Below are 57,130 nucleotides of genomic sequence, written 5' to 3'. Positions count from 1 at the left end.
ATAGATAGGGATGTTGAAAGTGTTGACCTTTTCTTCTTTTATAATTCCCTGCAGCATATGTTGAATAATTTATATTATAATATAGTCACATTAATGTTTTCAAATGCTTAAAAATGGGTCAAGATAAAAAATATGTCAGTTATTTTGGACCATAGGAAACATATAAAATATTATTATAGATTAGTATATTCATTCATGTAGACCTACCTGATTGAATTATTGAAAATGTTCATTCGTATATAATTTTTTTAAAAAAAATATATAAAATCTAATATTTATATTTTTTTATAAAGATAAGTCTAATAGTCTATCCAGAATAAAACGTAGGCTTCAAATAGACTTTCACTAATGGACAGTAAGTTTAGTTTTCTTTAAATTAGTTAATTCTTAGACTAGATTCTGAGTCTTAAAAAATATAATATATTTATATTATTATATAAAGACAATTTAAAGTTAAGTCTTAAATTAGTAAAATGATTCCTTAAAGATATTTTTTGTTTCAGATCGGTCACTTAAAGAAAAAAATGTCTGAATAGGTCCCTTAAAGAAAAAAATGTCTAAATAGGTCTATTAAAGACATATCCGTTAATCAGTTTGCTCCCTAAAAAAAGGTCCGAATATGACCAAACTGATTAACATTTATAATCTCAATTTTATCATTTCTTAGTATTATTTTCTAGATCTTACTCACTCCGTTCCAAAATAAATTATCTAGTTGACCACATTTATGTTTGTCAATGCACAATTTTAATCATTAATATCTTAAATTATTTATTATTGTCCACAAATCCTAGCTCAACCGGCAGAAGTGCCGAAATTGTTAGTGTCGAATGCCATGACTGGGGTTCGATCCCCGGTCCCTCCACTTTGTGTGTGTGAGTTTTCAATGGCTTGTCATTTCGTCTATGTACCAAAAAAAATTATTTATTATTAAAAATTATAAAAATTATATATTTTGAAAATACTCATCGAGACAAATCAAACAATATCTCATATGCTAATATTTGCATATACATATTAGTAGAAAAATGCGGTCAAAGAAGATCATGCGAATAGTAGATAAAGTAAAAAATAGGTCATTTATTTTGAGACGGATGGGGTAATATTTTGGAATAGGATGTAACATAGTTATTTCGTCTATGCAATAATTAATTTGGACTGTCCAATTAAAAAATGAGCAGTTATTGTGTCTCATACGTTTAAATATATATCAACATAAGTTCATCATTTTCTTTAAATTTTGAGTTAATTTCGTCTAGCTTTCCTTTATATTTTGAGTTAATTTTATCTAAAACTTTCATGTGGCACCTTTCTAAATTGTCCATATATGCAAATTTGTCAGCCACATGGATGACTTAAACAAAAAATTTACAAAAATTAAAGGCTAACTTGAAACTTTTAAATGTAAGGATCCAAATTAAAACTTAAAATAAATACCAGGGACCAAATATACAATTAAATCAAATTTAATTACATTTAAAATAATATATATAAATTGGCTATGTTGTTAGTCAAACGGAAGGAGAGAGAAGTTTTTTGGTTACTTTTTTCTAGAAAGAATCAGCTTTTTGGTAAGGTGTAGAATGTTAATAAACACCTTCTATATTCATAGTTGGTGTATATCAGAAGGACCTAAGTAATCTCATGTTAACAAATTTTAACTCAACTATTAAAATTATTGAAATTGTTAGGTTAAATGTCATGACCGGAGTTCAAACCGATCTCAATTATTTACTTTATGTGTGAATTTTTAATAGCTTATAATTTCATTTACCTACAAAACAAAAAATAGGCTATATATATATATATATATATATAGGTTCTACTACTTGGTAAAATTAAGCTAGTTTTTTTTTTAACAAGCTAGATAGCTGATAAATTACCTTTTAGCTGTTGTAAGAATAAAATGACATAAAAGTACATTAATTGTTATTTCATGTAAGTGAGTAGTTTTTTTTTTTTTTTGGTTATATGTGAGTGAGTAGTTTTTTTTATAAGTGAGTAGTATTTGTTAACAAAAATAAAGGTCAAAAGTGTGGTAAATTATACTAAATTAACTAGTAACTTAGTAAGTGTAGTAACTTAGTTGACTTTAAATGTTCAAAAAGACCGTCATAGCAAATTTCAATATCTGTTGATATTTTTTTGATATAGTTGTTTTCGTGGACTTTAAAATTGGTTTTATTTTAGTACTTGTTATGTTTTCACACATGCATATACACATAGAGCTATCAAAATGGGTTAGTCCGAATGGGTCGGCCAAGCCCGATATTTTATTTGAGATTGGGTCTTCAAAATTTTAGCCTGAATTGTTTCCGAGTTTTTTATCCCGGTCCAATAAAGCCTGTTTAAAATATGGGCTAGACCTTTATTAAAAAAAAAAGGTTAGACCGAATGGGCCGCAGGCGGCCCGAAAGTCCGAATAAATATAAGCAACTTGTTTTGGGTGATTTGAACTTAGTTCAGTGTTTTAAAAATCGGACGGGACATCAAACCGGTGAGGGTACTGGGTCACTGGTTCATTGGTCTAACCACCGGGTCACTGGTCGAACTGCATGATAAATCGAATTAAACCGGATTAAACCGGTGGAATGAACCGGTCTCTATAATAAAACTATATAGTTATTAAACCGGTCGAATCAGATAACTCAGTCTTTGAAAAAAAATCATAAAAATATAAAAAAGTCATAAACTCATAATTTCACAAGTTCTTGAATACAAATCCTAACTATTGTCATCATACACATTAAAATAGTACAAAATACAAATCTAAATAAGTTTTAAACATCAAACACAAATAAGTTTTAAACAAAATGTAATTGCAACATAAGTTTTAGAATAATAAGTTTTAGAATCATTAGTGTAATTGCAACATAAGTTTTGGTTTTAAATAAGTTTTAGAATCATTAGTTTTTCTTTACCGCAAAAACATTAGTTATTATAAGTAAAAATGAGAATTGGACAATTAAATTGACATTAGATAAATAATAAATAAAATATAAAGTTCATAAAAAAATAATAAACAAAATCTAAGTCCATAAAAAAATGAAAAAAAATCAAATGTGCTTTTGAAATAAATCAATTGTGGGAATATAAAGAATACATGCAATATATAGAATATAAAGTAAAAATATCAACAAGTGAGCAGCTTAGCACAGTGGTAGTGTGACTCAACTATTTCCTCAAATTTCTTATTTTTACTATTAAGTAGCAGATGAGTAAAAATAGGACGTGCGAGTAACTCGCAGGTAGCGGATGTGTGAAAATAAGGCGAGCGAGAAACTCATAAATAGCAGACGAGTAAAAATAAGGCACGCGACAAACTCGTAGGTAGCGGATGAGGATTAATAGGGTGCGTGAGAAATTCCTTAGTAGCGGATGAGTAAAAATAGGGCGCGGGAGAAACTCGTAGGTAGTGGATGAGTAAAAATAGGGCGTGCGAGAAACTCGTAGGTAGTAGATTAGTAAAAATAGGGGGCACAAGAAACTCGTAGGTAGCGGATGAGTAAAATTAGGGCGTGTGAGAAATTCGTAGGTAGCGGATGAGTAAATATAGGTGGCGCGAGAAACTTGTAGGTAGCGGATGATTAAAAATAGGAGGCGCGAGAATTATTTATCATATATATATAATATAAATGTACGTTTTTTTGCCAAAAATTTTTCTGGACAACAAAATTTAAAAAATAAAATAAAATTTATGCAATTTTCAATTTTTTTTTTTGGAAAAATAAAAAAAAATGCGGGCTAGCCCGAAGCCCGTATAGGGCCGGGCTCGGCCCATACTTTTTCGAGCCCGTTTTATATCCGAGCTTTTTCTAACCTGGCCCGACGAAACTCGAAACCCAATCGGACTTGCCCGAAACTGGATGGGCTGCCCGTTTTGACAGCTCTACATACACACGATGCATCTATAGACTGTATACAGTGAGAGGGTGAGAAATTTTTAAAAGTAGAGGCGTCAAATATATAAATTAGTAGAATAGGTAGATAGAATTTTATACTTTCACATTTATCAAATTCTTAAGTATTAAAAGTTGATGTGTGATATAAACTTGACTTTCTTTTGAAAAAAAATTTCATTGTTTATTGTTAGAATTTCTTTATTAAATTAAAACTATGTTCAAATGACATGCATACACTATAATATTTTTGATACATTAGTTAAAGAACTCAAAGTAGTAAATTTTATATTGAAAAAAAGAGTATATTTTACATTTTAAAAAATTTACTACACAAGTTTTAAGACAATTTTGGTTCGTTAACTAATATCACCTCCATTCCAAAATATAAGAAAAATGAGTCAAACAAACTTGATGTATTTAATTTAAAATTTAGTTCAAATATATTTACTTTTATTGACTAAATTTTATTTTATATTTTGAGACAAATGAAGTATATCGGAAACATTAGTTAACATTTTATGTATTTAAAGTATACTAATTATTAGTAGTATATAAAAAATATCTTAAATCATTGCGCAGGCAGGTGTTCACACATATGCCTACCTACCAACCTTCGTCTCTGACTATATATATGTATAACATGGCCTATACTTAAACGCATAACAATAAAAACAAAACAACTCTCAAAGAAGATAAAGAAACAATAATGGATTTAGGACAGGTACTACACATGAATGGAGGTGTGGGAGAAAAAAGTTACGCAAACAACTCATTACTTCAGGTCTGTGTCTATTTGTACAAATATCATTAATTATTTTTAGGGCTCATTATATAGCTCAAAAATTACCCGAAACGATTTTGTGTTTGTATATGTTTTCCATAATCAGTAACCAAAAAAATATGTTTATCATAATTAATATAACATACTATTTTATATATAAAAAATAATTTATACACAAAATTTCCATGAGAAATACTCAAAACTACTCTTCCATCTAAGCAATTATTAGATTTTTCTCAGTTATCAATTTTTTTTTTTAAAAAAAAGAAAGTAACACTCAGCGATAATTTTTTGTAGAAAAGTTGTATCAAATGACCCTTATTCTTATGGTAAAATATTATTTTATATATATTTATAGAATTTGAGACAAAATAAATTTTATTTATTGGTTATATGTATACAGCAAAAGGTAATTTCTACGACAAAACTTCTAAGAGATGAATCCATAATCAATGTGTGTGGCAACACACTTCCCAAAAGCTTGGCAATTGCAGATTTGGGTTGTTCTTGTGGACCAAACACTCTGTTGGTGATATCAGAAACTATCAAAGTTGTGGAAAAGCTTTATAAAAAAATGAATCATAAATCTCCAGAATATAAGATCTTTTTGAACGATCTACCGGGGAACGACTTCAATACTATATTCCAGTCCCTCGACACCTTTAAGGAAAATCTACGCAATGAAATCAAAACTGAAATGGATCATTGCTACATCTTTGGGGCTCCCGGTTCCTTTTATAGCAGGCTTTTTCCTGATAAAAGTATGCATTTTGTCCATTCCTCTTATAGCCTTCAATTTCTATCTAAGGTTTGTTTATATTAACTCTTTCTTTTCTGTTTTTGCATTATATGTACCCTTAATCAACTTTTCACCCCATGCAATACTATTTTTCTCTTTATTCTTTTATACAAAAATATTTCTCTTTAATCAACTTGTATAGATTGATGAAACATTGATAATTTTTGTTGATTGGTACACTTATTATAGGTACCCAAGGGTGTAGATGACAACAAAGGCAACATTTACTTGTCTAGCACAAGCCCTTCAAATGTCCTTAAGGCTTACTATGATCAATATAAAACAGATTTCTCTTATTTTCTCAAGTGCCGTGCCCAAGAATTAGTTGAAGGGGGTTGTTTATTTGTAACTTTAATTGGAAGACAATCTGAGGATCCATCAAGCAAGGAGATTTCTTACCTATGGGATTTCATGTCGGTGGCTCTTAATGATATGGTTTTGGAGGTAAACTTATATGATATATATTTAGTATTTAGTATTTTGTTTGAATAGGTCATCTCACCAAAAGTGTTACGACATAGTATTTTATGTTTTATAATATAAATTATTCAATATATGTTGCAGGGAATTATAAAAGAAGAAAATCTCAACTCTTTCAACGTTCCTCTCTATTATCCATCTCTATCTGAAGTGAAGTTGGAAGTTCTCACAGAAGGATCATTTTCCATCAATCAATTGGATTCTTCTCAAATAATTTTTAAAGAACTTGATAATTATAAGGATGCTTTTAACTCTAAAATTTCAGGATCACTTACAGAAGATGGATACAATTTGGGACAATGCATAAGGGCTATCGCTGAACCTTTGCTAGTTGGTCATTTTGGTGAAAGTGTCACTAAAGAGGCTTTTAACCGCTTTCAAAAATATGTAACTGATAATGTGCCCAAAGATAGAACTAAGATCACCAATATTACTATGATATTGACTAAAAGGCCATAACGATAGCATTTGTGTGTGGGTTTTATATTTGTGGTTCAAAATGATTTTCAAAGTTTTGTTGGTTGGTAATTCAGTGGTCTCTAAATTAAATGTCTTGATGGTAATTAATAAGTCTCCTTTGGTGCTTTGGTGAAGAATAAGTCTTATGCAAAAGCTCGACATGTAATTTAGTTGGCAATTACATGGAGCTTGTGGCGAGCCCGTAATAATATAATGTTTAGAGGAGATGTCATTAACTTGCAATCATTAGTGGATCAAATTATTTATATCTCCTGGTTTTGGTTTGTTGGTAGAATAATTTTTAAGTCTTCTCTTGTATTTTCAGATTTTGTGTAAAGATCCATTATCTTGCATTTTTAGCATCTAATGGCTTCTTTTAGAATTGTAAGGGTTAGGTACCCCTTGTACTCCTCATGATTCATTCTCTGCTTATAAAAAAAATGTCTTGATGGTATAGCCAATTTTAAATATCAATACTCTTCTGTTGATATCTCTTTCGATATTAATGGTTGTTTTAGTGGACTTTAAGATTGGCTTTCTTTTTACTTTTGTTATTTTATTATGCACTTTTTTTTTCTTCATTGTGTTTTATCTCTTTGGTATTTTACTAATAAGATTTTTAAAGAGTTAAATGTTGTTGATCTTTTGAATTGTATAATTGGGTTTTGGCATAGTCCCCCAAAGTGTATTTATCCTTATATTTATAAAATATTAAGTATTAGGTATTTAAATTGATTGTGATGGTTGTGGGGTGTCAATATATTAACCATGTGATGTCTTTGCTCTATGATTTTATTTTTTCTTAAAAATAAAATAATATAATCATTTTTGTGGAGATTATAACAATTGCTAAATTTCACTAGTACAAATATGACATATTACACAAGTAGTTTACATCTGACGAGCATATGTCAGATGTAAAATGTTATATGGAGTAGTCTTTTCATCTGGTTTCAATATCCGCAGAAGTGAAAAATACATAGACACAACCTTTTACATCTGACCATAATATCCCCTGAAGCAAAACTAAACGCGGTGGCAATCATGTAATTATGGCGAAAATTGTCTAAAATAAATTTCCATCTGACCATAATATCCCCAGATGTAAAACGTCTTTCAAGTGGAAATTATACTAACGCGCTGGCCATTTCCCTCATCACTCTCGCTCATCTCTCTTGAACCAAACCCTAACTGACCTCTCTCATCTCTCAAATCAGTCTCTCGAACTCGCTCATCTCTCTCGTTCCCTCTCCCTCACACCGAATCTCACTATCCCTTTCACGTGAAGCTCACTCTCGAACGGAAACCCTAAACACATCATTCACAAAATTATTGGCATTTTTCTGTTGATCCGTTTCATGTTTGTTAAACGGTGTTTGTTTGTTTTTGGTTTTGTAGTTCCATCAGTACCAGGTTGTCGGGAGAGGTTTTCCAACGGAATCAGATCCACACCCAAAGATTTTTCGTTTGAAGCGTTGGGCTACCAATGAAGTTCGTGCTAACTCCAAGTTCTGGTAATCAAAATAAATCTCATTTCAACTTTTTGATGATTGTAATTTTTAATTTTTTTTTTCATTTTTAGGTTTATGATTTGTTGTAGTTAGATCTGTAGTAATATAGGATTTTTATTGATGTATTAATTTTTTAGATTTCTGAAATTGAAGTTGAATATTTTTGTTTTTAATTTTGGGTTTATTGATTTTGACTAGGTATTCTATAATGGTTGTGAATTGCAGCATGGTCCATATGAGCGTTTGTTGAACAGGGTTGAAGCGTGTGCTATTGATACATGGCCTCAATTGGTAACAATTTCTATTCCTCTTTAGTAAACTATGAAATTAATTAACTTGAAATTAACATGCATTTATAGACTTAGTTCTGGTCATTGTCCAATCAGAGTCAGTTAAATGTTGGAAATAGCTTTTGAATTATGCTCTTCTCTAATTTGTTTAAATGTACTGTACTTTTGTTATGATTCAAAATATCAAATTTTGAAGTGCTGTGACATTTGATTTCAAGTACCATCCCCTGTGCAAATTGGGAATAGTGAGGACAGTTATTTACCTTGGAAGAGTCGAGTAGCTCTAGGTAAATTGTGTGAATGAGAAAGATATAATGAAATCCATATAATGAAATCCATTTCTCAAACTAAGGTCTTACTTACTAGTGTCCATCATAGGGTAATATGTCTTGTTTACTGCTATTTTGACTCTGGCTGCATTACTATAGTGCTCGTTCAGTATCATGTAAACAGTACCTTAGATATGCCTTTACTTCAATCCATCAGGAAATATCTAGATTTGGATTGGAATAACAAACTGATTTTTGCTGCAGCAACTACTAAGGCTTGCATATGTGGGGAACTCAATTGTGTTATATATTATCTTTTTGTGACTGAATCACTGGCCCATCACTACACTCCAGCTTTTAGTGCTTGTGTCCATTGCAAAAATAGAGCTACAAATCCACTCCCTATGCACTTGGAGAGCCTTGTCTTTAGTAACAGGTTTTCTCATTTTGGAATTCAATATAGGCCATTCAAGCTAAGTATCACATGCACAACTCCATATATTTTTTATGGTAATAATACTATATTCATTTCTATCATGACCTATGATGATGATATCTACTGTGAATTCAGAAAGAATGATCAGTTCCTTGCTAAGATTTTTCCAATATATTTGTCATGTGTGAAATTAGACCATGGGAGTTAATTGATCCAACAATTAATTTGTGCAAGATTATTTGTGCAAGATTATTGATCCAACAATTAGACCATCGAATTATTATAATATAAAAAACTTAATAAAAAAACAAAATTTGCTTTGATTTTTTTTTTGTGACAAATACATTAATTACTATATTACTTGTTAACCACATCAGCGGTGTACCGATACACATTCACATAATATGTGTACCGAAGAATTCACCAATGACAAATTGACAATAGACACTAAATTAATTTAAAGACCAGTAAACCACCGAATTATTATAATATCACAACTACGTACGCGTACCACCATCATAATATCACAACTACACAAAATGCAACTTAACTACCAACCAACAAAACTTTGAAAATCATTTTGAACCACAAATATAAAACCCACACAAAAATCCTACATCATTTCTATGTGATCCTTGAATTGAATTTTAGTTGTAAAGTCAAAAGCATCCTCATAATTATCAAGTCCATTCAAAATTATTTGAGAAGACTCCAATTTTGATTGATGACAAATTATCCTTCTTTGCAAACATCCAACTCACTTCAGATGGAGATGGATAATAGATAGGGATGTTGAAAGTGTTGAGCTTTTCTTCTTTTATAATTCCCTGCAGCATATGTTGAATAATTTATATTATAATATAGTCACATTAATGTTTTCAAATGCTTAAAAATGGGTCAAGATAAAAAATATGTCAGTTATTTTGGACCATAGGAAACATATAAAATATTATTATAGATTAGTATATTCATTCATGTAGACCTACCTGATTGAATTATTGAAAATGTTCATTCGTATATAATTTTTTTAAAATAAATATATAAAATCTAATATTTATATTTTTTTATAAAGATAAGTCTAATAGTCTATCCAGAATAAAACGTAGGCTTCAAATAGACTTTCACTAATGGACAGTAAGTTTAGTTTTCTTTAAATTAGTTAATTCTTAGACTAGATTCTGAGTCTTAAAAAATATAATATATTTATATTATTATATAAAGACAATTTAAAGTTAAGTCTTAAATTAGTAAAATGATTCCTTAAAGATATTTTTTGTTTCAGATCGGTCACCTAAAGAAAAAAATGTCTGAATAGGTCCCTTAAAGAAAAAAAAGGTCTAAATAGGTCTATTAAAGACATATCCGTTAATCAGTTTGCTCCCTAAAAAAAAGGTCCGAATATGACCAAACTGATTAACATTTATAATCTCAATTTTATCATTTCTTAGTATTATTTTCTGGATCTTACTCACTCCGTTCCAAAATAAATTATCTAGTTGACCACATTTATGTTTGTCAATGCACAATTTTAATCATTAATATCTTAAATTATTTATTATTGTCCACAAATCCTAGCTCAACCGGCAGAAGTGCCGAAATTGTTAGTGTCGAATGCCATGACTGGGGTTCGATCCCCGGTCCCTCCACTTTGTGTGTGTGAGTTTTCAATGGCTTCTAATTTCGTCTATGTACCAAAAAAAATTATTTATTATTAAAAATTATAAAAATTATATATTTTGAAAATACTCATCGAGACAAATCAAACAATATCTCATATGCTAATATTTGCATATACATATTAGTAGAAAAATGCGGTCAAAGAAGATCATGCGAATAGTAGATAAAGTAAAAAATAGGTCATTTATTTTGAGACGGATAGGGTAATATTTTGGAATCGGATGTAACATAGTTATTTCGTCTATGCAATAATTAATTTGGACTGTCCAATTAAAAAATGAGCAGTTATTGTGTCTCATACGTTTAAATATATATCAACATAAGTTCATCATTTTCTTTAAATTTTGAGTTAATTTCGTCTAGCTTTCCTTTATATTTTGAGTTAATTTTATCAAAAACTTTCATGTGGCACCTTTCTAAATTGTCCATATATGCAAATTTGTCAGCCACATGGATGACTTAAACAAAAAATTTACAAAAATTAAAGGCTAACTTGAAACTTTTAAATGTAAGGATCCAAATTAAAACTTAAAATAAATACCAGGGACCAAATATACAATTAAATCAAATTTAATTACATTTAAAATAATATATATAAATTGGCTATGTTGTTAGTCAAACGGAAGGAGAGAGAAGTTTTTTGGTTACTTTTTTCTAGAAAGAATCAGCTTTTTGGTAAGGTGTAGAATGTTAATAAACACCTTCTATATTCATAGTTGGTGTATATCAGAAGGACCTAAGTAATCTCATGTTAACAAATTTTAACTCAACTATTAAAATTATCAAAATTGTTAGGTTAAATGTCATGACCGGAGTTCAAACTGATCTCAATTATTTACTTTATGTGTGAATTTTTAATAGCTTATAATTTCATTTACCTACAAAACAAAAAATAGGCTATATATATATATAGGTTCTACTATTTGGTAAAATTAAGCTAGTTTTTTTTTTAACAAGCTAGATAGCTGATAAATTACCTTTTAGCTGTTGTAAGAATAAAATGACATAAAAGTACATTAATTGTTATTTCATGTAAGTGAGTAGTTTTTTTTTTTTTTTGGTTATATGTGAGTGAGTAGTTTTTTTTATAAGTGAGTAGTATTTGTTAACAAAAATAAAGGTCAAAAGTTATAAGCTATAATAAGCTAGTGAAAAAAGCTTGTTATCAAACACCCATAATTTTGTAAAACAAACTTATAAATTAATATAATAAGTTATAAGTTAGCTTATTTGTGTTACTAAACAGACATTAAAATCCTGTTTGGTAAAATTAAGCTATAAGCTAAAAAGTTAGATGATAACTGAAAAACTAGCTTATATGTGATAACTGAACACTGATAGCTTATAACTGAGAAACTAATAAAATAAATTAAAGTGTTTGACAAATTTAATTGTTTTAAGTACAAAATAACATAAAAATACATGGTTTAGTGATAGTTATTATATTTTAGAAAAATAAAGAAATAATAATGTAAAAATGAGATAAAATGTAAAAAGGTATAAACTGTAAACTGAACTTGAAATAACATCTCAAAAAATAATATACGTTGACTAGAGAAACTTATAACCAAACACGTCTCATTTTTATCAAACAAACTTATAAGCTACTGTAGTACAATAAACTATAAGTCAACTTCCTAAACTTATCAAACAAATACTAAATACTCCCCCGTCCCTTTTTATAAGAACCTTTTCAAAACTCATGAGTATTAAGAAAAATTGTTGGGGTAATAATTTTGTCATAAAAGTGTACTACTATTACTAAATTACTCTTGTGTATTAATACCTTCATTGTTGATTTTTCATATTCTAAGATTAATCATATTAATAAGGGGTATGTTTGGAAAAAGTGTATTAAATACATCTAAAAATTTACAAAGGGTTTTATATTCAGGGACACACTTTTTTTTATAGAAAGTCTTATAATAATTAGGGATGGAGGAAGTATAATTTTGTAAAAATATTAAGTATTTATTCTAATTATTACTAGTAACTTAGTAAGTGTAGTAAAATACTTGTTGCGTATGTTAAGGACACAAATTTAAACCGTAAATCTCCATATTTAATATAAATTTTATAGTAAAGAAAAATGTATACAAGTTTTTGTTGTTAATGAAACAAATTTAATTTGATAAGTGATGGAGTAATTAAAAGTACATGTTTGATGAGTTCACGTTCTCTCCATTTATTATCCCTCCATTTATTCTCCATTTGGAGAGAGATAGACACATTAAGAATTATTTTCATGTGTCTATCTCTCTCTAAATGGAGAATAAATGGAGAGATAATAAATGGAGAGAACCTGAACTCATGTGTGATGTATTTCTTTCGATGCCGTGTTCTCATGAAGTCTCAAATGGAGTCTGTCTGCCAGTTTGGAATAAGACAGTCCTAGCAAATTTCAATATCTGTTGATATTGATATAGGTTGTTTTAGTGGACTTTAAAATTGGTTTTATTTTAGTTCTTTTTTGATATAGTTTTTTTGATATAGTTGTTTTAGTGGACTTTAAAAATGAAGCGCCATATATTTCTGTTGTTTGTGGAGATAAATGAAGCGCCATATCATTAAGAGCCATCGACATAAGGTCATATTTATAATAAGTGTGATTTTTATTAATTTCCTTATAATTTAGGACAGAGAGAGTACGTTAATAAAAAAAATATTTAATACCCTTAAAAATTTAAAAGAAATCTTATAAAAAATGACAAAGAATTTTTTTAAGAGAATCTTATATTTAAAGAGAGAATTAATATTAATTTAGTTGACTTTAAATGTTCAAAAAGACCGTCATAGCAAATTTCAATATCTGTTGATATTTTTTTGATATAGTTGTTTTCGTGGACTTTAAAATTGGTTTTATTTTAGTACTTGTTATGTTTTCACACATGCATATAAACATAGAGCTATCAAAATGAGTTAGTCCGAATGGGTCGGCCAAGCCCGATCTTTTATTTGAGATTGGGTCTTCAAAATTTTAGCCTGAATTGTTTCCGGGCTTTTTATCCCGGTCCAATAAAGCCTGTTTAAAATATGGGCTAGACCTTTATTAAAAAAAAAAAGGTTAGACTGAATGGGCCGCAGGCGGCCCGAAAGTCCGAATAAATTATAATAAAAAAATAAAAACATAAATATAAGCAACTTGTTTTAGGTGATTTGAACTTAGTTAAGTGTTTTAAAAATCGGACGGGACATCAAACCGGTGAGGGTACTGGGTCACTGGTTCATTGGTCGAACCACCGGGTCACTGGTCAAACTGCATGATAAATCGAATTAAACCGGTGGAATGAACCGGTCTCTATAATAAAACTATATAGTTATTAAACCGGTCGAATCAGATAACTCAGTCTTTGAAAAAAAATCATAAAAATATAAAAAAGTCATAAACTCATAATTTCACAAGTTCTTGAATACAAATCCTAACTATTGTCATCATACACATTAAAATAGTACAAAATACAAATCTAAATAAGTTTTAAACATCAAACACAAATAAGTTTTAAACAAAATGTAATTGCAACATAAGTTTTAGAATAATAAGTTTTAGAATCATTAGTGTAATTGCAACATAAGTTTTGGTTTTAAATAAGTTTTAGAATCATTAGTTTTTCTTTACCGCAAAAACATTAGTTATTATAAGTAAAAATGAGAATTGGACAATTAAATTGACATTAGATAAATAATAAATAAAATATAAAGTTCATAAAAAAATAATAAACAAAATCTAAGTCCATAAAAAAATGAAAAAAAATCAAATGTGCTTTTGAAATAAATCAATTGTGGGAATATAAAGAATACATGCAATATATAGAATATAAAGTAAAAATATCAACAAGTGAGCAGCTTAGCACAGTGGTAGTGTGACTCAACTATTTCCTCAAATTTCTTATTTTTACTATTAAGTAGCAGATGAGTAAAAATAGGATGTGCGAGTAACTCGCAGGTAGCGGATGTGTGAAAATAAGGCGAGCGAGAAACTCATAAGTAGCAGACGAGTAAAAATAAGGCACGCGACAAACTCGTAGGTAGCGGATGCGTGAGAAATTCCTTAGTAGCGGATGAGTAAAAATATGGCGCGCGACAAACTCATAGGTATCAGATAAATAAAAATAGGGTGCGGGAGAAACTCGTAGGTAGTGGATGAGTAAAAATAGGGCGTGCGAGAAACTCATAGGTAGCAGATTAGTAAAAATAGGGGGCACAAGAAACTCGTAGGTAGCGGATGAGTAAAATTAGGGCGTGTGAGAAATTCGTAGGCAGCGGATGAGTAAATATAGGTGGCGCGAGAAACTTGTAGGTAGCGAATGATTAAAAATAGCAGGCGCGAGAATTATTTATCATATATATATAATATAAATGTACGTTTTTTTGCCAAAAATTTTTCTAGACAACAAAATTTTAAAAATAAAATAAAATTTATGCAATTTTCAATTTTTTTTTTGGAAAAATAAAAAAAAAATGCGGGCTAGCCCGAAGCCCTATAGGGCCGGGCTCGGCCCATACTTTTTCGAGCCCGTTTTATATCCGAGCTTTTTCTAACCTGGCCCGACGAAACTCGAAACCCAATCGGACTTGCCCGAAACTGGATGGGCTGCCCGTTTTGACAGCTCTACATACACACGATGCATCTATAGACTGTATACAGTGAGAGGGTGAGAAATTTTTAAAAGTAGAGGCGTCAAATATATAAATTAGTAGAATAGGTAGATAGAATTTTATACTTTCACATTTATCAAATTCTTATGTATTAAAAGTTGATGTGTGATATAAACTTGACTTTCTTTTGAAAAAAAATTTCATTGTTTATTGTTAGAATTTCTTTATTAAATTAAAACTATGTTCAAATGACATGCATACACTATAATATTTTTGATACATTAGTTAAAGAACTCAAATGTAGTAAATTTTATATTGAAAAGAAGAGTATATTTTACATTTTAAAAAATTTACTACACAAGTTTTAAGACAATTTTGGTTCGTTAACTAATATCACCTCCATTCCAAAATATAAGAAAAATGAGTCAAACAAACTTGATGTATTTAATTTAAAATTTAGTTCAAATATATTTACTTTTATTGACTAACTTTTATTTTATATTTTGAGACAAATGAAGTATATTGGAAACATTAGTTAACATTTTATGTATTTAAAGTATACTAATTATTAGTAGTATATAAAAAATATCTTAAATCATTGCGCAGGCAGGTGTTCACACATATGCCTACCTACCAACCTTCGTCTCTGACTATATATATGTATAACATGGCCTATACTTAAACGCATAACAATAAAAACAAAACAACTCTCAAAGAAGATAAAGAAACAATAATGGATTTAGGACAGGTACTACACATGAATGGAGGTGTGGGAGAAAAAAGTTACGCAAACAACTCATTACTTCAGGTCTGTGTCTATTTGTACAAATATCATTAATTATTTTTAGGGCTCATTATATAGCTCAAAAATTACCCGAAACGATTTTGTGTTTGTATATGTTTTCCATAATCAGTAACCAAAAAAATATGTTTATCATAATTAATATAACATACTATTTTATATATAAAAAATAATTTATACACAAAATTTCCATGAGAAATACTCAAAACTACTCTTCCATCTAAGCAATTATTAGATTTTTCTCAGTTATCAATTTTTTTTTTTTAAAAAAAAGAAAGTAACACTCAGCGATAATTTTTTGTAGAAAAGTTGTATCAAATGACCCTTATTCTTATGGTAAAATATTATTTTATATATATTTATAGAATTTGAGACAAAATAAATTTTATTTATTGGTTATATGTATACAGCAAAAGGTAATTTCTACGACAAAACTTCTAAGAGATGAATCCATAATCAATGTGTGTGGCAACACACTTCCCAAAAGCTTGGCAATTGCAGATTTGGGTTGTTCTTGTGGACCAAACACTCTGTTGGTGATATCAGAAACTATCAAAGTTGTGGAAAAGCTTTATAAAAAAAAGAATCATAAATCTCCAGAATATAAGATCTTTTTGAACGATCTACCGGGGAACGACTTCAATACTATATTCCAGTCCCTCGACACCTTTAAGGAAAATCTACGCAATGAAATCAAAACTGAAATGGATCATTGCTACATCTTTGGGGCTCCCGGTTCCTTTTATAGCAGGCTTTTTCCTGATAATAGTATGCATTTTGTCCATTCCTCTTATAGCCTTCAATTTCTATCTAAGGTTTGTTTTTATTAACTCTTTCTTTTCTTTTTTTGCATTATATGTACCCTTAATCAACTTTTCACCCCATGCATTAATACTAATTTTCTCTTTATATTCTTTTATAAAAAAAAATTCTTTTATTTAATCTACATGTACAGATTGATGAAATATTGATAATTTTTGTTGATTGGTACACTTATTAGGTACCCGAGGGTGTAGATGACAACAAAGGCAACATTTACTTGTCTAGCACAAGCCCTTCAAATGTCCTTAAGGCTTACTATGATCAATATAAAACAGATTTCTCTTATTTTCTCAAGTGCCGTGCCCAAGAATTAGTTGAAGGGGGTTGTTTATTTGTAACTTTAATTGGAAGACAATCTGAGGATCCATCAAGCAAGGAGATTTCTTACCTATGGGATTTTATGTCGGTGGCTCTTAATGATATGGTTTTGGAGGTAAACTTATATGATATATATTTAGTATTTAGTATTTTGTTTGAATAGGTCATCTCACCAAAAGTGTTACGACATAGTATTTTATGTTTTATAATATAAATTATTCAATATATGTTGCAGGGAATTATAAAAGAAGAAAATCTCAACTCTTTCAACGTTCCTCTCTATTATCCATCTCTATCTGAAGTGAAGTTGGAAGTTCTCACAGAAGGATCATTTTCCATCAATCAATTGGATTCTTCTCAAATAATTTTTAAAGAACTTGATAATTATAAGGATGCTTTTAACTCTAAAATTTCAGGATCACTTACAGAAGATGGATACAATTTGGGACAATGCATAAGGGCTATCGCTGAACCTTTGCTAGTTGGTCATTTTGGTGAAAGTGTCACTAAAGAGGCTTTTAACCGCTTTCAAAAATATGTAACTGATAATGTGCCCAAAGATAGAACTAAGATCACCAATATTACTATGATATTGACTAAAAGGCCATAACGATAGCATTTGTGTGTGGGTTTTATATTTGTGGTTCAAAATGATTTTCAAAGTTTTGTTGGTTGGTAATTCAGTGGTCTCTAAATTAAATGTCTTGATGGTAATAAGTCTCCTTTGGTGCTTTGGTGAAGAATAAGTCTTATGCAAAAGCTCGACATGTAATTTGGTTGGCAACTACATGGAGCTTGTGGCGTGCCCGTAGAAATATAATGTTTAGAGGAGATGTCATTAACTTGCAATCATTAGTGGATCAAATTATTTATATCTCCTGGTTTTGGTTTGTTGGTAGAATAATTTCTAAGTCTTCTCTTGTATTTTCAGATTTAGTGTAAAGATCCATTATCTTGCATTTTTAGCATCTAATGGCTTCTTTTAGAATTGTAAGGGTTGGGTACCCCTTGTACTCCTTATAATTCATTATTTGCTTATAAAAAAAAAAATGTCTTGATGGTATAGCCAATTTTAAATATCAATACTCTTCTGTTGATATCTCTTTCGATATTAATGGTTGTTTTAGTGGACTTTAAAATTGGCTTTCTTTTTACTTTTGTTATTTTATTATGCACTTTTTTTTTTTCTTCATTGAGTTTTATCTCTTTGGTATTTTACAAATAAGATTTTTAAAGAGTTATATGTTGTTGATCTTTTGAATTGTATAATTGGGTTTTGGCATAGTCCCCCAAAGTGTATTTATCCTTATATTTATTAAATGATAAGTATTAGGTATTAAAATTGATTGGTGATGATTGTAGGGTGTCAATATATTAACCATGTGATGTCTTTGCACTATGATTTTATTTTTTCTTAAAAATAAAATAATATAATCATTTTTGTGGAGATTATAACAATTGCTTTATTTTTTATTTTTTTGAAAAAGCAAAAGTTTTATTAAAATTGAAAAATGCATAAGGGGTGCAAATAAACACAACCAATTCCACCTGATACAATGGAGGAGCAGCAACAAAGAACATCCTCCCTATTAAACAAATGACTAGCACCCATTCAGCAGCAAAGCCTTAGAACAACCACACAACATTTACAAACAAAATTGAGAAATATGAACAGCTATCCATTTCAGTTTAGTCAACACAACTTGTTGTTGCGGATGGCTGGAAAATATAAAACCAGAGGTGTGTAGTCACTGAATTAAGAAATTACGTGTAAAGATTGCGCAACTACCCCATAATACAATTGGGTTCTTCTCAATAATAAGCGTGTCGAGGCAATTAGTTAAAGAACTCAAAGGTACGTAAATTTTATATTGAAAAAAAGGATATTTTACATTTTAAAAAAATTTACTACACAATTTTTAAGACAATTTTGGTTCCTTAATTAATACTCACTCCCTCTAAAATATAAGTAAAAATGAAGCAAACAAACTTAATATTGGTTCAAAATTTAGGTCAAATACATTCATTTTTTTGACCAATTTTTGCTTTATATTTTGGGACGGAGGAATTATCTCGGAAACATATGTATTGAAATCATTGTGCAGGCAGGTGCCCACACATTGGCCTACCTGCCTCCGTCCGTGACTATATATATGTATACATGGCCTATACTTAAACGCATAAGCATAAAAACAAAACAACTGTCAACGAAGATACAAGAAACAATAACGGATTTAGGACAGGTACTACACATGAATGGAGGTGTGGGAGAAGAAAGTTATGCAAACAACTCATTAGACCATGTGTAATGGGAAAAAAAATTGGTGTTGAAGTTTAATGTGTTGAATGATCGGAAGAATGGTGTTGAAGATGATGTGGAGGAGGGAAGAGTTGAAAACTTTCAACACAGTTAAACTTGACTAAAGCAGACACGCGGCTTCATTTAATTTTCCAAAACAGGCGCGTGAGATGCGAGCGGGGGGAGGGGGGGAGAGTGGGGAAAATTTCACGCGGAGAGACAAGAAGATAGGGACACTTGTTAACATCTGATTGGCTGGACGAATTCTTATCACATTAATACTTTGAACTCAATTATTTTATTGCAAAATAATTTTTTATTTTCTACCAAAATTCATATTTTTTTTGTCTATAAATAGAGACTTGGTTCATTTGATTTGGACACAGAAAAAAAACAGATTTTTTCACTATAATAATCTTATTATTATCTTCCTATTAGTGTTAATCTTGAAGTATTAGTCTTTTTTTTAGGGAACCACCACAGTTATTCTTGAAGCAGTTGTATCTCATGATTTATGGATCTGACATGCCTTTTTTGGATGCCTCTTTTGAAGCAGTTGAACGATATAAACTTTCTAGACCAGTCATCAGTGTTTGATGACGTGGAACAGGGAAATGCTCTCACTGTTAATTTCTTTGTGAATCAACGTTCCTATAACATGACATACTATCTAGCTGATGATATCTCCCCTTCTTATCCAACTTTCGTCAAATCGATTAGACTTCCTCAAAGTGAACCCGATAAGTTATTTGCAAAATATTAGGAGGGATATCGGAAGGACATCGAACGTGCATTTGGAGTGCTTCAATTGTTAAGTGCTTATTATTTTAATTTAATTTTAATCGATAATTGTAATTTTATGTAATCATAAAAACAAAAATATAAATTTAAATAATAATATGAAATAAAAAGTGGTGGGGTAAAGAAAGTGGTGGAGTAGAGTGTTGAATGAAAAAACTATTGGAGAGGATAAAAGTTTAATGTGTGTTGAATGATTAGGTGGAACAAAAAGAGAAAATGACGTGGAGTGTTGGGAAGTGAAAAAGTGGTGTTGAATGTTGGTAACCATTGTATATGGTCTTACTTCAGGTCTGTGTCTATTTGTGCAATATCATTAATTATTTTAGGGCTCATTATATAGCTAAAAAATTACCCGAAACTATTTTGTGTTTGTATATGTTTACCATAAATAGTAACCAAAAAAAAATGTTTACCACAATTAATATAACATATATATATCTTTTACTAGTAAAAGGGAGGTTGAGTTGCTCACAAGCAAATATTGTGATGATGTAGCACCTCTAAGAAAACTCCACTTATTTGATAAAAAAAAACTCCACTTATAAATATTTCATCTGATTAAATTTTTCATAAGAATGAATTGTCTCAAAAATATGTAACTGATAATGTGCCCAAAGATAGAACTAAGATCACCAATATTACTATGGTATTGACTAAAATGCCATAACGATAGCATTTATGTGTGGGTTTTATATTTGTGGTTCAAAATGATTTTCAAAGTTTTGTTGGTTGGTAATTCAGTGGTCCCTAAATTAAATGTCTTGATGGCATAGCCAATTTCAAATATCAATACTTTTCTGTTGATATCTCTTTCGATATTAATGTTGTTTTAGTGACTTTAAAATTGGCTTTCTTTTTTACTTTTGTTATTTTATTATGCACTTTTTTTTTTCTTCATTGAGTTTTATCTCTTTTGTATTTTACTAATAAGATTTTTAAAGAGGTATATCTTGTTGATCTTTTGAATTGTATAATTGGGTTTTGGCATAGACCCCCCAAAGTGTATTTATCCTTATATTTATTAAATGAGAAGTATTGGGTATTAAAATTGATTGGTGATGGTTGTGGGGTGTCAATATATTAACTATGTGATGTCTTTGCACTATGATTTTATTTTTTCTTAAAAATAAAATAATATAATCATTTATGTGGAGATAATAACAATTGCTTCTTTTTTTTTTTTTTTTGAAAAAGCAAAAGTTTTATTAAAATTGAAAAATGCACAAGGGGTGCAAATAAACACAACCAATTTCACCTGATACAATGGAGGAGCAGCAGCAAAGAACATCCCCCCTATTAAACAAATGAGTAGCACACATTCAGCAGCAAAGCCTTAGAACAACCACACGGCCTTTACAAACAAAATTGAGAAATATGAACAACTATCTAGCTGATGATATCTACCCTTCTTATCCAACTTTCGTCAAATCGATTAGACTTCCTCAAAGTGAACCCGATAAGTTATTTGCAAAATATTAGGAGGGATATCGGAAGGACATCGAACGTGCATTTGGAGTGCTTCAATTGTTAAGTGCTTATTATTTTAATTTAATTTTAATCGATAATTGTAATTTTATGTAATCATAAAAACAAAAACATAAATTTAAATAAAAATATGAAATAAAAAGTGGTGGGGTAGAGAAAGTGACAAGCAGTGGCCAAGGCCCCCCCTCCCCCTCATCTACATACACACATATACATAACATAATATATCATATTATATCATATACCATTAATATATTATAATTTTTAAATATATCTATTATTTATCATTTACATTATATAAATAAGAATTTTAATTGATATGTATTTACGGTGTAAAAATATTTATATTGTCGAACAATTATAAGTGTTGAATTATTAAAAATATAGCCTTTTAATAAATAAAAAATTAGTCGTTTCGAGTGGTAAGAGTTTTGATTCCCTTAAGTAAGTGGTTAAAAGTTTCATATTTGGCTCTTGCGTATGAACAAAATTCGATTGAGGAGAAGAACATATTTTTTGTGCCCCACATATTTCTCTGAGGCGATTAATCATTAGTCACTATTAAACAAGAACATCTTAAATATAACACGATAACATTAAAAAAAAAATTACATGGACAGGTGTAATAAAAAATCTACATTCATTTTTATTATTATTTTACTATATTTCGACCCCCGATATGATAAGCTTCTGGATCCGTCCCTTATATGTACCCTTAATCAACTTTTCACCCCATGCAATACTATTTTTCTCTTTATTCTTTTATACAAAAATATTTCTCTTTAATCAACTTGTATAGATTGATGAAACATTGATAATTTTTGTTGATTGGTACACTTATTATAGGTACCCAAGGGTGTAGATGACAACAAAGGCAACATTTACTTGTCTAGCACAAGCCCTTCAAATGTCCTTAAGGCTTACTATGATCAATATAAAACAGATTTCTCTTATTTTCTCAAGTGCCGTGCCCAAGAATTAGTTGAAGGGGGTTGTTTATTTGTAACTTTAATTGGAAGACAATCTGAGGATCCATCAAGCAAGGAGATTTCTTACCTATGGGATTTTATGTCGGTGGCTCTTAAAGATATGGTTTTGGAGGTAAACTTTATATGATATATATTTAGTATTTAGTATTTTGTTTGAATAGGTCATCTCACCAAAAGTGTTACGACATAGTATTTTATGTTTTATAATATAAATTATTCAATATATGTTGCAGGGAATTATAAAAGAAGAAAATCTCAACTCTTTCAACGTTCCTCTCTATTATCCATCTCTATCTGAAGTGAAGTTGGAAGTTCTCACAGAAGGATCATTTTCCATCAATCAATTGGATTCTTCTCAAATAATTTTTAAAGAACTTGATAATTATAAGGATGCTTTTAACTCTAAAATTTCAGGATCACTTACAGAAGATGGATACAATTTGGGACAATGCATAAGGGCTATCGCTGAACCTTTGCTAGTTGGTCATTTTGGTGAAAGTGTCACTAAAGAGGCTTTTAACCGCTTTCAAAAATATGTAACTGATAATGTGCCCAAAGATAGAACTAAGATCACCAATATTACTATGGTATTGACTAAAAGGCCATAACGATAGCATTTGTGTGTGGGTTTTATATTTGTGGTTCAAAATGATTTTCAAAGTTTTGTTGGTTGGTAATTCAGTGGTCTCTAAATTAAATGTCTTGATGGTAATAAGTCTCCTTTGGTGAAGAATAAGTCTTATGCAAAAGCTCGACATGTAATTTGGTTGGCAACTACATGGAGCTTGTGGCGAGCCCGTAATAATATAATGTTTAGAGGAGATGTCATTAACTTGCAATCATTAGTGGATCAAATTATTTATATCTCCTGGTTTTGGTTTGTTGGTAGAATAATTTCTAAGTCTTCTCTTGTATTTTCAGATTTAGTGTAAAGATCCATTATCTTGCATTTTTAGCATCTAATGACTTCTTTTAGAATTATAAGGGTTGGGTACCCCTTGTACTCCTCATAATTCATTCTCCGCTTATAAAAAAAATGTCTTGATGGTATAGCCAATTTTAAATATCAATACTCTTCTGTTGATATCTCTTTCGATATTAATGGTTGTTTTAGTGGACTTTAAGATTGGCTTTCTTTTTACTTTTGTTATTTTATTATGCACTTTTTTTTTCTTCATTGAGTTTTATCTCTTTGGTATTTTACTAATAAGATTTTTAAAGAGTTATATGTTGTTGATCTTTTGAATTGTATAATTGGGTTTTGGCATAGCCCCCCAAAGTGTATTTATCCTTATATTTATAAAATATTAAGTATTAGGTATTAAAATTGATTGGTGATGGTTGTGGGGTGTCAATATATTAACCATGTGATGTCTTTGCACTATGATTTTATTTTTTCTTAAAAATAAAATAATATAATCATTTTTGTGGAGATTATAACAATTGCTAAATTTTTTTTTTTTTTGAAAAAGCAAAAGTTTTATTAAAATTGAAAAATGCATAAGGGGTGCAAATAAACACAACCAATTCCACCTGATACAATGGAGGAGCAGCAACAAAGAACACCCTCCCTATTAAACAAATGAGTAGCACCCATTCAACAGCAAAGCCTTAGAACAACCACACGGCCTTTACAAACAAAATTGAGAAATATGAACAACTATCCATTCCAGTTTAGTCAACACAACTTGTTGCGGATGGCTGGAAATATAAAACCGGAGGTGTGTAGTCACTGAAATAGGGACTTGGTTCATTTGATTTGGACACAGAAAAAAAACGGATTTTTTCACTATGATAATCTTATTATTATCTTCCTATTAGTGTTAATCTTGAAGTATTAGTCTTTTTTTTATGGAACCATCACAGTTATTCTTGAAGCAGTTGTATCTCATGATTTATGGACCTGACATGCCTTTTTTGGATGCCACTTTTGAAGCAGTTGAACGATATAAACTTTCTAGAGCAGTCATCAGTGTTTGATGACGTGGAACAGGGAAATGCTCTCACCGTTAATTTCTTTGTGAATCAACGTTCCTATAATATGACATATTATCTAGCTGATGATATCTACCCTTCTTATCCAACTTTCGTCAAATCGATTAGACTTCCTCAAAGTGAACCCGATAAGTTATTTGCAAAATATTAGGAGGGATATCGGAAGGACATCGAACGTGCATTTGGAGTGCTTCAATTGTTAAGTGCTTATTATTTTAATTTAATTTTAATCGATAATTGTAATTTTATGTAAAAAAAATTTCTCTTATTTTCTCAAGTGCCTAGCCCAAGAATTAGTTGAAGGGGGTTGTTTATTTGTAACTTTAATTGGCAGACAATCTGAGGATCCATCAAGCAAGGAGATTTCTTACATATGGGATTTTATGTCGGTGGCTCTTAATGATATGGTTTTGGAGGTAAACTTATATGATATATATTTAGTATTTTGTTTGGTAAGTCTAGAAAGTTGGTTTATAGTTTACTCCTATTGTTTTGATAAAAATGTGACGTTTTTTGAGAAGTTATTTTAAGTAGCATTTGAGTTTATACCTTATAGCTTTTTACATTTTATCTCATTTTTACCTTATTATTTTTATTTTATTTTATTATTGCTTTATTTTTTAAATATAATAACTACCACTAATCATATACTTTTATTTTATTTTATACTTTAAACAGTTAAATTTGACAAACACTTTAATTTTATTCTATTAGTTTGTAGTTATAAGCTATCGGTTTTCAGTTATCACGTATAAGCTAGTTTTTTCAGCTATCAGCTAGCTTTTCAGCTTATAGCTTGATTGTTTGATAAGGCCAGATTTTGAGTTTATAACTTATAGCTTATAAGATAAAAAAAGACATGTTTGGTAAATGTTTTCAAAAAGAGCTTATAGCTTATTTTATTAGCTTATAACTTATCAATTTTGTTTCAATTTTAGCCCTACCATCTTACTTAAAAAAAATTAAATATTAATTAAACATATCTTTTTTATGTCATTTCAATAGCTTAATTTTACCAAATCGGGCCTTAATATTGTTTGTTTGGTAACACTGATAAGCTAACTTATAAATTATTATATTAGCTTATAAGCTTGTTTTATAAAATTAAAGGTGTTTGGTAACAAGCTTTTTGCATTAGCTGATAGCTTTTTACCTTTATTTATTTTTAAGAAAAATAACTACTCACTACCAACATAATGTGGCACAAGTGGTAGATACTTGGGTCCCTTAACCATTTGATCCTGGGTTCGATCCCCGGACGGTGCGTATGGAGAAATATTTGTTGGGAGAGGTCAACCCCTTAAATGGTTCTCAGTTACCTCGAGAGGATTAGTCTTCGTAGTTGCGCGCGGATGATACCTTTAGTTTACCAAAACAAAATACCTTTAGTCACTCAAATAAAATAAAAATGTACTTTTATGTCATTTTATACTTACAACAGTTAAATTTATCAAATATTTTACTTTCTTTCTACTAACTTTTCAGTTATCGGTTAAAATCTAACTTATCAGCTATCAACTACTTAATTTTACCAAATAGAGCCTTAGTATATATTATGAATAGGCCATCTCACCAAAAGTTGTACGACATAGCCTATTTTTTGTTTTATAGATAGACGAAATGACAAGTAATTAAAAATACACATACAAGGGAAATGATCATAGTTCGAACTCCGATAATGACATTCGACTTAATCTCACTATCCACTAGTATAATATAAATTGTTAGGTCAACTATGTCATGTAGGTCATGACCTAATCTTACATTAATTCGACCTAATAATATAAATATTATATTTTATATTTTCTTTATAAAAAATTATATACAAATTAACATTTTCAATAATTTAACCAAGTAGGTCTACATGAATATTACTGTGGTATTGACTAAAATGCCATAACGATAGCATTTGTGTGTGGGTTTTATATTTGTGGTTCAAAATGATATTCAAAGTTTTGTTGGTTGGTAATTTCAAATATCTTGATGGTATAGCCAATTTCAAATATCAATACTTTTCTGTTTATATCTCTTTCGTTATTAATGTTGTTTCAGTGACTTAAAATTGGCTTTCTTTTTACTTTGTTATTTTATTATACACTATTTTTTTTCGTTGAGTTTTATCTCTTTGGTATTTTACTAATATGGTTTTTAAAGAGGTATATGTTTTTTTTTATAATCAAACCCTTACAACAAAGAGCACTAAACTAAGTGCTCATAATACAAGACATAGGATTTAAACACCAAAAAGGAAAAGGAATACAAGTCATACACCCATACCGACTAGTGAACCACAACTAAGAATGAAGTTTGATTGACTCCAATAATGACGAAACATCCGGAATATTGCCCTGAAAAATTACTTTATTGCGAAGATTCTAAATATTCCAAGTGGTTGCCAACCATACCAAGTACCGGACACGACCTTTGTCTTTCATTTTGAACAAATCACCAAATAAATGAAAATGATCTCTACCTTCGACTCCGGTTTGTAACGATGTCCCTAACCAAGATAAAACTTTATTCCATACTCCCTTACTAAAAGGACATGAAATGAAAAGATGATTTTCGTTCTCAGCTTGTTGAAAACAAAAGACGCATGATAATTCATGATGATTAGTCAAAATACCACGATGATGAAGAGCTGTTCTAGTTGGTAATCTATTTAATAATAACATCCAACCGAAAACATTTACTTTCGAAGGAACATCCGACTTCCAAAGGCGCTGAATGGCCTCGAGCACAAGAGCATCTTGAAGTTGTACCTGCCGCAGGTCTAATAAATACGTGTAACAGGATTTAATCGTGAACAATCCATTCGAATCCGGAATCCAGCGCCACTGATCGTGATTATTGTTATGGAGGGAAAAACCATCGAACAGACCTTGTAATTCAGTAAGCTGCCGAGCTTCGTTCACACTCAACGATTCAGACCAATTCCACCTCCATAACGGCACTAAACCATTTCCTCGCAGACGTTCAGAAACCTTAACATTCTTGATCGCTTCTTTAGCATACAAATCAGGAAAAAGATCACAAAAAACCTGGTTTCCGTACCATTTAAATTGCCAAAATCCAATGTTATTACCGTTACCAACGCAACAACTAATATTGGATTTAAACCAACTATCACTCATCCCGCACCCGAGACTAATAATATCACGCCACCACAAAGAGGAGTGTGCACTAGGCGTAATATCAAGACCACTCAGCAATAGAGAAGGTAGGTGACCATAATGGTAATGAAGCAAGTCAGCCCAAATTGCATTATCGTGATTCAAAAAACGCCACTTCCACTTGCTAAGCAAAGCCAAATTAAAGAGTTCGAGATTTTTTACCCCTAAACCACATTTCTCCTTAGGTAAACCAATTTGATCCCATTTAACCCAGCATACCTTTCTCTTCTCTGCACCACCACCCCACAAAAAGTCCCGCTGAATTTTCTCGATACTTTTTAGCACACAACAAGGAGCCCTGAAAAAAGAGAAAAAATAAAGAGGTATACTAGCCAAAACAGAATTGATCAGAGTGATGTGACCACCGAAGGACAAATGACGGCTATGCCAAGAATTCAAACGTTTAGTCATAGCCTCCACAACAGGTTTCCAAGTCTCTCTCCTTGGTGGATTAGCTCCTACCGGTATTCCCAAAAATTTAAAGGGAATTGTCGCCGTATTACAAGATAAAAAAGAGGCCCCAACTTCAAGAAGTCTTGCACCCACATTGATACCGTAGAGTTTACTCTTCACAAAATTAATTTTTAAACCGGACACCAGTTCAAAACCTCTAAGCATAGACTTAATAGTCCAAAAATTCTTCCAACTGTCTTCTCCCATTATAATGGTATCATCCGCGAATTGTAACAATTGGAAGTGAAGATTGGCATTTACCTTAAAGCCCCTGAACCTGCCTACATCAACAGCTTTCTTCATCATAATTGCCAAGCCTTCTGCGACAATAAGAAATAAGAACGGAGATAATGAATCACCCAGACGTAAACCTCTTCCCACTTTGAAATCTTCAGTAGGACTGCCGTTAACCAATATGGACATTGAAATTTCGAAGATACATGCTCGCATCCATTTTAACCAACCTTCCGAGAAACCCATTTTAGACATCATGCGATCCAAAAAACCCCAGTTGACTGTATCATAAATGCGTTCAAAATCAACTTTGAACAACAGACAATTATCTTTCCTACGTTTGGCGAGATCGATGACTTCATTAAGAACCAGCACCCCATCTAAAATCTGACGCTGTGGTAGAAAAGCCGATTGACAAGAGTAGATCAATTTTCCCAACACCTTTTTCAAACAATTCGCCAATATTTTTGAAAGAATTTTATACAAGCTCCCGATCAAACAAATAGGGCGGTAATCAAAAAGATCCTGCGGATGATCCTTCTTTGGAATAAGTGTCAAAAAAGAAGCAGTCACAACCCTTGGTAAAGCAGCTTTCTCATGAAATTCAGTTAGAAAGTTCATCAAATCTTTTTTCACAATTGGCCAGCACACCTTGAAAAAATGAAGATTAAAACCATCTGGATCCGGGTTCTTGTTACCGTCACAACTCCACATTGTTTCTTTTACTTCTGCTTCATCGAAAGGAGCTAAAAGAAAAGCATTGTCATCGACTGATAAAGAATTAAAATCAACACCTTGAAGAAAAGGTCTAGAATTCCAGTCTTCCGAAAGATGCTTAACAAAGTGATTCTTCTCTTCTTTTTTAATAGCTGCCACTCCTTCTAGCCAGGCCTCTCCTTGCTTTAACATAACGATCTGATTACGGCGACGACGCCCCTTTATACTTGAATGGAAAAAACGTGAATTAGAATCTCCTTCTTGAATCTACTTCGTTCTAGATTTTTGACGAAGAAGACTCTCTGTAGAATGAATTTGCTCCCAAAAATTCCTAACCAACTCCTTCGAGTTTAAATCAGTCGGGTCGACACCCCCATTTGCAATTAAGTCCTCTACCTCGTTCAATTCCCTCACTGTTTTGTCAATACACAGATCCTTAAAACCAAAAACATCTCGATTCCACTTCTTCAACGCTTCTTTCAATCTCTTCATCTTTTCTAAAATAACGAAAGTCTTTGTTCCTCTTACATCGGATTGCGCCCAAATGTTTTTCACAAGATCAAAGAATTCTGGATGATCAACCCAACAACTGTTGAATTTAAAGGGTTTAGGCCCCCAGTTATGATTAGAACATTCTAACCAAATAGGGCAATGGTCAGAAATATCGCGGTCACCATCCATTGATAAGATATACCTCCTTGGTGAATAAAACCTTCAGATAAAAGGAATCGATCCAATCTGCTCATTGCTGAACCATCAGAATTGAACCAAGTAAATTTCTTCCCTAGAACCGGGATATCGATCACTTACATAGCCTCCATGAAAAGGGAAAATTCTGATCTCTCCGACAAACTCCTACTGCCACTATTACCTCTTCTTTCTCCACTCTTCGATATAGCATTAAAATCACCCCCTAAAACTCAATCTCCGAAAGCATTGTTTGATTTAAATTCTACCAAATCCTTCCATAATTTTCGTTTACCAGCCAACGAACAGGGAGAATAGATATTCACAATATACAACAACCTATTTTTCTATTCCACACAAATACCCAGAAAACCAACACCGGTAAAGCTAAAACGAAAAGAAAATAAATCTTTATTCTAAATAGATAACATACCACCAGAGAGACCGATTGATTCTTTAGCTACCCAAACAACCTCTTTATATCCCCACAAACCGCGTATCAAAGAATAAATGAAAGCAGATCTTTTTGTTTCTTGTAATAAGCACATATCGAATGCACCTGAATGTAATAATGAACTCAGTCGACGTTGTTTCGCCGCGTCACCCCACGCCCTCAAATTAAGAGACATAATCTTCATTATAAAACCGTGTTATGCTGCTCCCTCAAACGTCTCGCTGCTTCATCGCTCTTTTCATTATTGAGAATTTTTTCGACATAGGTTTCCTCCACCTCTTCACCCACTACCCCTAACTCCGTCGCTCCCTGCCATAACTTCTGAGCCGATTCCTAATCATATTTCTCCATAAATCTTCGGTTGCAATTGTGAAAATTTGACGAACTAATAGAACTACAATAGAGAATCTCGCCGATCGATGACAAAGATGAAGCTGGTTTCTTGCTCGAACGATGTTGCGAAGGAGGGTTGCGCGTTACACCATTGAACTCAAACACAGAACGACAAGATGAAACCTCATCCTCGATTGGGTTAGCACGAAAAGTCGAAATCGATAAGTTTGGATTTGGAATCTTCAAGTTGAAGTTTTGGATAGTGTGTTGATGTTTTCTAACTTTTGCAGGTGTTGGGTGAATGCGAGTCATGCCTTTCCCTTGTGCGTCTTGGTTACCAATTGCGCCTGCTTTGGTCAACTTAATATAAACATTTCGTGGGCCATCATTGTAAACGCCCCTTGTTCTGTGACCTTCACCCCCTCCTTCAGATACTAGAGAAAGTTGCAAACAGCTCACCTCTGCAGATTAGGTCTTATTTCTAACCACACCACCTGTGATAGATAAATTAGTGTTGCTAGTATGTTGTGTCCCACCTGCACCATCCTCATGTCCCAACAAAATACCACCATCCAGTAACCTATTATCCTCCTTGCTTCTAACCCCATCCACACATTTTGAATTTTCCTTCCCTTCCTCCTTATCATTGTTACTACCCAAATTTGGGCCTGAGATATTAATTAACTTGTACAATATTAGCATTAGAGGCTGACTTTAAAACTAATAACTCTCCCACCTCCGATTCTCTATCCTCCATGTCCCCTTCCGTCCACATCCCCCGAACCTCCTCCTCCTCATCTTCTTCCGACTCGACGCTCGAATCTCGTCCCTCGTTACCATTTTTTTGAGGAATCATGATACGCGTAGGCCCATAAGAGTCTTCCAGAACACGAAGATGGTAAACATCACCATTGACTTTAACATCAATGAACTCGTCAATGATTTGTTGACACGACGTGCGAATCATGAGACGTGCAACATCCATTGTGCTTTTCTTCAATGTACCTTCATCTTCGTTAATAAACGAACCCCATGGTTTAAATAATTGGGCAAAAAAACCATATTCCATGCATGGGAAGGAACCCCGTAAATCCTCAACCAAACAGTTCGTTCAACATCTAAATCACTGGGACACCATGATCGAATCACCTTAACCATTGATCCAACCATCCTTTAGCGTCATCCATTATAGTTTCGACTTCACCATCCTCCTGTCCTTCTAAAAGTGCTAAGTTTGCACCTAAAGGGGTAACTTTGACACCAAAATATCCTTGTCTATGAAAGGCTGATTGAATGTTATACGTCATACCCGACTCGTGTACTACCCCGACAAACGCCTTTTGTAATTTCTCCATGTCCTCCTTGGCTGCCTCATATGACAAAACAATGGATTGTGCGCCTGGTTGACGTGATAATTTTCCAGTTTTGACCGCATGGGCAAATTATCTGGGCGCCTCTTTACAGGGAAATAATAAAGTTCCAGCTAGTGATTGTTCGTTCGCCGCCTTGTCATGTTGTTCTTCATCCCTCCTGCTCCTCCTACCCTCCTTTCTTACCTGGTTACAATCGAATCTCCTCTCCCCTCCTGGCCGATGATGATGTTGTCTAATTCCAATTCAAAACCACGGATATCCGTTACTCGAGCAAACCGTGTGAATCCAAATCTTCTACCTCCCACATCGCGTTTGGTAGGAATTGCAACTTCTGTAACGTTGCCATAATATTTGAATGCTCTGAGCATGGCAAGTGCACCGAAACTGTCCGGGAAGCTCGTAAAAAAGTATGTCGTGATATCATCTAGGTGTTCGTTGAGCGATGATATTGATGTTGCAATGTCTGATTTCTTTTGCGATCCTTTCCTGCGTCTACCTTGCACCGTTTTCCATTGATGAACATCGTCCCCCATCCTTCATAAGAAAACTTTTCGCCGTTCGATTGCTTCGCCAAAACTGGTCCCTAACCGAGGGTAACCCTGTTGCCGGATAAACCGGGCTAGGACTTTAAACTCTCGTTTGGCTAGTCAACCAACGTTGAAAAATGTGAGAAAGGAGGGAGAAGTCATATAAGGAGATAAAAATTGTATCAATGGCAAAACAAAACAAAAAAAACATTTGTCTCGTTAAAAAACCTTCCTAGTAAAACCCAGTGGGATAAAACCTAGAGAAGGGGAAAAGAGTACAGATTCAATTGTGTTTTATTGGGTCTTATTTGAAATTAGATTTGGGTGAAGCATTTGATCGAACACCCTGCGGGCATAGGTAATTGAGCCGAGATTTGCATAGGAGCTGATGAAATTGTTTAAGAGAGAGATTTCTTACCCTTGAACAGCATCACAGTTCCAATTGATAACCCAATAATCAAGAGAATTATAGAGACAATCCCTTAAGATGAAGAAATAGAAGCAAGCATCAAAAAAAGCTCCTCCGCTTGCTGCCGTTTCTCTCACGATTGCTTTCACTTTCAGTAGAGCAGAGCAAAGCAATGAAGAAGAATAAGATCGAAGAAAACGCGCACAATCAGTGGTAGTTGTCCTCCTCTAAAGAGGTATATGTTGTTGATCTTTTGAATTGTATAATTGGGTTTTGGCATAGTCCCCCAAAGTGTATTTATCCTTATATTTATTAAATGATAAGTATTGGGTATTAAAATTGATTGGTGATGGTTGTGGGTTGTTAATATATTATCTATGTGATGTCTTTGCACTATGATTTTATTTTTTCTTAAAAATAAAATAATATAATCATTTATGTGGAGATTATAACAATTGCTTTTTTTTTAAAAAAAAAAAGCAAAAGTTTTATTAAAATTGAAAAATGCACAAGGGGTGCAAATAAACACAACCAATTCCACCTGATACAATGGTGGAGCAGCAACAAAGAACATATCCTCCCTATTAAACAAATGAGTAGCACCCATTCAACAGCAAAGCCTTAGAACAACCACACGACCTTTACAAACAAAATTGAGAAATATGAACAACTATTTATTCCAGTTTAATCAATACAAGAAAACCAACTCTAAGAATATTCCATGACATTATTTTCAGATTGCCAAATTAAAGTGATAGAAAAACAGACCAAGCTTGCATATTCCCGATTGTGCCTGGAGCCAACTTCTCTGCACCTAGTGCCAGAGGCAGTTGCAAAACTGCTTTCCTTCATCATTCAATTACCAAGGCAAATCCCAATGATGACAGGAATTTATATGATGTCTTTAGATAGTTTTTAGGATAGTTTTCAATAATTTTCAAGACAAAAAGTATGAAAATACCTAAGGAATGAAGTTACTTGACCAAGAAGCTATAGTTGAAGAAATTACACAAAAAGGAGCAAAAACCGAATAAACGAGCTGAATATACCACATCGTAGCAAAAATGTCATAACTTGAACTACGAGTATCGGATTAAGGCCCGTGACCATGCGTTGGAAATTTAAGACAAAGAGATACAACTTTCGTGTTGAAGCCGAGAGCTAGTTATAAAGTCTCATCGTGGCCACGATGGTTTGTTATAAAAAAGGAAAAGATCGTAATTTAATTAAACAAATCTTTTTCATCGTGCCACGTTGGCCACACGATGGCCACGATGTAACTTGAGTCCCAAGTCCAAATTGCTATAAATAGAGCAAATGAGGAGAAGGAAGGAGAGCCAAAAGCTCTCTAGGAAGGCAATCTCTCATCACCGGGAGTAGTTTTCCTCGCGCTTCAACGAGGTTATTTCGTATGTGTAATTTTCTATCTCTTTTGTTATAATTATGCTTATGAGTAACTAATTTCCTTATGTTAGGTTTAGTAGATGAACTTCCCTCAAACTACTTGATCGTGTAATTGGTTATTATATTATTGTAATTCCGTCTATATTAATTATTTAAGTATCATCTATGTTTAATGCTTTTCATTAGTATACATATTATTGAAATTGATCTAGATATCAATTTTTTTTCGGGAGACTCTTGTTATTTGAATTGATGATAATTATTCAACAAAGTTATTGTAGGGATACATAACTTGCGGCTATTGTAAGGATACGTAGTTTGCGGTTGTGACTTTTGAACTAACGTTCTTTAATGCTTTCATAATTTCTCATCTCACCTAATGGATTAGGGAGTTGTTCATAGTGAATAGGGTAATAAGACACAGGAGTGATTATTACTACTTAAGGGTTAATTCGTCGTGATGAACGAGACTTAATTTGAATTGTGAAATATAATAACAGGTTACCGAGTAGAAAAAGGGAAGAGATTCAAAACAACCTAACTATCCTTCTTATCTTGTATTATTTTCTTTTATTGTTTTCTTTTATACTTTTGATACAAACAAACTTTAAAGACTAATTTAATAATAATTTAGTTGTTGCACACACAATCCTTATGGAGATGATCTTACTTAATTTATTACTTGAACAATTTTGTACACTTGCAAAATAGTCATCACCCAACAATCTGCAGCTTGCCTTTTAATTGATGGTGGTGCCAACTTCCCACAAACCACCGTGCAACTCCACTTGATTACACCACCCCCTTCGGCCCTCGGAGTCTACCTCTCCGTACTCCTGAAAAATGCTTGTCTCTAATTGCCCTTGGATTTTTAGGACAACCCACAACCTATATTGTACCCTCTTCAACCTCCGAATTGTAGCTTTCCGTACTCTTGAAGATTTCCTTGTCTCTAACCTACCTTGAAATTTTAGGTGGTTTTACAAGCTACAATATCAAACTCTCCTTGCATCCAACTACCTCCAGCAGTCATACATGTTACAACAATGGAACACCAAGGCGGACATCACACACCAACCAAAACATCAGCAAAAGCAACGAGTGATTCAAGATGTATCGAATCATGTTTCAAGGTTGTAAGAGTTTTGGTCCCCTTGATCTTAAGATTATTATCTAACATAAAAGCCCAATACCTTAAGTCGAAATATTATTACTAACACATATATGCAAATATTAATTCTCTTCGTAAGATTAAAATCTAGTATATTCATGCAAGGTAAACATTTAAGAAAAGTACAAACAACCGATATATAGTATATTTTTAACCCCACACATTAGAGGAGCACAAGGGAGAGGTCCAAGCACAACCCAACAACAACAACAAAAACAACAGCAGAAAAAACAAAAGAGAAACACATGAAAATAATAAAAAAAGTACAAAATTTATTTATTATAATATCACAGCTACGTACGCGTACAAAGCTATTAAGTTTGATCTAGCGGTAAGAGATTTAGGTAATATGTATGAGGTCTTACGTTCGATCCTCATCGTCAATATTATAAACCAAAAACTACATATGGGTACCACCATTATAATATCACAACTACGGGAAATGCAACTTAACTACCAACCACAAAACTTTGAAAATCATTTTGAACCACTAATATAAAACCCACACAAAAATCCTATTCATTATGGCATTCTAGTCAATGCTATGGTAATATTGGTGACCTTAGTTCTATCTTTCGGCATATGATCAGTTACATTTTTCTGAAAGCGGTTAAAAACCTCTTTGGTCACATCTTCGCCAAAATGACTAACTAGCAAAGGTTCCGCCACTGCCCTTATGCATTGTGCCACACTGTATCCATCATTTTTGAGTGATCCTGGAATTTTAGATGTAAACTCAAAAGCATCCTCATAATTATCAAGTTCATTCAAAATTATTTGAGAAGACTCCAATTGATTGATGACAAATGATCCTTCTGTGAGAATTTCCAACTTCACTTCAGATAGAGATGGATAATAGATAGGGATGTTGAAATCTTTGAGTTTTTCTTCATTTATAATTCCCTGTAGCAATTGTTGAATAATTCATATTATAATAATGTCAAGTTAATGTTTCAAATGCTTAAAAATGGTCAAGATAAAAATAAATAGGTAATTTGTCTCCGTAAGTTTAGCTCAGTCGATAGGGATATCACATTAGCTAGGGTTTGAATCCCAGACACTCCACGTATTAACTACTAAGGTGGAATATATAGGCTAAAACCCTTTTGGTGAGATGACATATTCATAATAAATATTAAAATATCTCATATATAGTTTACCTGCAAAACCATATCATTAAGAGCCATCGACATAAGGTCCCATACGGAAGAACACTCCTTGCTTGATGGATCCTCAGATTGTCTTCCAATTAAAGTTACAAATAAACAACCCCCTTCAACTAATTCTTGGGCACGGCACTTGAGAAAATAAGAGAAATCTGTTTTATATTGATCATAGTAAGCCTTAAGGACATTTGAGGGGCTTGTGCTAGACATGTAAATGTTACCTTTATTGTTGTCTAGACCCTCGGGAACCTAATTAGTGTACCAAAACAATAAAATTTATCAATATTTCGCCAATCTATAGAAGTAAATTAAATAAAGAGAAAATTAGTATTGAGGTGAAAAGTTGATTAAAGGTACAAAGAATACGAAAAAAGAATAAGAAAAGAGAGTTAATATAAACAAACCTTAGATAAAAATTGAAGGCTATAAGAGGAATGGACAAAATGCAAACTTTTATCGGGAAAAATCCTCCCATAAAAGGAACCGGGAGCTCCAAAGAAGTAGCATGGACCCATTTCAGTTTCTATTTCATTATGTAGATTTTCTTTGAAGGTGTCGAGGGATCGAAATATATTGTTGAAGTCGTTTCCCGGTAGATCGTTCAAAAAGACTTTATATTCTGGAGATTTATATTTCATTTCTTGATAAAGTTTTTCCACATTCTTAATAGTTTCTGAGATCACCAACAAAGTGTTTGGTCCATAAGAACAACCCAAATCTGCAATTGCCAAGCTATTGGGAAGTGTTTTGCAACATAGGTTGGTTATGGCTTCATCTCTTAGAAGTTTTGTCAAAGAAATTGTCTTTCGCTGTATATATATATACCAAAATGTTATTCAAACAACTATTTTCTAACGATTATACAACAAATATATAATTTTTGTTTTTTTTAATATTTTTGTATGTCCCAAGTTTCGTGCTTTGAGTGGTATAAAAAAGTAATTCTATATGGTGTCATATTTTTGTCAAAGAAAAGTTGTTTTCAATAACACATCTGATATATATACTCATTTACTTAAGATGAATGATATTTTGATACACATTTTCTTACACAATAGATACACAAAAGAGAGAGCGAAACAAAGGAAAAAGAAGAAGAGATGAATATTATCAAACTTCCCTTGTGTATGGATTGTGTAAGAAAAAGCGTGTCAAAATATCATTTCTCTGTACTTAATTTTTGTTTTGTCTCAAATTCAAATTGTGTTAATTATATTTTCCTATAATACCCTTGTGAAAAGATTATCCATCATTTCAACACACCAATCATTTTACCAAACTCCTACTACAAAATAGTTTCTGCTAATTTTTAAGCTATATAATTTTTGTCATAAAAAAACTATATAATGATCCCTAAAAATAATTAATGATATTGTACAAATAGATACACACCTGAAGTAATGAGTTGTTTGCATAACTTTCTTCTCCCACACCTCCATTCATGTGTAGTACCTGTGCTAAATCCATTATTGTTTCTTTTATATCTTTCTTTGAGAGTTGTTTTGCTTTTATGCTTATGCGTTTAATTAGGATAGCCCAGGTCACACATATATATAGAAGCATCCTGCTTGCATGTGTGAAAATTTCAACCTCGATATTCAAGAATCGTGATTGGTAGTCCCTTCGTCTCAAAATATAAACAAAAGTTGGTCAACAGAAATGGATGTATTTGGTCTAAATCTTTAACCAAATACATCAAATTTTTTTTGACTCACTTTTACTTATATTTTGGGATAGAGTACAAAATATGACATGAAATTTCAACATTCAATTTTCTTTATTTGACGAAAATATTCAAGGACCCGTTGTATTAAATTTGTTTTAAAAGTGTTTGACAAAAAAAAATTGTTTTAAAAGTGTATGACTAATATATTTATTGTTGACTTTTTCAAACGTAATATTTGAAAAACTATCCAATTATCAAAATATTCACTCACATAAAATAAGAGCGGTGCTATATATATAGCACGACGTCCTATGTCGTCCAATTTGCACGATCTTTAAATTTTTTTCATTTCATACTTGCTTATCCGTTTCAAAAGTAAAATAAACTAATACAAAAATAAAAAGTAAGGGCAACGTAATAAAACACCATATTCCATGAACACCATATTTGCTTATCCGTTTCACAAGAGTTACACGTAGTATCTTTTAAAACCAAATGTCAACTTACTAACAAGATAAATAATTAAAAGGATTAATTTGCAGTACCACTACTACCTGAAGAGAGATGTTTGTTTGTTTACTAATTCATTAAGAATGCAACACAAACTAAACAAATGATTTTGAGTCAAATAAAATAAGAGAAAAAATCAATATGAAAAATTACGGACTTATCGTGCACTGTCGACAACAAATTTTGTCGTGCCATCTATCATTTTCCATAAAATAACATTCTACTTTTATGTCATTTTATACGTACAATAGCTAAATTTATCAAACATTTTAATTTCGTTTTACTAATTTTTTAGTTATCAGTTAAAAGTTAATTTATCAACTATCAACCATCAACTAACTTAATTTTATCAAACAGAACCTAAGGTCATCTCACCAAAAGTAACATATATATATATATATATATATATATATATATATATATATATATATATATATATATATATATATATATATATATATAGGTGCATGCATCGTGTATGCATGTGTAAAACTAAAAACATATACTCCCTCTGATCCAAAATATAAGGAAAATTTAGTCAAACAAAGTTAATGTATTTAATCTAAATTTTTAATTAAATACATCAATTTTCTTAGAGCAATTTTCTCTTATATTTTCGGATGGAGGGAATACGTGTGATGACATGTGAAATTTTGAGACATTGTATTTTTGTTTTTGAATGGCAATGACATGTTGTATTAAAATATGTAAATTTTTGTCCATGTGAGTTTAATTTGGTTGGTAGGAACATTGCATAATATATGTAGGGGTAAGGTTCGAACCTCGGACAACTCACTTATTCACTTTAAGTCATTAGACTAGTTGACAAAAAAATAAATGTAAATTTCAATATTTAATGACACAATGTATTAATATATTATTTTTTAGAGTCTTGGTCTTCAATCTGATTTTAATTTTTTTAGAATTTGAATTTATAGAAATCAAACTTGTGAAATTATGATATTTTGAATTTTTTACATTTTTTAGGTGTCATGATTTTTTTAGAGAGCGAGTCAGCCGGTTCAATCTGGTTTAATAACTATATAGTTTTATTATAGAGACTGGTTCATTTCACCGGTTTAATTCGACTTAATCCGATTTATCATGCGATTCGACCAATGATCTGGTGGTTCGACCAATGAACCAGTGACCCAGTATCCTTACCGGTTCGATGTCCGATCCGATTTTTAAAACATTGGTTATTTTTGTTGACAATGAGTTTTGTCGACCGGAAAGACTGAGAGAATCGAAGGTGATATAAACCCCCAATAAATGAGATTTGAATTGTGTTAAGTTTAAAATCATTTTCTTAAACCTTTTCAAAAACAGCGCTTAAAGAGTAATGACAGCCATCACCTATCATTTATAATAATTAACATCCAATACTAATAAATAAGGAAAAAAAATAACTTTGAAGGGACTATAGCAAAACTCAATTATACAATTTTAAAAATCAACAATATCTGGTTGTTCAAAACCGAACAAGTAAAATCACAAATAGATATGTACCAAAAAACAAAAAATCACAAATAGATAAACTCAACGAAAAAAAAGAAGCCAATTTTAAAGAAAAATGTATACAAGTTTTTGTTGTTAATGAAACAAATTTAATTTGATAAGTGATGGAGTAATTAAAAGTACATGTGTGATATTGTCAAAAAAAACAAAGTACATGTGTGATGTCTTTCTTTCGATGCCGTGTTCCGCAGCCAGCCACGTTGTCATGCAGCTCTCAAGTCAAAGATACAGATTTGACTAGGGTAATGAAGTCTCAAATGGAGTCTCAAATGGAGTCTCAAATGGAGTCTGCCACTTTGGAATGAATTAGATTTAAGAAAAAAATGAAGCAACGTATTATGTATTAATATATTATGGCTCATGTTAAAGGCACATGTTAAGATACCATGACTCAAGAGCGTATAGATGAGATGGCTTGGGTCTCTTTTAGCTTAACCAAGGTTATAGATTCGATCTCTAACTTGGAGATGCAACAACGTTAAAACTCTTGGGAAGAATTTGCCACTCATTTGAACCCCACAAGACTCTTGTTTTAAACAAGCCAAAATGAGAAATCTACTAAGCACACAAGAGTAAAAAAAAAAAGGACCCCACAAGGCTCTAAGGATTATCCTCTGCAGTTGCGCGCAGAGGATACCCAATTTACACAAAAAAAAAAAAGCACATGTTAAAATATTTAAACATAGAAATTTTAGAATTTAATAATGTAAGATATTATTTTATTTTTTTGTAAAATTGCCTAGTGGCTAAAATTTTATCTTTAAAATATTTATAATTTAAAAAGTTGAATACACAATTTTAAAAAAATATTTCCATATTTCCATTCTCTCTTCATTTCTCTCCAAAAGTTATTTTCAGTGTTTTAAAAAACAGACCATACCGGCCGGTCGAACTGGGAATCGAAGATCGTCCAGTCTGGTTCAAATGTTGGATTGGATAAGTTATTAGACTGGTGGGAACCACTCAAAACCGGTGAACCGGCCAGTTCCCCAAACCGCCGGTTCGATTTGCATGCGTTTTTTTTTTATATATATAACTTTTTTGTCATTTTTTATGTTGAAAATACAAATTAGCAAACATTGTAAACCAGAAAATACAATTTTTTTTAACAGCTAGAAAATACAAATTAGAAAGACAGTAGAAGAATTGAGTCAGAGAAGAAGTGAGTAGAGTAGGAGAAGATCTGAGTAGAATAGTGAATAGAAAGATCTCTACAATATTGTTAAAGAGTTGCGGGAGAATTAGATGAAACAGAACAAATTGTAGTTTTTTCAAAGAGAAATCATTATAATGTTACAACTTGCTACAATGAAAAAATAAGAAGATTAAATGTTGAAACTTGAAAGAATGGTGTTGCTAGAAGAAAGTGAAACAACGCTTCTCTGTTGTTCAAACAAAAAAAGAGAAACAGTGCTTCTCTTGTTGCAAAGGAGGGGATTATGAGACTAGTCGTAATATTTAGGGTTAGTTTGGGCTTGACCCACTAACATTTAAATGACTTGGCCCACTATTTTTTGTTACTATGGTGAGGTGTTTTTTTTTTTTAATAATAATGATAATAATATAAAAAATTTCATTAAAATAAACAACGATACTATTAAATTACACTATTTAATAAAACACTAATCTATTGCTTCAAAAAAAAAATTAAACATTAATCTAGTTATCATTTTTGTTTTTTTGTAAGGTCTTGTTACGACTTAGATTTTTTTTTATAGCAACTTAATACTTATAAATAGTTTTAATATTTTAGGTGTTATCATTTTTTAGAGTCTTGGTCTTCAATCTGATTTTAATTTTTTTAGAATTTGAATTTATAGAAATCAAACTTATGATATTTTGAAATTTTTACATTTTTTAGGTGTTATGATTTTTTTAGAGAACGAGTCAGCCGGTTCAATCTGGTTTAATAACTATATAGTTTTATTATAGAGACCGGTTCATTTCACCGGTTTAATTCGACTTAATCCGATTTAACATGAGATTCGACCAATGATCCGGTGGTTCGACCAATGAACCAGTGACCCAATATCCTTACCGGTTCGATGTTCGGTCCGATTTTTAAAATATTGGTTATTTTTGTTGACAATGAGTTTTGTCGACCGGAAAGACTGAGAGAATTGAAGGTGATATAAACCCCCAATAAATGAGATTTGAATTGTGTTAAGTTTAAAATCATTTTCTTAAACCTTTTCAAAAACAGCGCTCAAAGAGTAATGACAGCCATCACCTATCATTTTTAATAATTAACATCCAATACTAATAAATAAGGAAAAAAAATAACTTTGAAGGGACTATAGCAAAACTCAATTATACAATTTAAAAAATCAACAATATCTGGTTGTTCAAAACCGAACAAGTAAAATCACAAATAGATATGTACCAAAAAAAAAATCACAAATAGATAAACTCAACGAAAAAAAGAAGCCAATTTTAAAGTCCACTAAAACATCAATATCGAAAAAGATAGCAACAAATATTGAAATTTATTTCTGACGAACAAATATTGAAATTGGCTTCCGACACGGACTTTTTAAACATTTAAAGTCCATTAAATTAATATCAAAAATTTTGTACAAAAAAAAAATCACAATGCAATGAAGAACTTTTCTCTTCCGACCCCCAATTCTTTTATATCCCCGAAAATCTCATTTTGCCTCTTACGGTTTAAAATTTTTTTGTCAAAAAACTTCGGTTTTTACGAACCGTAGACACAGGACTTCGGTTTTTGCCCAAATAAAAGTTAGCCAACTTCAGCCCAAGAAATGGAACATCAAGACTTGAGTGAGGCATATTACATAATTAAAGGAAAGAAAGTGAATATGACATTGAATATGTAATTGGTAATTTAGTCACTTTTATTTCTCTCTGATATTTCTCTTCTCTCTCCATTTTTTTCCTCTTTTATGAACTTCAATTTCTCTTTACTATCAATTCCTCGTTATTTCACAATAATTATCATCTCAATTTTTACTACATTACACACAACTAGAAATCATTTTGAACCACAAATATAAAACCCACACAAAAAAGCTATTCATTATGGCATTCTAGTCAATGCTATGGTAATATTGGTGACCTTACTTTTATCTTTGGACATGTGATCAATTACATTTTTTTGATAGCGGTTAAAAACCTTTTACTGATACTTTCATCAAAATGACTAATTAGCAAAGGTTCAGCCACAGCCCTTATGCATGGTGCCACATTGTATCCATTTTCTTTGAGTGATCCTGACATTTTAGATGTAAATTTAAAGGAATCCTCATAATTATCAAGTTCATTCAAAATTACATCAGAAGCCTTGATTGATGGTGAATGATCCATCTTTAAGAACTTCCAACTTCACTTCAGATGAAGATGGATAATAGAGAGGGAGGTTGAAAGTGTTGAGTTTTTCTTCTTTTATGATTCCCTACGGCATATATCGTATAATTCATATTAATATCGTAGGCTTCACATAAGGTTGTGCTGTTTTTGGACGGGGGCCTTGCCTTGCGATGCACTGCCAGAACTGTCTGCTTTGTTAACAGGGTTTGAATCTGTTAAGAAGTCCCACATCGGTTGCGAGATGGTCTGACTAAGTGTTTATATACTAGAGGCAATCCTCACCTTACAAGCCGGTTTTGTGAGGATGAGTTAGGCCCAATACTCATTTCTAAGATGGTATCAGAGCCTCTCCAAGATCCGTTGGGCCACCCGATATCGGGCCACCTACCATTTATATCCGCGTACCAAGCCCAATAGCGCTGGACGCGAGGGGGTGTGTTAAGAAGTCCCACATCGGTTGCGAGATGGCCTGACTAAGTGTTTATATACTAGAGGCAATCCTCACCTTACACTACTAGAAAACTCGGCTTTAGCGACCAATTTAGAGACCGATTTTCATCAAAATCGGTCTCTAAATTTCATAGTGACCGATTTAGCGACCGATTTGTTTTTTAACTTTGACGCTCGAAATTCGGTCTCTAATTTGGTCTCTATAGCGACCGAATTATTTCGGTCGCTAAATCGGTCTCTAAAAGCGAATTTTCTAGTAGTGTTACAAGCCGGTTTTGTGAGGATGAGTTAGGCCCAATACTCATTTCTAAGAGAATCTTTGGTTGCTGTACTTTTCTCTTTGTCATCAACATTACTCTGTGGAGAATACCTTCTGAAGTTTGAGAAATTTTTGGGGGATTTCTCTAATAATTCCGCCTTCAAAGCTAGGTTGGACGCTTCAGCAACGGTCCAAACAGTCTGTAATCTCATCTTCTCTTGCAACGAACTTTTCAAACCACTAATATAACGAGCCACTTTCTGATTCTCGGACTCACCTAATTCATTAGGTTCAGAAAAACGTAAGAATTCAGCCATGTACTCGGTCACTGATCGTTTGCCCTGAACACATTCAATATACATCTTATACAGAATTTGTTCGTAATCTTCAGGTAAAAATCTTTCTAGCATCAACTATTTCATCTTTCTCCAAAAGTTCGTATAGGGTGTTTCCTTTGCTTCTTCCTCTGAGCAACGAGTCTATCCCACCAAACAGTCGCGGTACTTTTCAGCCTGATCGCCACCATCTTAACCTGCTTGTTTTCCGGGATGTCCATGACGTCGAAAAACCTATCGACATTGATCTGTCAGTCCATAAATTCTTCCACCCCCATTGTTCCGTGAAATAAGGGAATATCAGCCTTTACGCGGTAATCATAGTGATTCTCACGTTCACCTCCCTCTTCAGACACAACTTCCTCATCCTTAGAACTCGAGTCATCAGTATTAGGGTTGTTGCGGTTGTTGTCACCCATTCTGTTGTTGTTATTGTTTCTATTGTTGTTGTTGTTGTTGTTGCGGTTGTTGTCGCCGTTTCTGTTGTTGTTATTGTTTCTATTGCTATTGTTGTTTCGGTTGTTGTCGCCGTTTCTTTTGTTGTTAGTGACGTCGTCCCCCTTAGTTTTTTCGGACGGGTGTAATAATCCTTTAGGTTGTTTCATTTGTTTATAAGGACCTTGAATTGTAAGGGTTGAGTTGAGTACCCATTATACTTCTTATAATTCAAATTTTGTTATAGTCTTTCTTTCAACTCTAAACAAAGAAAACAAGCGAAAATGTCATAAAATGGATAAGAGAGGGAGGGAGCAACTGAGTAAACAAGTTAATATTGCAGAAGCAGAAAACAAATTAATAAGAGAGAGAGCACGATTAGTAAGAATTAAGGTACCATATAGATGAGTGATAGCTAACTTTACTTCAGCTATTGTTTCCTTTCATTCCATTGACTAAGACATGAGATTTGCTTAATCTAAAACAATAGAATCAACAAAGAAAGCTAAAATCATAACCAAGTTGATGATTATTCTTTATTAGGTTTTAGTTATTTGGTATGATAATTATAAAGAACATTTTCAAGTTGATGATTATGTAAAATGATAAGATAACTTCATTCTTTTTTTTTGTGAAATGACCCCTAATTTCAAAGATGTGTGTTGACCAAAAATGTAATAGTTTAATCTCTATAATTTCAGTTCGAGATTGATAAATTTAACTAAGAAAAGAGCATATAGATTATACAATCATATTAATATGTATCATTCTTTAGCAGGATATTTAGTTAAGAAATTAAAATTCATGGTTCAGGTGCCTAACTTAAACATCATTGCAATTCTCATTCCCATTTCATCTCATGAATCACTTTTTATACAATCATATGGTGCAGGAAGCTAGGAGAATTCAATACATGCTCAATCAATGAAGCATATGGTGAAATAACTTAACAGAAATTAAAATCAATAAGCAAAGTTAAGAATCAACTTAAAATCAAATCAAAAATATCAACTCCTAAACATGCACAACTGGATCGAAAATTTCAATTAGAAATATATCAAAATTAACCTATAAATATCAAAGTTAAGAATCAATCTAGCACCCAATCAGAGAATCAAAACCCTAAGCAAAGTCAATACCTTGAAATCGAAATTTGAGGTGAAGATGGCGAAGCGATTTATGCGGAATGAAATTGGAAATTTGAAATCGGAAACAAATTGAGATCGAAATTTGAAATTGAAATCGGAATGAAATTGAATCTTTTGTGTTGAAGCGATTTATGCGAGCAGCAAGGTGAAGATGGTGATGAATCGATGTTCTATGAAGGTGAAGAATGATGAAGATGTGTGAGCAAGATGAAGATGAAGATGAATCGATGAAGGTGGAGATTGTTTTCTCGCGTGGTTTTTGCGATGAGAAGTGAGGTTGCGATGATGGAGGTTTCTCGCGTGGTTCTTGGTTGCGCAGTGGAAACTGGAAGTGAGAAGGAAAGAAAAAAATGAAAATAAAAAAACTAAAGGTATACTGAAAAGCAATTGACCATTATACCCCCTTATTTGTTGTATTTTTGTTTGGATTTTGTGTCCCAATAACATTTCTGAAATAAAAAACCAAGTCAAAGTTATAATACGGCCAAGAAGGTTGGAGGGGTTAAAACAAACTCAAAGTAATTTACTAATCGCACTCGCTATAAACAATGCACCTAAAAGTATTCTCTATTTATTTTTATTTTTATAATGCACCAAAAACTATTCTAAAGGAATTATTGAGTTGACTCAACAATATTTCACATCAGATTAAGATGCGATGACATTTAAACATATACTATTATATGTAGCCAGGGGCTATTCTAAGGCCAAGCAAGTTCGGACAAATCAAAATTGTTGATATTTTTGGAGATTAGTTTAAAACAAAAACTAAGATTTTTAGGAGTTGATTTATGGTAAAACTGAGATTTTTAAGAATTAATTTATTGTAAAATTAAAATTTTTTGTTAAACTATTTATATATTATATCACAAGTGAAACTTTGCCTAATAATCCTGGCTCCCCTAGTGTATGTAGTTGTATCATAAAATATCAATTTTTAAAACCCACTCAGTATAATTTTATCCACCTACTAGATGAGAAAAATATAAAAAAATAAAAATTAAAAAAAATCTGTGTTCTAATTATTAAATTTGGAGGAATATTCTCTGATAAAATATATCTATAGAAGTTCTTTGTTGGGTGAACCAATTTAAAAAATGAGCAGCTATCACATGATCTATATATATATCTATGTTATGGGATATTAGGCTCTATAGTCTAAACTTAAACGCCTTGAAGCAAAACGTTGCGAAAGAGTGAAAGAGAGATTAATTAAAGAAGCAAGAATGGAAGTAACACAGGGTTTGCACATGAATGGAGGCATAGGACTATAGGAGATGCAAGCTATGCAAACAACTCCTCATGGCAGGTATATATAGGTGAATCTCACCCAATAGATTTGTTATATAGTTGATTGTATTAAATCTGTACCATCAGATTTCAATTTAAAGATCTACATTTCACTGGGTGAATGACTACATTGTTTTTTTACTGCATTGAATCCTTATCCGTATAATATAGAGTAAATTATGTTTTTAGTTCCTATTTTTATAGTAAATTTTGGTTTTCGTTTTTGTAAAATAAAATCTTTTGTTTTCATCCCTATAAAAAAATTGGTTTTAGTTCTTAATGAACAAAATTTTGACATGTTAATGCCAATATTATGATTTTTTTATTTTCAAAATGGTTTATATTATATCTATATATCATGTTAAACATATATAAGTCAAGGGACGGACTTGGGCAGGGGCAAGCAGGGGCTTGGCCCCCTCCCTCCCTCTTGTTCATTGTCTTACAATACTAATAATATATGTGTAGTCATATTGAATAAAAGGATTATACTCCCTCCTTTAGTCATATTTCACTACTAGAAAAGTTGTTTTTAGCGTCGGATCAAAACCCACTCTAAAGGGCTAAAAACCGACGCTAACACTCCTTTAGAGTCGGATTAGCGTCGGTGTTGGGTGGAGGCTAAAACGCTGAAGCTAAATCGTAGCGTTGGACAATTGCCATCCGACTCTATATTAGAGTCGGCTTAGCCGATTCAATGCCCGACTCTATTAGTATCCGACGCTTATTATATCCATTTCTGAAAAGTCAACAAAATCATATAGCCTCGGACTGGCCGACGCTAAAGTCAACTAATTAAAAGTCAATAAATTTCGTAGAGTCAGATTAAGCCGACGCTAAACTGCATAATTTTTTTAACAAAAAATTATAAAAAAAACTACACCCTATAACCATTATTGCATCTAATACAACTATATAGGTAATACAACTTTATAGGAATAACACATCAAATCCAGCACGAAAAGTCATAATGCACAGTTAGAGTAATAAAATCTTTAGTAAGAAACCAAAAATAACAAGGTACACTACTAGCACTAGTAAAATTGATGTCAATTGACTATGTTCAAACTTGTTCAATCTCAAAAGTAAGTTGCAGCCATACTTTAATACAACTTACACATGAATAAAAAGCTTAATAAAATTACAGTATATGGTAAGCAAGATTTAGTGTAACTTATGTACACCAACTTGTTCTCTATAAGAAGAACAAATACCTTGTAACTAGTACATTTAACATATAATCTCCTGCCAGTTCTTATATATACATTATGAAAGTCCTGACTTTTTCATTGCGATAAGCTTGAATCTGAACATGAACAATGAAGAAGAGTATTAGCAATAGAGGGCAGAGAGCTTCGGTTAGTTGGAAATGGAATATAAAGGTGTAAATAAGGACATCAATAAGAGTACATGATTTTCGGGCACTAATAAGAGATCATTGAACTTATTTTAAAACACTTGATGTAATTAAACTCGGATTAAGAGAACATTCTAATTGTAATTAACCAATAAAGTCAATCAGTAAATCATACAAACTCATAATTAATTCAATTAATAAAGTAATACAAACTCATAATTCATAAGTGCTTTTAAAATTCCAATTCACTCATCCTATAAACTTTGAATCAGGTTCTACTCCTGGTTGTAAGTGCCTACAAACTTTCTTATAAAATAAAGAGAAACCTTTCGGTTATTATATTTATATTCATGAAACTTTGCCAAATATTTGTTTTAGGCAATCTCAATATATTGATTCTAGGTTCAGTTTTCATTTCTATCAAGGTAATTTGAGCCAATAATAATACATAATTCAATCAAAATTGCTTAGAGAAACAAAAACAATCAATAGTTTAATCAAAAGCAGAAGAAACAACAAGCTAGGTAATAACAAACTCAGATAAACTAATTCCATCATAATATATACATGACTTGCTGTAAAAAAAAAAGAACTTTGGAACCATGTATTAAACCACTTACATTATCAAAATCAACCATAAGCCAAATGAAAAGAGCTTTGGAACCTTGTATTTACCCTTAAGCTTGTAGGAAAGTTCTTCATATACAAGTGCCCCAAATTCAAAGTAGTGTCTAGTGGAAATAGACTTACATAAAAGCACTCCTGGAACCAATATCCAAATGTCAAATTCACTGCAAAAAAGTACTATACATGCAAGATGCACAAATTAAATGAGCCAAGTTTCTAAAGCACTAGAACATAAATTTGACACAATTTCTTACTTCAATAAAATTTGACAACAACTTAGATGGTTAACCTTCTTATTCCAATCACATTAATAACTTCTTAGTTTCCTACATCAACAAGTATCTTAAACAAGCTTTAATTGTAGTTGCAGCTGTAGGTGCAACCATTAAAACAAATCAAAATCATGTTTAAAACTAACTCAAATAAGTTAAGCACAAAAGTATAATGTATGGAAGTTAACAATATTTTTAAGATCCAAAAATAAGACAAAAAAATCAGTAGGTACAATTAGGTGGCAAATTCAGTATCATTAACCTATTTCAAACTTGAATAAAAGTATGAGCCAATGACATACCAGAGCATAAACACATACCTTCCTACCTAATATCTTAGTCCTTGTCTTTCCATTGCCTCATTCAAACAAGCAACCGCATCTCTTCTTTCCATTGCCTTCTAAGATCATTAACAAGAGTTTAAATTTTGTATCATACTAAATAGTGTTTTTAGGGCAATGATTAAGGAAATAAAAATGGAATGCACTACTTTTAAAATTATACTATCAATTTTTTGAAGGAATTTTTTTGTCAGACTTTACTTGATCATCTTTCTACTGAATTCAGACTTTACTTATTTAACATTTAATATTACATTTTTCGGCCCCCTGTATCATCAATTTCTGGATCCTTCTATGTATAAGTCCATATTAACGTTAAAAAAATGTCAAAAAAAGGTCAAATTTTTGTCCATTAGGGACTAAAAACAAAAGAAATTTTTTGGTAGGGATGAAAACAAGTGATTTTATTTTATATGAACGAAAATCAAAACTCACTATAAAAGTATATATCGAAAACATATTTTACCCTATTATATAATTAGTTATAAACATTAAATTTCATAATATGAATATATTTTTTTGAATTTTATGTCGTTGGTCTATGTTTTATAGGAGAAAGTGATTTCATTGACAAAGTCTATTAGAGATGAAGCCATAACTAGTCTCTATAGTTGTACACTCTCAAGTTGCTTGACAATTGCAGACTTGGGTTGTTCTTCTGGGCCAAATGCTTTGATGGTGGTGTCAGAAACTATCAAAATTGTGGAAAAGTTTTGTCGAGAGTTGAATCGTAAATCTCCTGAATATAATGTGTTTCTGAACGATTTGCCCGGAAATGACTTCAATAACATATTTAAGTCCCTTGAAAGTTTCAAAGAGAAATTACATGATGAATTGAAATCTGAAGTTATCGGTTTATCATACTTCCATGGGGTTCCCGGTTCTTTTTATGGAAGAATTTTTGCGAATCAAAGCATAGATTTTGTTCATTCCTCTTGCAGTCTTCATTGGCTATCTAAGGTTTATGTATTATTTTTTATTTGTATATATATACTAGAACTTCGACCCATGCGGCGCATGAGTCTAATTAGGTGTAATATGTAACAATAAAAAATAAAATACAAAAATTTTAAGAGCGTTTTCAATAAGAGTAGTATAGGGAATTTTATGGACTAATTATTCTATATTTGTTTATGTGCTTATTTTATATTTTATATATTTTTTAAATAATTCTGGAACCCCATCGTTTTGTTTACTTATTAAAAAAATTGCTGATAACTAAAGGTTAAAAAATTGATGATAATTAAAGGTTAAAAAAAAATCAAAGACATAATCAAGAACATAAACTTAAGTAGACATTCATAAATAAATAAAAATTGTGATTAATTCCGCCGTTCAAATTTATTGAAAATAGGGTTAACATATTAGGATTCTTAAATTCTTTCATAATTGAAGCACAAGTTTTAGCAGTTGAAAGGTTTTATTGTAAGTAAGGGATGTAGGTTCGATGACAAATCTGTATTTTTTTAATATAAAGCTGCAATAAAAAGAAAGAGAAAATGAGAGGGGGAAAATTTGGTTTAGGGTTAGCTTATGTTAGCAAGCTTATAATATAAGAGATTATCGGTTTTTAATTGTTTAAATTGTGCAATGAAAATTGATGGTGCTTAATTGTCGTATGAAATATTTCCTATGAAAGTTGATGGAGCTTAACACTTTGTGGACATAATTTAAATCACAATTGGTCTGCTAGTGCATATTGTATCAATTGATCATCTGTTAATATTAAATCTGCAATGTTAAAATCAAAATAATGAATGTGATTAGTGACATGACTATGGTTGTATTGCAAAAAAAAAAATTGATTTAGCAGAATTGAGTTTGATAATAACTTTCTAAATTACACGTGATAATAACTTTCCAAATCTCACATGATAATTATTCTCTAAATTTATGATCCGGTAGAAAAAAAATATTGATCAGGAAAGACATAAAAATATTTTGTGATGAATAATATAGTCAACAATAATTTTGATATGATATACTTTTAAAATTGATGGTGCTTATCAATTATTGCACATAATTTTAATCATGATTGGTATACATGTCATATTGGTTGGAAATATTGCCTTGCATTGAAGGGTTGCGGGTTCGAATCCTAGTCAAGACAAAATTGTATTATTTTTTAATAAAAATTGCAAGATAAAATGGAGGGAAAACAGGAAAAACAAATTAGGGTTTAGAGTTTGCTTGTGTATACAAACTTATAATATAAAAGATATATTTCATATTTCTAGTGCATTGAATTAACCTTATTTTGACCTATAGTTAAAAAAAAATTGTTTTCACCACCAGTATCAGGCCTACTGGACCGTCTAATCTGTCTCAGGGATCATCAGTTCTGGCATCAACCAGTAAAAATATTTTCACTTTTATTAATTTACCTCCATAAATTAGTGGAATATAACAATTGTATATTGGTAATTTAATAGGTTCCTAATGGTGTAGACAACAACAAGGGAAATATTTCCATGGCAAGTACAAGCCCATCAAATGTCCTTGAGGCTTATTACAAACAATTTCAAAGAGATTTCTCTATTTTTCTCAACTGTCGTGCGGAGGAACTAGTTGAAGGGGGTCGTATGGTTCTAACATGTTTAGGAAGAAAAAGTGACGATCCATCTAGCAAAGAGGGTTGCTACATTTTGGAGCTTTTGGCTATGGTTCTCAATGAAATGGTCTTACAGGTACACTAGAGATCCTATATTAAATTGTTAGCCTTGAGAATAACTTTGGTTTTTTTTTTTTTATAAAAAAAAACAGAACAATTTTATTAAACAGCCAAATTAGGTTACATATTTCCATAGCTTTTTGTATATGGGGGGATATAAAAGGGATAGTTGGTGTTCCAAAATCTATTGGGCTCAATGATTGCCCAACGGGCCAGTTTGTGAGTGGCCTTGTTCCCTTCTCTACACACCCAAGTAGGCGAAATCTGTTTGTCTTGGTCAAAATCCCTAGAACACGATCGAACCAATTGCCCCCATTGATTTCTAGGAAAAACCCTTATGTTTACAACATTAACAATCATTTCTGCATCCAATTCGATGACAAGCTTGGTAAGATTCATTGATTCAATCAGAATCAGCGCTTCATGTAGACCCATAACTTTTGCCATTCCCACATCGTTCGAACCTTTGCAGACCTTCGTCGCCGCTCCAACGCAGAGGCCATCTTCCCACTATGTATTATTCACATAATCTATTTTGACCATAAATTTTTATTAATATATAAAAATAAATGTTAGCAAATAAAATTTTGTTCTAATGGTCTCAACGAATATTTTTAAAATATAAAATTTTCATAATTTTTTATAATAAATAATTAAAGATATTTGAGATCAAAATTGTACATTGACATGTGAGCAGTGGTTAAAAACGACACTTGAAAAGAAACAAAGAGAGTATAAAATAAGACACAACTTCGGTTAATTCCAATTCGTCAAAATAAATGACTTTTAACTTCAGTAGTTTTTTTTTTTTTAACAATGAAAATAAAAACACATCAAGACATTAAAGGTGTAAATTTGCAATTGGCACCTTAATGTCCTTTTATTTTGAACTAGTTATATGTAAACAACAAAATCAAAAGAAATTTACATAATTGTCTTTTACATATAACTAGTTTAAAATTGTGGTGTATGATTTTTTAGTTCAACTTTAAAAAAGTGCGCATTGTTAATTTACACTTTTAGTTGGGTGTAATATAATTTTATATTAATTGTTTTAATATTCATTGCAGGGAATCATAAAAGATGATAAACTAAATACTTTCAACATCCCTTGGTATACTCCATCACCATCTGAAGTGAAATTGCAAGTTGTGACCGAAGGATCATTTTCCATTGATCGATTGGAAGTGTTTGAAGTGAATTGGAACACTCTAAATAATGAAAAAACTTTTGACTCTGAAGTTAAAATCTCTGATGGATACATTGTTGCACAAGGTATGAGAGTTGCACAAGGTATAAGGGCTATCTTTGAATCTCTACTAGTTAGCCACTTTGGTGAAGCTATCATTGAAGAGATTTTCAACCGCTTTGGAAAAATCTTAATTGATAGGATGTCAAAGGAGATAAATAAGTTCTTCTTTGTTACCATATCATTAACAAGAAAACATAAGCAATGAAATTTACATTTTAGGTTCATATTTGTGGATTTCTCAAAAATTATTTTTAAAGTTGTGTTGTTTATAATTAGGCTACTCATTATCTGGCTTGTTGAATTGTCTATGAATGTCTATGTAGTAGTTCTTAATTACAATAAAAATAATGTGTTTTGTTAATTAATTCAACCGTAAAATTTTTGCTTTTTTTTTTTAATAATCAAAAATTTATTATAAAGGAGTAAAATTTTTCCATTGAAAACATCTGTTTTCGTACTTTTATGAAATTTATAATACGACTTTCAAAACAAAACTATCTTGCTATGAAGTTCTGGAAGTTTGAAGGCAAGTTTGTCCGTGGATGGGTTTTGAAGGTGAGACATTTAATTTGGTTAGCGACAACTTGGTGCTTATGACGTTTGAGAAACAATATTTTGTTTAGAGGTGTAATCGCTGATTTTTCTGGTGTGCTTAATCAAATTAAATTTATCTCTTGGCTCTGGTTTAGCGATATAGAGCGGGTCGTAATTCAGGATACTTGTATTTCAATTGGTGTAATAATCCTCTATGCTGTCTACAAACCATTTGAGGTTTTTGTATCCCTCTTGTATTGTAAATAAGGATTTGGTACTCTTTGTACTCCTTATTAATACAATTTTTTATTATAAAAAAAAAATACTATGTAGTTATTTAAGCTATGGAGAAGCAAAACTACTTGTAAAGAAAGATAAAAGAAACAAGAAATGGAAGTAGCTATCAGGTACTACACACATGAATAAAAGGTAGACAGGCAAAAGTTGTGCCGCTAAATTTTTTTGGATAGTAAAACTCAATATTTGAAAAATTACATTCATCGACCTAAGCGACACAACGTTACTAAGTTTACAGCCTCTGATGCTACACATGAATAGAAGCAAAAACTACTTTTAAAGAAAGATAAAAGAAACAACAATGGAAGTAGCTCAGGTCGATGAAGGGAAGTAGCAAAAATTACTATGCAAGAATGGAAGCGTTGGAGAAGCAATCAACTCCTTAATTTTAAACAAATTTTATTTATTTAAAAAAAAATACCACATAAGCAATTCTCAACGGAAACTGACAAATGCAAAATGAGGAAAACTTAAGAGACTAAAATTAAGCAATAGTAAAACTTAGGCAAAATTATACCAAAAGTTTTTTATCTTATTTATTTATAACACTTTGGTTCTTTATTTTTTATTTGTAACATATTGGTCTTTTATCTTATTTATATCTAGTTTATATGTAACACTTTAGTCATTTATCTTTTTTTTTTCCCATATAAGTCCTTTATCTTTTATAACTCACTCAATATAAACCTTTTTCTCATTTTTTTTAAATTTAAAAATCCTGATATTTATTTTTTAAAATCTTTTTTTTAATAAAAGTAAATAAATTCATAATTTTGATGAATGTTCATCAGCTTTCATCAATTTCTTCATCTCTTCTTTAAACCAAAAATAAAAACACTTTATGGGAAAAACACACCACAAAATAAACATCGAAATAAACCCAGATGAAAAAAAAAACACATTTTGGACCACTCGTAGATCTAAGAAAAAACTTGTGGAATGGTGCTTGCCGGTAAACTTAGTATTGAACTTGGGATCCAAACATCCGCTGACAAATTCTCCAAACTATTCGCATCAGAAATTCACGAATTGCAAAACATTTGTGGAAGTGTTCATGAAACCAAACTTAGGAGGTTAAAATAGAACAATTAAAATTTGAGGAAATAAAATAAAACAATTGAGAAATTGAAAGGGTTAAAATTGCATTTAAACCTTATATTAATGATTAAACGCGTAAAGTTTGACATAAATATAGAACTTAAAACTATATATTAATTTAAAATATTATAAAAAAATTGGATTTGATTTAATTATTGTTAGTTTTCGGTTTGGAAAATCGATTAAAAATAGCAACAAAGAAATTACTGGCCGAGTCGCGGTTCGATACGCTTTCTTTAAGACATTTCACGGCAATACCCAAATTGTGCAAGGTAGACTAGCAACCGTGAAATCCCCAGGATAAAACAGTCAATTCACTGAAAATACTGTTCTCTACTGCACTGTAGAAAATGGGCAGAAAAACACCTTCGATGGTCGTACAACAACCAGTCTAATATTGATAATCGAATTATCAATTCGAAGTGGCAACAACCACTTTCTTTGAAACAACGAAAAATAATTTTTAAGTAAGAATGAAGCAGTGAGAGAGAAGAAGGAAGATTTAGCATGGTGTGCCACGTTTACAAAACTGGGTACCCCTTGGGGCGTACCCCCAAGTAGTGACCTTCTAGTATATAAATACTACTAAAGTGTGTGTCCTAACCAATGTGGGACTCAATGTGAACTTTTTCAAATTCACACACTCTAGCTCTTTCACTTGTGTTTATTTCAATACAAAGTTCATCATACAAGTTGTTAACTTGTTCCAACAATTATTCCATAACCAGCTTAGCAATCGCAGACTTGGATTGCTCTTTTGGACTGAATACTATGTGTTAAATAACCGATTATCTCAAAACGTTAAGGTGTTAGGATAGAGTCATACAAATGGTTTTATATTATTTTTAACACGTCCCCTCACGCAAGAGCTCACTTGGGCTTGAAGCGTGGATAATGCATAGGCCCACCTACTATATGCTTAAATTCC

The 57,130-nt window shown here is 31.6% G+C and overlaps 3 protein-coding genes, 2 long non-coding RNA genes and 1 pseudogene across 7 annotated transcripts; 4 read left to right on the top strand and 2 right to left on the bottom strand.

The window, feature by feature from the left end:
• Nucleotides 1-4,528: 4,528 nt before the first annotated feature.
• Nucleotides 4,529-6,689, top strand: LOC123921350 (S-adenosyl-L-methionine:benzoic acid/salicylic acid carboxyl methyltransferase 3-like). Its single transcript, XM_045973847.1, has 4 exons — nt 4,529-4,683; nt 5,087-5,491; nt 5,672-5,926; nt 6,047-6,689. Exons 1-4 carry the CDS (start codon nt 4,609-4,611, stop codon nt 6,419-6,421), a joined length of 1,110 nt encoding a protein of 369 aa, XP_045829803.1. The 5' UTR covers nt 4,529-4,608; the 3' UTR covers nt 6,422-6,689.
• Nucleotides 6,690-7,633: 944 nt separating this feature from the next.
• LOC123921358 lies at nt 7,634-9,161 on the top strand. Its single transcript, XR_006814046.1, has 3 exons — nt 7,634-7,935; nt 8,131-8,223; nt 8,756-9,161. It is a non-coding gene; the product is annotated as an uncharacterized LOC123921358 (long non-coding RNA).
• Nucleotides 9,162-15,802: 6,641 nt separating this feature from the next.
• LOC123921349 (S-adenosyl-L-methionine:benzoic acid/salicylic acid carboxyl methyltransferase 3-like) lies at nt 15,803-23,436 on the top strand. Of its 2 annotated transcripts, none has more exons than XM_045973845.1 (4): nt 15,803-16,008; nt 16,413-16,817; nt 17,003-17,257; nt 17,378-18,273. In XM_045973845.1, the coding sequence occupies exons 1-4, from the start codon at nt 15,934-15,936 to the stop codon at nt 17,750-17,752; spliced, it is 1,110 nt and encodes a 369-aa protein (XP_045829801.1). In that variant the 5' UTR covers nt 15,803-15,933; the 3' UTR covers nt 17,753-18,273. The 2 variants fall into 2 exon arrangements, with proteins under 2 accessions (XP_045829801.1, XP_045829802.1); XM_045973846.1 differs by lacking the exons at nt 17,003-17,257; nt 17,378-18,273 and adding exons at nt 22,574-22,828; nt 22,950-23,436 and having other exon boundaries at nt 15,854-16,008.
• Nucleotides 23,437-35,898: 12,462 nt separating this feature from the next.
• On the bottom strand, nt 35,899-38,358 carry LOC123921346 (S-adenosyl-L-methionine:benzoic acid/salicylic acid carboxyl methyltransferase 3-like). Its single transcript, XM_045973841.1, has 4 exons — nt 38,205-38,358; nt 37,217-37,621; nt 36,807-37,061; nt 35,899-36,549 (listed from the first exon to the last, which is right to left on the bottom strand). Exons 1-4 carry the CDS (start codon nt 38,277-38,279, stop codon nt 36,169-36,171), a joined length of 1,116 nt encoding a protein of 371 aa, XP_045829797.1. The 5' UTR covers nt 38,280-38,358; the 3' UTR covers nt 35,899-36,168.
• A 9,313-nt stretch (nt 38,359-47,671) lies between these two features.
• LOC123921352 lies at nt 47,672-54,560 on the top strand (annotated as a pseudogene).
• Nucleotides 48,872-50,415, bottom strand: LOC123921359. Of its 2 annotated transcripts, none has more exons than XR_006814048.1 (3): nt 50,330-50,415; nt 49,775-49,872; nt 48,872-49,059 (listed from the first exon to the last, which is right to left on the bottom strand). It is a non-coding gene; the product is annotated as an uncharacterized LOC123921359 (long non-coding RNA). The 2 variants fall into 2 exon arrangements; XR_006814047.1 differs by having other exon boundaries at nt 49,786-49,872.
• Nucleotides 54,561-57,130: the final 2,570 nt, after the last annotated feature.

Source organism: Trifolium pratense, linkage group LG4, assembly GCF_020283565.1.
Source record: "Trifolium pratense cultivar HEN17-A07 linkage group LG4, ARS_RC_1.1, whole genome shotgun sequence".
Taxonomy (NCBI): domain Eukaryota; kingdom Viridiplantae; phylum Streptophyta; class Magnoliopsida; order Fabales; family Fabaceae; genus Trifolium; species Trifolium pratense.
The sequence above is the reverse complement of the archived record's forward strand: the minus strand, read 5'-3'. Positions and strand labels throughout refer to the sequence as shown.

Coding starts and splice junctions, on each gene's coding strand:
- LOC123921350 (XM_045973847.1), top strand. CDS start 4,609: ATGGATTTAGGACAGGTACTACACATGAATGGAGGTGTGGGAGAAAAA. Junction 4,684..5,086: donor CAAACAACTCATTACTTCAG/GTCTGTGTCTAT, acceptor ATATGTATACAG/CAAAAGGTAATTTCTACGAC. Junction 5,492..5,671: donor GCCTTCAATTTCTATCTAAG/GTTTGTTTATAT, acceptor CACTTATTATAG/GTACCCAAGGGTGTAGATGA.
- LOC123921349 (XM_045973846.1), top strand. CDS start 15,934: ATGGATTTAGGACAGGTACTACACATGAATGGAGGTGTGGGAGAAAAA. Junction 16,009..16,412: donor CAAACAACTCATTACTTCAG/GTCTGTGTCTAT, acceptor ATATGTATACAG/CAAAAGGTAATTTCTACGAC. Junction 16,818..22,573: donor GCCTTCAATTTCTATCTAAG/GTTTGTTTTTAT, acceptor CACTTATTATAG/GTACCCAAGGGTGTAGATGA.
- LOC123921346 (XM_045973841.1), bottom strand. CDS start 38,279: ATGGATTTAGCACAGGTACTACACATGAATGGAGGTGTGGGAGAAGAA. Junction 37,622..38,204: donor CAAACAACTCATTACTTCAG/GTGTGTATCTAT, acceptor ATATATATACAG/CGAAAGACAATTTCTTTGAC. Junction 37,062..37,216: donor GCCTTCAATTTTTATCTAAG/GTTTGTTTATAT, acceptor TACACTAATTAG/GTTCCCGAGGGTCTAGACAA.